Source organism: Rhipicephalus sanguineus, chromosome 5 (genome assembly GCF_013339695.2).
Source record: "Rhipicephalus sanguineus isolate Rsan-2018 chromosome 5, BIME_Rsan_1.4, whole genome shotgun sequence".
NCBI classification, from domain to species: Eukaryota; Metazoa; Arthropoda; class Arachnida; order Ixodida; family Ixodidae; genus Rhipicephalus; species Rhipicephalus sanguineus.
The window spans coordinates 47,338,350-47,410,438 of record NC_051180.1 but is presented as its reverse complement, the minus strand read 5'-3'; the positions used below and the strand labels follow the sequence as shown (position 1 = coordinate 47,410,438).

Below are 72,089 nucleotides of genomic sequence, written 5' to 3'. Positions count from 1 at the left end.
CATCCATGTTGTAGGACGCGAGGGACGGGGTGGCTGCTGATATGACTGCATGGTGGGCTGCAGTCGTGGCGTATGGACGACGTCGGCGTACGCAGCCGGCACACTCTCTTCGAAGGCCTGAGGCCTTGCGACGGCTCCGGCGTAAGTATGTGGGGGAACCACAGGAATCGCAGGAGGCGGCCTGGCGACAACTTGCGCGTAACTGAGCGGCACAGTCGCCCGAGGGGGCTGGTGGTATTCCGGCATGACCTCTGCGATTTCCTGCTCAATAGCCCGGCGTAGGGGAGGCAGCAGTGTGCTCGACGGCTGTTCAACAGGGCGCGGGTGAGCGAAGGCCAGTAGAGAGAACTGGCGGGCAATCTCATCGCGCACGAAGGACTTGATTTCGGCGAGCAAGACGGAGTGGTCCGAAATGGCCGACATGCCTGCGAGGTCGGCGTCGCGTGATGGAGGTCGACGCGTCATCAGCCGCTGCCGGCGCAGCTCCAATAAGCTTCGCTACAATTTATATATATATATATATATATATATATATATATATATATATATATATATATATATATATATTTATATATATATATATATATATATATATATATATATATATATATATATATATATATATATGTTGTAGTACACTCTAGCGGTGATATATATATATATATATATATATATATATATATATATATATATATATATATATATATATATATATATATATATATATATATATATATCACCGCTAGAGTGTACTACAACAGGGGAGTGCTCGGAAAGAGCTTCGAAAAGTGAAGCCCAAACAGGGTCAATCCGCTTGTGGCGCTGCGATCGGTAGTCTGCAATGTGTCAGCAAGGGTTTCGCGCGGCTCCGCCGAAATGGTGCAGGGGTAGAATGCTTGCTTCCCACTCAAAGGACCCGGGTTCGAATCGCAGCTGTAGATGGTGGGTTTTTATTCTTAGTGTCACCTTTTATAGCTGTATTGGTATTCCTTTGTTTCTTAAAGCTAGCTTCAGTTGCTACGTGTTGGTCCGAAAAGTGACGCAAGATGTGAAGTAAAATAGAAGAAGTTTGACTGTGAGCAATAGTTATTTTGCAACGCCACCACCATTCAACAAAAACGTAAAGTATGGCCTCCAAGATTTTTGAAAATACGAGACTTGAAACGAGGTTTCACAATTTATGTTACCTTTTGTAGCAATACACAGCAGCAGAAGCTAGCTTTAAAGGGACACTAAAGAGAAACAATGAATTGGTTTAGATTGATAAAGTGTGCTCGGAGAACCCTTGTGTAGTTTATTTCACCACCATAGGTTTATTATTAGAGCAGAAAACCAAGTTCAAAGTTTCACTTTTAAATTTCGCCTTCGATGAGGGTGCGCTGAGATGACGTTGTGCGCCCGACGGGAAATAGTCTCGTAGCTGACGTACGCCGCATGTGCCGAGCGTTGTTGTGGTGTAGAGGAAGGCGTCGCTGTAGAAACTGGGCGGCACGCGCTCCTGTGTTCATGCTAACCGTGCTCACGACTCTGCAGTCGAACGCGATTCGAAGGTTATCGCGCGAGCGTCAACCAAGAATTACAACACCGCCATGGCCCAAAATGCTGTCGTTCAAACGAAGCATGTCGTTCAAACGAAGCAGTGCCAAGTAAGAACTTTACAATATCTTACCAATAATTTTCGTTATCGTCCGCGGCGATAAGAGCCAACTAGATACAGGCTTGATCGCAATGAATGGAAAGTTTAAAATAGAGATAAATGGTGTGGAACTCGTCGTAGGGGCGATTAGGGACGACAGCCAACGAGGGAGAGAAGATTGCGTAATCTTGACTTTCAGGGTTCCGAAAAGTGCTGCTAGGTCCCTCTGACGCAAGGCCGGTCGACGCTCGCGCGATAACCTTCAAATCGCGCTCGTCTGTACCTTTGTGCGGGATGTACTCTCACCGCTTAATTTGCGTTGAAGCGATCGACGGCATGACGGTCGCTTCGGTCGCTGTAGCGGCCATGCACATTCCCTTACGCCTGCGTTTCGTACAGTTGCGCCAGATCGGATGATATATAACCAGCTGTAGCCATACTTTGTATAGCACTCCAATTTGTCGCTATCGCGTTCACTGCTTCGCCTTGCAGTGAAACTAACGTTCTATTCCAGCAGGAGACTTGTCAAGCAGAGACTAATCGTAAGGTAATTCTATGATATCTGATAGAGCTGTCGAAGGGCCCCTGTAATGGATACATAAAGAACTAAATTCCCGTCGCTCATCGGTGCAGTTCACAGAAGCGCATTTGCTCTCAAATTGTCGTGCTTAAACGTGTAAACAAGCGTTCTTTTTTTTTAATTATTGGGGAACAAATTCTGGCATATGAAGTTATAACTTTAGCATACCAAGGATAAAAATGTGGCGCGCCACGGCGGTCTAGTGGTTATGGTGCTCGACTGCTGACGCGAAAGTCGCAGGATCGCATCCCGCCCGAGGCGGCCGCATTCCGATCGAGGCGACACGCTAGAGGCCCGTGTACTCCGTTTCATTCATCATGTGGAAGATACGCAAAAAGTTCTGTCAGGAAAACTTACAACTCGGCGCGTCTCGCGGTCGGCTTTAGTCGTGTACAGTAAACGGTTGCGTAAGGCGTGCATTAGCCTGCGCGTGACTGGCTGCAAATGAAATAATAAAAATCGAAAACAACTAGACGCTAAGCGATCCAGTTGCGTAATTTTATTTGTAAGGCGCAAGACGTCTTCGATTGCTACAAGCAAAAAAAATCTATTCTGGGTGGTAAGAGCATTAAACTACTTCTTAATGCGAACGCAGTTTCTGCGAGATATCTCTCTAGCCTCCGCAGCGTTGCACCTGATTCGTGCAACGGAATGCAAGTTTAGGTGAACGTTAATGAACACCAGATGGTCAAAATTACCGGAGCACTCCACGACCGCGTCCTTCCTAATCATATCGTGTCTTTGAGACTTAAAACCTTAAGGATTATTCTGGACAAAAAGAAGTGTGGCACCCACGCTCTAGCCAGAATTAGTGCCTGCTTTTCGTGAACAATGTGCAGCATCACTGCGCTACAGTATCGAGTCTATAATTACGTCACGCGCACAGTTTCTCAGTGTACTGAATGCTGCGCTGACGTCGACGGAGCATGTTCACTGCAGCGCATATTTCCTGTGAATTTCTTTTAAACGTTGTCCCCGTCTTTCTGCACGATGTGCCACCTATATGACGAATGCGTGCCGATTATAGCTCAGTTTCTAAGTGTTCCTGTACAACATATCAAGATGCAAAGAACTAGCACGGTATTTTTTCCCGGCGTTCCCGTCTTTTCGGCACATTTCGCAACGCCGTGAGTCTCTTCACGCGACGTCATAAGGAAATAATGCCTCGATTGGTCCACATACGAGGCATATCAGTTGTGAATTCTCTCCTATACCCTGCTTTTTCATGCCGTCGAACGCCTACCCTTCTGCCTTGTCTCGCACGACTATCGTGCGTGATCAACTGATTTCACTACGTTTTGCGCGTTCTCGATTTCGCAAGTGGAGATAATAGCGTGTACCCGAAAAGCACGAAATGCTGATAGGCTCAACGCTTAGTGCTTACATTTTCCACGTGTTTTATGAAAAAATGAGTGGCGAGGAGGAGACAGCGCCTGTAGTAAATGTAGTGAAGGCGACAAAGGAACCACTCTCTCGCTTTTGAACTCGGAGTGGTCTAGCGGCCTTTAAAGGGCCCCTCACCAGGCCCCACAGCAAATTTTAGTTAGCCGCTGGAAGTTGTTGTGTGCCGAATGAAGAACACTATGCCGCAAGAATTTTTCAAATCGGTTCATTACGAGCTGAGAAAAAGAATAATTTGTAGCGGCGCGAACCCATGATGCGAGGAGGCGAGTTTCAAACCCTTGCCACTCGCCCCGTGTAGCCTTCGCAAGCCAAATCCCTTCCCTGCCCTCTTAACCTGACACATATGCATGAACACGTCATGCGCGTGCATAGTCAGGTGGGCATGACGTGCCCGATCCAGCCCGAGCACGCGAGCGGCGTTGCACGGCCGCTACCTTTTTTTTATGTAGCAGCCGTGGGCGTTTTGTCAGCGTTCTCTGTGGTGTACTGCCTGTTTCTGCGGGACGGGCATGAAAGTTAAACATTTGTACGGGCACGAGAGTGGCGGTATCATGAGTTAGTGCCACAATAACGTTTACTTGGACGCGGTAGAACAAATGAGCATAATGAGTGCTCGAACGCGCCAGAACATTACTTTCGTTTCCAGGGCAGGCGTCTGCTCGATGCGCTAACCGCGGGGACACGAACGCATGGGAAAGGGAGGCACATTAGCCCCGCATCTCGCTGCAATTCACGAAAAAAAATGAGAAAGGCGCACACATTCCCTTTGTGTGTCTCATTATTTCTCTGAAGTTTTATTAATATATTCAAGCAACAAATTACACAAACTACACATGTAGTGTCAAATAATTATCGCAGTGTCACGTGCTACTGTTGGCGACGTCAGAGCACAGTCGTCTACGTAGAGGAGCGACGTCACAGCACTACCATCTACGTAGGGTCATGTTCTCATGTAGTACGTCATCCCCTCATTCTCTAAAGCGCGCGCCCGCGAGACGAAGGGCAAGCAGCGTTCACCTTGAAATCTGACCCATTTCCGCGGCGCGTAGCGTTGCAAATTTTGGCAGACGTGATCGTGAACGCCCAGTGTATGCATTGCGTTCGTTAGCTCAAAATTGTCAAACCTGGTGAGGGGCCCTTTAACATTTACTGCTAGGGAATGTTACCGTCCGTGTCGGAATAACGGCTGAAGCCACGCGCTGTGTATTGCTCGCATTCACGTGAGGTGACGGACGCAGCTTCCCGTCGTGCTGCTTCCCACCGTGCTGTTGCTGAAATACTGACGTCGATACAAGCCAGAGGTATTTACCGTCTAGGCCCAGCTCTTCAGATGTGCTGACGACGAGCCACTGCGCGCACCTTTTGGCCTGGCAAGGGCGTCGTCGGTGTGCTTCGGGCTTTGCCTGGCGGCCTTGGTGGTATCTCGAACTGGGTGGACGAATTAGGTAGGTTACTTCTCTTGATGTGAAAAAAATGTGGTAGGGGCGCACTAACAGGTACGGACAAAGCAAGAAAAATGACGACAAAAGAGTACTTCCTTTTTCCTTGTCTGTTACTGCTACACCACCTCATTTTTTTGCATCAAGATGTATTACTACCAACTAGCCCAAATGTCCAATTTGCTAAGTTATTTATGTTTGGCGTAATTCTATTCACTGCATTATTATGGAAGCATTGTAAGATTAACGCCCACGTGATACTTTTCTTGAGCTTTTTCTAAGATTATATTAGCTGCCGTTGCTCGGCTGTAGTTGATAAATATGCATAGTGTGCCTTAGAAATAATGGATTAGCCGATGTAGAGTAGTCGGGGATGGAGACGTGATACCCGATCGGAGCGCGTGGCTCCTGGCGGGGAGTGTGACGGTGAGAGTGTTCGCAACGCATGGTCACCGCATCCGGCTCTCGGTGGCGCTCGCGGAGCGCTACAACCCTTCGTGACGCATGCCCGCCAGCTCCAGCCGCTTCGCGCGGCGCGTCACGTGAGCATAGTGCTCTGAAGCCGTGGCAAGCAGCATAGGCGTGCGCAGGGTTCCCCTTCATGGGGGGGGGGGGGGGGGGGCGAAGGTTCGTCGCAGCGCCCACCCTCCCAATTACGTATGTATGGCGGTGACATTGCACCCCCCCCCACCCCGATTTGCAGCGCCCCCCTCCCTGTTATGACTATGTGTGGGGCTGACTTTGCGCCGCCCCTCTTAGGTAAATAGGGTGGGAGGGCGCCTTCCCTGCACCCCCCCCCCCCCATGCGCACGCCTATGGCAAACAGCGCTCCGCCGGCGCCACCAATAACCACAGACTGAACGGCTGTCTACCGAATGCAGTCACCACGCGTGACGAACGCTCTCGTCCTTACCGTCGCCCTCACCGTCAGCAGTCATGCGCTCCGATTAACACGTTTCAATCGCCGAGCACTGTACTGTCGCGCTCATTAGGGAACCCAAGCTCAAGTTTGGGTGCGAAGCTCGCGCGGCCGAGCTATGCGCTACTGGGGGTAGACGCTGCCTACTAAGGTGGTTTGTCACCGGATTTGGCAGCGGCAAGGACACGTGCGCGCATGCGCTCCTCAATAGGCCTGGAGCACTGCTAGTCAGCAATAGTTAACATTGTGACGCACCACAGATGCAGTCCGAGAGCTCTGCGCGTGCGCGGAAGCCGGACGGCAGTGTTGGCGAAAGGAGACGCGCCCTGGATATTCCTAGTTGCGATAAGAGCAGTGGCGCATGTCCACTCGACGTTGATTTGGAAGCCTATATCACTTGCAACACGGTAGCACGTGGCCTCACGAGCTCAAAGATTGCGAATGGCTTCATGTTGCGCGGATTTCTACAGCTAGATGAAATTATCATACCCAATTGACACAACATAGTTTAGTTATGGAAATAAAGACCAGTGGAAGCCAGGAGCAATCTTAGAGCTCGTGAGGCCACGAGCCCCCGTGTTCCGCGACATATTGAACGTGACTGTACTACGTGTACCTGTGTGCGCTACATACAAGAATGCACAGAATGCGGTGCACACAGGAATGCATATAGGCATATCCTAAAGTTACGATATAAATGTGTAGGCCACACGTCCTGTGACATTCTTCAATCAGATTCGTCTCAACATCTTTACGGCGCACCGTGAAAGTCGACCAAAGATATCAGATGGAAACTTCACCTTTTCAAATCGAGCAGCGGGCCTCGCTCGAAAATTACGCGCTGCACTTACCGGATTTAGAGCCACAGTGGACAGCGCTTTCCGCCAGATTTTCTTGATTGTGACGATGACGATGAGGCCACTGCCTTCCGGAAGCAGCTACTCTTGGAAATCGTGACCCTGAAACATGGCTTTTGCACGCAGGTGGGCAGTACCAGAAACAAAGTGATTGGACAAAATGCATTCAATGACAACTAAATGTTTGACAGAAAAAAAAAGAAAGAGGAGATATCGTAACATAAAGCCGTCACATAGCCAGCTAATATTCTGACAGGCTTGCTCGTTACTCATTTTCATTTATTCGATGTTTTATTTTTAGTCTAAATTAGTGTTTCTTAGCTTCATAAGTTTTTACCTTAAACATTGGCACCCGGTTCTTGGTACATCCCCCTTTGTGGGTGAGTGCCATCAGAAGAGGATATCATCACCAAGGATAGAGCGCATTGCCATCCGACCAAACAAAAACGCTACCAGTAGTTCTGTTTGTGTTCAACAAAAATGCTACCAGCATATAAGGATGAGAGATATCTGTTCACTCGTACCGATTATAAAAAAAAGTCCTGCCAAAATTAAACTTACATTGTTATTGACATAAATTAAAACTCGGTAAATTCATAGACAAAACGCGCTTGACCTTGTGCAAGTCCGCCATGTGTTACAGTGCCATGACACGAGTGCTGGGAATCTTAAATATGCAGTTCTTGGCGAACCAATGATACTTTGACCGCTCCTATTTATTGGTCTGTCTATCTAGCCCCCTACGTCTGGGTGCTGTCGTTTACGTGCCCTTGCTTCAAAACTGACATAGGAAGACATGAGTGTATGGACGAGATGAGGAAGACATGAAGCAGTGCATTTAGAGAGAAATAACGTAACATGACTGTCGCGTACGTTGTCAAACGCTTTCGCCAAGTCACGTGTTGCGCATGCCCATAAACCAAGCCCTGTGGTACGCAAGGTTGTGCTAAACGCGATTCACAGTCTATATCATCCCAGAAACGGCGAGAATAGACATCGCTAATTGTATAACGTACTTTTCGGGCGTTAAACAAGAGAAAGTCATACTGTTTTATTGCAGTTGCCGATTCTCATGTAGACATCAAAAGCTGAGAAACGCCTGCAAGGACCCTCAGCCAGCAACCACAAGTTACAAGGAGTGGGAAGTAGGGAGGGGGGTGTCAAAAGGTAGCAGGACGCTATTCCATGTATTTTTTGGCAGCGTGGTCTGCGCACTTTGGACCGCCCCTGTACATATCGTAAATAAAGCTATTACACGTGCAGTTATGTTGGCCGTTGCCGAACTTGCAGTCGTGACGCCTTTCTAACGTCATTTGCGGTTGCAGTGTTGGTTATCCGCTTTTATTACATTGTAAATGTACTCACACGCATCAGCAAGCTATGGTCAAGCATTGCTCGATACCGGAGCAATACGCCAATGAACTCAACTTATCTGCCCACCTTTGCACCTTAGCGTGCACTTCGTTTCGGTAACGCCGACGTTTGTGCTCTAACTGGAGTGCCGACGTTACGTCGAACCATAGGCACCCTTTAGGCGCCAAAGCAGTCGGCAGGCCTGATAAGCGCACGGCATCCACACATCTACTCAATTTCGCCTCGTAACGCTTGGCTCAAGGTAAAAATATGCGGCATAGGTTTCATAGGCGCGTGTGTTGTTCGCGTGGTTTCCTTCTTGTGTCCCTGTCTATGTGCGCGCCCCATCCAGTCTAAATATGAACCAATACCAATTAGCCCAATTAGCCGTGCTTTTGCTGCTACTCGCTTACTGCTTCGCATGAAATCGATTCCCACAATGCGCGGGACATACCAGGAAGCTGGCGATTCCACGATTCATTTTTAATAAGATTAGCAATAGGGAATAATATTTGTGATACTAAAGCGTGGTGAAAAGAGAAAAATAAAATGCAGGAATGAGATAGAAAATCACTCGTCCTTGGCAATGTCCACAAGGGAACGTCCTTCTGTCTCCGGAATTATGACGACCGTGAAGCAGGCCGCCAGAACATACACGAGGCAAAACGCGAGGAAAGCTTGTCTGTCTTGCATGGCTGCCAGCAAGCTGTCCTCAAAATGCACCAGCAAGAACATCACAATCCAGCGCGTTGCCCAGAAGAGTGCGGAGCCTAGGTAGCGTATACGCAGTGGTACCAGCTCGCCGGTCAGCAGAGGGGGCAAGTGGCACAGTCCAAATGAGTAGCTGAGCACGAGGGTAGCAATGGATAGCGTGCCGTGCCAGTTGATTGGCTCTGTTCTTTTTTCGGGGGTCCACGTGCTGCAATACAGACAGAAATAACCGGAATAAAGATGTAGAACAAGAAGTGCGTCTGGTGTTTCTTGGTATAGCTAGTTCGTCGTCTTTCTCTTTGTTGGCGTAAACGCAACAAAATTAGAATTGGTGTATGCAGTTGATGCAGTATAAATGTGCAAGACCAACGAAATGAAAACACGGCAAGACAATTCTAACCCACGAGGGAAACCATATGCATGCTTTCTTTTTCTTTCTTCGAACATAACAGAACGAAACAGATTTCCAACTGTTTGAATCGCACTTTCGAAAGCTTGACCCAAGCTCAAGCTAGCAGGCTACGTTACGTAGCCTGCTAGCTTAGCTGTAGTACCTACTAACTATACACAACTCCTTGTACACGCACTGGCAGGCCGTAGAACGTCACTTCATTATCTAAAACAGCTCTCTCTCTCTCTCTCTCTCTCTCTCTATATATATATATATATATATATATCACGAGTTCCCACATGACAATTCAATTTCTTCCAATGGCTCGAGCTTCTTTTATTCAAGGGTGCACTTACGGTACTCGCAATGCGAAGGAAGAAAACCACAAGGCACTTGTTGCTCTTAACATTATGCGCAACTAATAGCCCATGGCATGCCGACACGAGTACAGTTTGATGCTTAGTTCGTTGCAATAAATGTGTAATACGTTTTCTCAAGTGTCACGAAATAAACAACTGAAATTTTAGCACCACTCAGTCTCTTTATGCTCGTAGTCACTTCTGTCTTTGTGGCTTGCGCTATTTCTAGAAAATGTTACTCAACTCACTTGACAAGAAAAACATTTTGGAGTGCGCAGAATGCTTGAAGAAAAGGAACAAGATAACACAGAGCGATCTTGTTCCTTCTTTCCTTCAAACATTCTGTGAAATGAAAAAAATTTTTGCTTGTCAAGTATGCTGCACCAAGTATGTCAAGTATATTGTACCTTGTTGCGTTAGTTAACTACAAATCGCCCAAAGTGCCACCAGTACGGACCTAAACGATAGGTTCTCCAGTGGTTGTAGCGTGAAATGCGCCACGGTGACGAGAACAGCCGAGGCGCCCAAGAGCCAGCGACGACCGACCACGTGGGTCTGCGCAGCGAATAGGGCAACTACGCCGGTCTGACCTGCGAGGAGCATCGATGCCGCCGGGTTCGCGTTCGACCCTCCCATCAGGTTGCCAATAATCTGCAGGGCCCTTAGCTGGAAGAGCGGGACGAACGACAGATTCTGCAAGAGAAACAGCAGCAGGCAAGCAGACACCACCCTGCGAAGGAGGATAGATCATGTTAGAAGAGCGGCTTGATCCGTTATCCATGAATTGCGGAAATACCGTTCAGTGGTTGTGACGCAAGCCTCTGCGGCAACGCTTCGGTCACGGGCTCGCTCCCCCGAATGTGGTGCATTATTGTCGATTTAGAGTGAAGCACAGAACGAGTTTGACGAATACGTTTGCGAGAGAAGGAATAAAACTAGCTCGGTCTGCAACAAAGCTTTCGATCGAGCTTTGTAACCTGCAAACATTGAGCTAGTTTCTTATGCATAATTAATGACCGTTGTTGTTTGAGCAAATGTAACTGGGAAGTATCGGGCTAAGCGCACAGGCGAAATCCATGAGGCGGTCCAGAAGGCACGTGAAGGCATGCACCAGTAAGCAGAGCACTCGTCAGTTTATCACAGAAAGGACTGTAGGCTAATATATAAAGCAGCGCGTGAAATCACTATAGAGGGTCACGCTTCATTAACCCCTTCAGGGTTTTCGCCGTACATGTACGGCAGAAGCTTCCTGGTACCAAAGGGTTTTCGTCGTACATGTACGGCATAGCGTTTATTTTTAAAACGCGCGCCTTTTTCGATCATTTCTCTTGTTTGGCCTGTGCTTCAACACTTCGGGAATATGTGGAATTTTTTTCATGCGCCGATGTCTCTCCGTTGTATTTTTTTTTCGCTTCCCAAAACGGCGCGCCGCCAATCGCTTGCCCATCCGAGCGCGTTCGCGGTGCAGCTGGTTTAAAGTGCGCGCCTTTTTCGATGATTTCTCTTGCTTGGAATGTGCTGCCACGCTTCGGGAATTCGTGTAATTTTTTTAATGCGCCAATGTCTCTCCGTCTTTTTTTGTTTTCTTTCCAAAGAGGCGCGGCGGCTTGTAGTCTCGCATCAGCACGCGCGCACGCGGTCCGGCTCGTTTCGGTTTCGTCCTTCGGGTGGTTTTCGCTTCTTGCGCCCGCAGAGCGGATGGCTGTTTGGTTTCTAATCTCTCAAAGGGTGACCGCTTGTTACTCTCTCATTTATTGCACCCCGGCGCGTGATTACATCTGTTTCCGCGCGGCGCTAAATTACACAAACGACGCCGCCGTGATTGCGTTTGCTGTTTTGGGTTCTCGGAAAAACTAACTACGTCTTGTTGGCGATAAGACGAAGTATTACTGTAGCTTTTTCACTCGTTTTGCTTTCCGGACGGGCGCAGAACCATAGAGTTTTCTTCCGTGCGCTCACTAACGCAGTTCGCTCACGCTATGGAAGCGCGCGTCGGTTGCGCTGCTGCCGGTGAGTCGAGCAGCGATTCTTCCGATGCGGACTATTCCCCAATTGCCGATCAGAATCTGATTCATTGGATTTCAGTTCGTCAGACGAGGAGTTTTGACGAGTTCAGACTCCGATGACGATCAAGGAGCGACATCTGAAACGCGTGCGCGGGGAGCCATGCTTCAAAGACTATCACACGCTGAAAAGTTTTTAGTGTTTGAGCACGAGCGTTTTTAACCGGAAACGTAGTCTGGTACGCTTATTTTTGTATGTTTGTGAGCTATGTTTAATACAATGCATAATTTTTATTCATAAAAAACTGTGAAGCTTCTTTTTTTTAGGATTCTGCTTGATTTTACTACGAATAAACCATATGTATGTAGCAACAAAACTGATTTTTTTGTCACTTTACGGTCACGAAAAAAAATTTTAGACAATTTTTTTCTTAAATAGAATCGTCTGAAGAATTTATTTCAGCAATAAAAAAATTACACATTTTTGGACTGCATTTCGCGAAAAAATTCGACCCTCAAAGGGTTAATATTTTTCTGCACTAATTTTCTTTTGTTTGTTTCGGCAGATGTAATTCTGGTTTTCCAGTTGAATGGTTGTCAGTTTCTTCGGGGTTTTTTTTCCTGTTTCATGAACTTCAGTTTTAGTTGACCGAATAATCTAATTAGGAGAGTGGTCGATCACGAGGCTTTATATTTACCAGTGCGCTGGCGCTTACACACTTTCGTAAATTAGTGAATTCAAGCATGCAAAGATATATACATGTACCGCTATACAATACGCAGTCCAAATGAAACATTTAATTACCAATGTTTCCTTTTTCGACTCTGATCTTTCCGTACTTTTCTTAACACAACCGCAACTCCGCTAATGTAAGTTGACAGTAACTTACTGGCTGAGCTACAGGAACTAAGTACCTTGCTTCTCTATTTTTTCGAACTGTTGCACTCAGCAGTCAGCTGGCAATATTTAGCTGACATCGACTGGCCGACATATTGAACTTAGTCTTTAGGCCTACTGAGGTTCCTTTCTATTATGAGGTCTTGGTTGGGCAGATGTTTATTTGGCCCGAAGACCCGGCAGCGAACAGGCACTATCAACCCACACTGATGATGATGATACACGACGAAGATGAGGATGCATAACCAAATGCATTATGTGAAGTGCGCAATAGTTATCGGCCAACCAGACGCCGTTCACTTTCGCCCTTCCGTCGCTCCTCGTCTCCGCTTCGGCCTGCCTCCCTCACCTCTGACCACCGTCCGGAAAACTAAGCGATGCAGTTTTTGGAGGAAAAACTGCATTCACACACAGGACTCAAATTCCTCCAGCACGCCCTTGCAATATGATTTCTGTAATGGTTGAAGGAGTGCACGTCGATGCCTTGGTGGACACTGCTACGTTTTCTGTTCTTCGTGCTGATTTGTGTGCCCGTCTCAGGAAAGTGATGACGCCTTACGATGGACCTACACTGGTTGCAGCCCAGGGGAACACAATTCGCCCTTCCGCTCTGTGTACTGCCCGCGTGCTAATCGATCACATTCTTCACCACATAGAGTTCGCTGTGCTGTACCCGTGCTCTCACCAACTCATTTTAGGATGGGATTTTCTGTCGTCTGCTTCCGCGGCTATTTGTTGTGGCCAACGTGTCGTCCACCTTACCGGCACAGACTACTCGCTCGGCGACGACATCTACAAGCAACTTTGCCTCGTCGCTGCTACAGATACCGAGCTGCCACCACGTGAACAGCGAATCGTAAAGGTTGTGTCCAACGACGTCGACTCTGGTGACGTATTGGTCACCCCGTCACCCCGCTGCCTTAGTAAAGGCATAGCTCTTGCATCGGGTGTCGTTCGCTTCCACAATGGTTCAGCTCTCGTCGCCGCCACGAACGCAACATCGAAAAAGATTTTACTTCCGCGGGGCACCACGGCAGCCTGCGTTGCCGGTCCGGAGCCTGTATGCGTCCTGCCCCTTACGCCTGTCTGCTCCAAAGGCCACTCTACTGCTGATCGTACTTCTTCATCCGCCCTTACAGCAGTCATCAGCAGTGACTTGACAGATTCGCAGAAGCAGCAGCTGGTTGCTTTGTTGAATAAGCACGCAACCTCTTTCGATGCCTATTCGTCTACCTCGGGCCAAACTACCGCTGCAGCACATCGCATTCAGACCGACGGAACATCGATTGTGCACCGCCACCCGTACCGCGTGTCTCTAGCCGAGCGAAAAATCATCGAAGAAAACGCAGTCAACATGCTGCAACGGGACATAATCCGCCCCTCAGCCAGACCTTGGTCGTCTCCCGTTGTTCTGGTGCGGAAAAAGGATGGTTCTGTACGCTTTTGCGTAGATTACCGGGCGCTCGATAAGATCACTAGGAAAGACGTATACCCTATGCCACGGATTGACGACGCTCTTGATTCCTTACACTATTACTGATTTCACTTTCATTTTTGATGAGAGCAATAGCTGCCTTGGAATAACAGAGAGCTGAGCTAGTTGGTAAGTATTCATTCTAAAAAGATACGGCGTGCAAGCACGAACAAAAGAAAGGAAGGAAGGAAGGAAGGAAGGAAGGAAGGAAGGAAGGAAGGAAGGAAGGAAGGAAGAAAGGAAGGAAGAAAGGAAGGAAGAAAGAACACAAACGTTTGTGGTGTCCTGACTTCTTTCTTGTGTCCGTGTTTGCACGCCCTATCTTTTAAGAATCAATAGGTGCAATTTTTCTTTTTGTTCAGTCATTAACGATATAAGTGTCCAGATACTCTAAAATTGGTTCGGCCCGATCAGATACGATGGTTACCCACCGGCTCATCCTTAGCCAATTAACGGGATGGGCTGCCGGATCTTCCGTCCTCATTCTCAGCTCGGGTGGGAGATCTATGCCGTAGAGACGAGAAGCCGCGATGTTGGCCGCCTGCCGACACCCTCTGGCTACCAAAATGCGCGGACTCTCGATGACGTACTGATGAAAGGCCAACACGGCCAGAGGCCACAGTGCGCAGAGGAATGCCTGGAACTCCCACTTGACCCTGTCGATAAAGCAGGCTGCCACCGCACCCGCGGTCATTGCTACCTGCAAGATGCGGCGCAAGCGGCTTTTACAAGGAGCACGAACGCCCAAGTGCGACCGCCACTTCGAGACACCTAAGTCGAGGAATAGGGTCGCCTCCATTTTTTTCTTTTAGAACAAATTGATTGGCTTATTTACTGCACGCATCAGGAGGTTATTACATATCGGAAAGAGACGGCGAAGGCAAGGGAATTTATTTGGCTGTTATGCACGTTTTCTGAGAACAGCGATTGCAGGTCTTGCGCAATATCGAGCAATTAGAGACCACAGGCCGGAGCAGCCCGAAGTCCGGCTGCATGGGCATAGGCATTCATCAACAGGATGCAGTAGTACACATGGCGACTACCAGCAGCGACTAACGCTACGCTCATGAAACTCAGAAGCGCAATTTGCTGGCTCGTTGAGCGTTTCTCGTTCCGTTTTACATTCCTGTTTGTGGAAACGTACAAAGTACACGAGCGTCACATCTTTTGAAAACTGTTCAGTATGCGTGTCGCTTTCGTACGGCTGCGATCCCAACGTCAATATATTAATGTCATTGTGTTACATTATTCCGTAATGAGGAATACATTTGCGTCAAGATTGCAATGTTTTTACTTATCACCGGTTCGCAGGTATACATAAATAAGCGATATACACATTTAGTTCTTAACGACAGCTAATTCGGAAGCAATATCGGCGCACCTTGAATCCCTTTCATATCACAATATGTGATTGCGTGTGATGCTACATGTATAATTAATATTGCCAGATATACCAACAATTTACTATAGGCACGACAGGTCCCATTCCGACAGGTCATCGGAATGCGAAACTGTGGATACATGTGCAATACAGAGCATAAAAGCCATTATCTCTTGCCCACATTGTCATATCAATATACTATAGTATTGCCAACCTCGTTAAGTCCACCGTAGAACGCCCGTTTCCTGGGAGGGGCCACTTCAGTGACATAAAGGCTGGAGCAGCAGGCTATGGCGCCTAGCCAGATTCCGCTCGCTGCACGGCTAACCATCAGCATGACGAGGCTGTTTGAAGCAATGAGGCCGATCCAAGCACAGAGCAGGCCAAAGGTAGACACCAGGAAAGTGCTCCGGTGGCCCGTCAAGTGAAGCAGGACCCCTGCAAAGATGCCGAGGTGCACAGCTAGCAACTTATTATTGTGATAGCAATTATATGGACAGTCTCGGCTGATTTCTTGTTTACTAACCTACTGCTAGACCCCTTTTTAGGGCATTACCTAAAGGGGGATACGAAATTCTAATAACTTATCTAGGGATAGTATACAATATAAAGTATACCTGGTGGTGTATAACTTTAAGTACTCCTGGCTGTCCCGTCATAGCCACAGTCGCTCTTAATAATAATAATAATAATAATAATAATAATAATAATAATAATAATAATAATAATAATAATAATAATAATAATATCTTCTCATAGTGGACATTCTCTTGGACTTTCTGGCGTTTAATTCCCTACTGCAACATAATTCAGTAGTCAATTCCAGTGGCAACGTCTTAGACCTGTGTGTGTCAAACGATCAACCCCTTGAAGTTTCCCGCTCCAACATCTCTCTTGTACGTCCGGACAAATTCCACCCACCACTTAACATAAGATTATCTGCATCAGCCGAAACAACGAGCTACAGCAGTTACGTAAACAAATGTCCAAGATTTGCGTTCAAGCGAGGTGATTACACGGGCCTCTATCATCACTTGTCCACCGTTGAGTGGTCAGAGGGGACCGACAAACCTAATGTTGATGACCAGGTTGATCGGTTTACGGAGCTTGTACTGAGCAGCATGCTTAATTTTATTCCCCAGTGTACACCTAAACAACGTAAATATCCCCACTGGTTCTCATCTGAACTTATCAGTGCACTGAAGTATAAAGATCACGCACACAGGAAATCTAAATGTTCTCCATCCAGCGAGTGGAAGGAAGAGTTCAGCTTTTTTCGAACTCTCTCTAAACGCCTATATAAACAGGATCATAGTTCGTATATTGAATTCTTAGAAAAAAGCGCCTCTGACAGGCCGGCTGAGTTTTGGAGGTATGTGCGTAAACGGTCTAGCAACAGCGGAGATGGATGGATGAATAAACTTTATTTCGGTCCCTCGGAACGCGTCCTAGCACGTTGCGGGCCGCTCCCACGTCGGAACAGAAAGACCAAGTCTCTCTGCTGCGTCGCAGGCCCATTGGACTGCCCATAGTTGTGCTTAGAGTCCGGAGCTTGTAATAGCTTCTTCCCATTTTGACGGCGTGATGACTTCGCCGCCGTGTAACGCGGGGCACCGCCAGAGCATATGTTCGAGATTAGCGATATCTGCGCATAATAAACATGCATTAGTTGGCTGTATTTCAGGATAGATCTTGTGCAATAGCGCGGGGTTAGGGTACGCCCCGACTTGAAGTAGCCTGAGTGTCAGAGCCTGTGGTCTGCTTGAGTCCTTCAGACTACTAGACTCAAATGGGGTAGAAGTGCATGCCGTCGCTGACTGTTTTGCCACACATTTCTCATCCGTTTATAAGGCCTCAGACTCTAGCACTGATATCAGACAACAGCCCAAGGCAGTTAGCTCATCCAGTGCTTTGTCGCTGGATGAAAATCTTATCAGCGAATGCATTAAGCGCTTAAAACCATCCTTATCATGTGGCCCAGATGGCATCCCCTCCGCCATACTAAAAGCGTATGGTACTATATTTGTCCCAGTACTGACTACGATATTTAATAACTGCCTGGACACTTCCACATTTCCTAGCGTGTGGAAAACTGCTCGTGTTTTCCCAGTATTTAAGTCGGGCTCTAAGACAGATGTTTCTAATTATCGCCCGATTTCTCTACTATGTGTCACATCAAAGATCTTCTAACTGGCTCTTCACAAAATATTGTCTTTTAGTGTGAAAAATTCATTGATTCCAAATCAAGATGGTTTTCTTGCTGGCCGCTTAACTACCACAAATCTTGCTAGTTTCATGACGCAGATCTCCACACCTATTTCTCAGAGAGGACAGGTTGACGTAATTTACTGTGACCTGAGCAAGGCTTTTGACGTAGTCAGCCACACACTGATTATGGTTAAACTTGCGAACTTTGACGTTGACTTGTCGATTGTGAATCTCTTGCACGGCTATCTGCTCAATAGATCTTGTTATATTGCCGTAAAAGGCCAAACCTCTTCTTTGTATAAAGTGACTAGTGGGGTCCCTCAATGGTCGGTATTAGGCCCACTCCTATTTTTAATTTACGTTAATGATGTTTCTTTTGCCATTCATAATTCTTCTTTCCTCTTATATGCCGATGACATCAAGATATTTAAGGAAATTCATTCAGTTAACGACTGTCGCTTGCTGCAGTCACAATTGTGTTCTTTTTCCGAATGGTGCAACGGCAATAACCTTTCTCTGAATACCTCAAAGACAAAATTCATGTCTATCACTCGCAAAACATCTAGCGTGCCATTTCAATACTCTGTCAATTCTGTGCCGTTGTGCAAGGTTTATGAAATCAGTGATCTTGGTGTTGTTGTTGACAGCGCGTTAAACTTTTCTTCTCACGTTAAGCGTGCTGCTATGCGGGGCCTTCGTTCTATCGGATGTGTTTGTAGAATATCTCGAGAATTCAGGTCTCCCATGGCCCTACACAAATTGTACACGGCAATATGTCTTCCGCAACTTGAGTATGCGTCCGTGATATGGAATGGCATTGCTCAATCCAGCGGACCATTGAACGAGTCCAGAATAAATTCCTCAGCATATATAACCATCGCTTTGCTAAAAATGACTCTGGATCTCGTTCAAATACTGCTGAATCATTATCACTGCCATCACTTCACTGCCGACGAAATCGTTATGATCTCTTATTTCTTTACAAGCTAGTCCACGGTATCATATCCTGCCCTGTACTTCTCAATTGTGTTAATTTTCGAATTCCGCGTAAGTTAACCAGAGACAACAGACCGTTTCATGTACCCGCCTGCTTCTTCCAACACTCTACCGTTCACAGAATACAAAGTCTTTATAATATTAATTTTCTTGATCTTGACAGCAAAGCTTCAATTTGGGCTAGTTGGTACGGCATAGCAATGTAAATGCGCTGAATGAAGCACAGACGAGAAACGTAACAGGGGACAGGACAAGTGGTGCGCAAGTGGTGCACAATTGCGCACCACTTGTCCTGTCCCCTGTTACGTTTCTCGTCTGTGCTTCATTCAGCGCATTTACATTGCTATTGATCTTGACGTTTTTCGATGTCCACAATCATTGTTTTTATCCGAGCTTTGCACTGTTTTGACATAGTATGGCACAATGTACAAAGTCTTCCCTTCTCCGCCTTTCCGCATAGTTGTATATGTGCAATCTAATTTTTTATTCCCCTTCAATATTTCTCATATTGTCTTATTTTACTCCTCCCCTTTAGTGTTCATTTCTCTTTGTCTACGTGTTTTTGCTCTTTTTATTTCTGAAGACTGTCTGTATTGTATTGTTTATTTTCATTGTTTTTTTTGCGTGCGCCTGCACAAAGACCTCACGGTTGTTCCTGGGCACGTGAAATAAATTATTATTATTATTATTATTATTATTATTATTATTATTATTCGTAATAATTTAATTTCGAATTCGTAACAAAAATGGCCAAAGGCCATTTTTGTTACGAAGCTGAGCCCGGACACCACTGCTGCTGACATCAAAAAACATATTGCTTCATTCGATATGTCTCCCATTTCCTGCCGGCGACTTCAAACAAGATTCCAGTCATATTCTTCATTCTATATCGAAGTTGACGAGGAAACGCTACAACGCCTGAATGACCCTTCGATGTGGCCCCTCGGATGCCTCTTCAAGCCATTACGTGGGGAGCTGCGCGATGACATGCTTCATCCCTCTGAGCAAGTGACTGGAAACGAAAGTGCCGTGTAACGTAGACATATTCTACCAAAATGCTCGGGGTCTGCGTACCAAGACACTGGAGTTTTTCTCTAATGTTCTTTCGTCTTGTTTTCCTATTATCGCTATTTCTGAAACCTGGCTCGGCACTGAAATTCTCTCATCGGACTTTTTTCCCCCGACTTACACCACCTTCCGCCGTGACCGAGATTTCAGTGAAACCAAACAGAAAGGCGGTGGCGTGCTGATTGCCATTGACAATTCACTGAAATCCGTTAGACGGAAAGACCTAGAAACTATCGAAGAATCGATCTGGCTAGAAATCAACCTTGAGCGCCGTGAAAAATTGTTGATTGGATGCTTCTATTTACCGCCCAGCATTTCCCCTGCCTCGTTTCACGATGTCATGTCTTCTATTGAACTTGTGATATCTTCTCATAGTGGGCACAGAATTATTGTTCTTGGGGATTTCAATGCACCTGGAATTGACTGGAGCACGCTTACCTTTTCTCATTACAATCATTTCACAGAGAAAAAGTGCAGCCTGCTCTTGGACTTTCTGGCGTTTAATTCCCTAGTGCAACATAATTCAGTCGTCAATTCCAGTGGCAACGTCTTAGACCTGTGTGTGTCAAACGATCAACCCCTTGAAGTTTCCCGCTCCAACATCTCTCTTGTACGTCCGGACAAATTCCACCCACCACTTAACGTAAGATTATCTGCATCAGCCGAAACAACGAGCTACAGCAGTTACGTAAACAAATCTCCAAGATTTGCGTTCAAGCGAGGTGATTACACGGGCCTCTATCATCACTTGTCCACCGTTGAGTGGTCACAGGTTACTGACAAACCTAATGTTGATGACCAGGTTGATCGGTTTACGGAGCTTGTACTGAGCAGCATGCTTAATTTTATTCCCCAGTATACACCTAAACAACGTAAATATCCCCACTGGTTCTCATCTGAACTTATCAGTGCACTGAAGCATAAAGATCACGCACACAGGAAATCTAAATGTTCTCCATCCAGCGAGTGGAAGGAAGAGTTCAGCTTTTTTAGAACTCTCTCTAAACGCCTATATAAACGGGATCATAGTTCGTACATTCAATTCTTAGAAAAAAGCGCCTCTGACAGGCCGGCTGAGTTTTGGAAGTATGTGCGTAAACGGTCTAGCAAAAGCGGAGAGTCCTTCAGACTACTAGACTCAAATGGGGTAGAAGTGCATGCCGTCGCTGACTGTTTTGCCACACATTTCTCATCCGTTTATAAGGCCTCAGACTCCAGCACTGATATCAGACAACAGCCCAAGGCAGTTAGCTCATCCAGTGCTTTGTCGCTGGATGAAAATCTTATCAGCGAATGCATTAAGCGCTTAAAACCATCCTTATCATGTGGCCCAGATGGCATCCCCTCCGCCATACTAAAAGCATATGGTACTATATTTGTCCCAGTACTGACTACGATATTTAATAACTGCCTGGACACTTCCACATTTCCTAGCATGTGGAAAACTGCTCGTGTTTTCCCAGTATTTAAGTCGGGCTCTAAGACAGATGTTTCTAATTATCGCCCGATTTCTCTACTATGTGCCACATCAAAGATCTTCGAACTGGCTCTTCACAAAATATTGTCTTTTAGTGTGAAAAACTCACTGATTCCAAATCAACATGGTTTTCTTGCTGGCCGCTCAACTACCACAAATCTTGCTAGTTTCATGACGCAGATCTCCACACCTATTTCTCAGAGAGGACAGGTTGACGTAATCTACTGTGACCTGAGCAAGGCTTTTGACGTAGTCAGCCACACACTGATTATGGTTAAACTTGCGAACTTTGACGTTGACTTGTCGATTGTGAATCTCTTGCACAGCTATCTGCTCAATAGATCTTGTTATGTTGCCGTAAATGGCCAAACCTCTTCTTTGTATAAAGTGACTAGTGGGGTCCCTCAAGGGTCGGTATTAGGCCCACTCCTATTTTTAATTTACGTTAATGATGTTTCTTTTGCCATTCGTAATTCTTCTTTCCTCTTGTATGCCGATGACATCAAGATATTTAAGGAAATTTATTCAGTTAACGACTGTCGCTTGTTGCAGTCAGATTTGTGTTCTTTTTCCGAATGGTGCAACGGCAATAACCTTTCTCTAAATACCGCAAAGACAAAATTCATGTCTATCACTCGCAAAACATCTAGCGTGTCATTTCAATACTTTGTCAATTCTGTGCCGTTATGCAAGGTTTATGAAATCAGTGATCTTGGTGTTGTTGTTGACAGCGCGTTAAACTTTTCTTCTCACGTTAAGCGTGCTGCTATGCGGGGCCTTCGTTCTCTCGGATGTGTTTGTAGAATATCTCGAGAATTCAGGTCTCCCATGGCCCTACACAAATTGTACACGGCAATATGTCTTCCGCAACTTGAGTATGCGTCCGTGATATGGAATGGCATTGCTCAATCCAGCGGTAACACCATTGAACGAGTCCAGAAAAAATTCCTCAGCATATATAACCATCGCTTTGCTAAAAATGACTCTGGATCTCGTTCAAATACTGCTGAGTCATTATCACTGCCATCACTTCACTGCCGACGAAATCGTTCTGATCTCTTATTTCTCTACAAGCTAGTCCACGGTTTCATATCCTGCCCTGTACTTCTCAATTGTGTTAATTTTCGAATTCCGCGTAAGTTAACCAGAGAGAACAGACCGTTTCATGTACCCGCCTGCTTCTTCCAACACTCTACCGTTCACAGAATACAAAGTCTTTATAATATTAATTTTCTTGATCTTGACGTTTTTCATAGTCCACAATCACTGTTTTTATCCGAGCTTTGCACTGTTTTGACATAGTATGGCACAGTGTACAAAGTCTTCCCTTCTCCGTCTTTCCGCATAGTTGTATATGTGCAATCTAATTTTTATTCCCCTTCAATATTTCTCATATTGTCTTATTTTACTCCTCCCCTTTAGTGTTCATTTCTCTTTGTCTACGTGTTTTTGCTCTTTTTATTTCTGAAGACTGTCTGTATTGTATTGTTTATTTTTATTGATTTTATTTTTGCGTGCGCCTGCACAAAGACCTCACGGTTGTTCCTGGGCACGTTAAATAAATGATTGATTGATTGATTGATTGATTGATTATTATTATTATTATTATTATTATTATTATTATTATTATTATTATTATTATTATTATTATTAATTCGTCTGCCAAGGTGGGTTAGTGGTCACGGGGCTCGGCTGCTGACCCTAATGTTGCGGGTTCGATTCCGGCCGCGGCGGTCGCATTTCGGTGGAGGCGAAATGGTAGAGGCCCGTGTTCGGTGCGATGCCAGTGCACGTTAAACAACACTAGATGGTCCAAATTTCCGGAGCCCTCCACTCCAATCACATCGTGGTTTTGGGACGTAAATACCCCAGATATTATTATAGTAATAATCCTTTATTTTCGTCAATAGATTGATGAAAACCATAATGGGTCCGTATAGGTAACATAATCAACTACACAACGTATATAAAACACGTGCACCTAATATCGTATGACAGGAAAATTTAGACTTTCCCTTACCATTTCAACAGCGTGAACTAAGCAGTTCTACAGTGTACACATCTATCACCCATGCATAAAAAGTGAATTTTGCGCATTATACGCAGGCATGTAGAATACGCCGGTAGCATTCACAAAAACGTCATAAAAATAGCATAAAGTTAATGAGAACTGCTGAGCACAAGGATAACAATCTATATATATATATATATATATATATATATATATATATATATATATATATATATATATATATATATATATATATTACAATATGCGCTTGATCCCAGCATCTCGGAGTGTTATTACAAAATTTCTATGATTAGTATTTTTGATAACGTACCCGAAAGTCGGTTCCATTGTCTACCTTCGCCCTTCCCCCCTCCCTCCCCCCCCCCCCGCTCCTTACCTAAAAAAGTCAGTTTCACTTCAAGGGCGAAGCAATTATTGCGACAGCCACAAATTGTAATGTTGCAAGGCGAGCAGCTCACTCATTTGGATCGAGGTCGTGTAACTCAACAAAACGCTGGATTAAGGGAATACGGCTTCTCCAGGGACCGAAGCGGTTTTCGTGCTGTCAATTCTCTAAACGCTAAGAAAGTGTTGAACACAGCAACTTTACGAGCCGTTTCCTGATGTCTGTCGAGATAGTGTGCGCGACCGCGCCCTTCGAGCAGCGAAGACCCGTCGAGAAGGACCATATAAGTGCTGTCGCAATAAAAAGAGATAAGAACTCTAGGAGGTCAGCACGCGGAAAGGGCTTACACATAGCCATTATCAAAAGATTAGTAAAGAGAAGAGTAAATTTATATAAGGCAGTTTGAGAAGCTAAGAGAATCCAAAAGGCAGGGCAATAATGTAACATAAACAGCTTTTTCTTAATGGCCGTGTTTGAACCCCGCTACATTTCTATAATAATATATAACTGCTGGGGTTTCTTGGCCTGAAACCACGATATGATTATGAGAGACGCCGCAATGAGTGGCTCCGGTAATTTCGACCACCTGGGGTTCATTAACAAGCACCTAAATCGTAGCACAAGGGCCTCTAGCATTCTGCCTCTATCGAAATACAGCCGGCGCGGCCGGGATTCGATCTTCGACCTTCGGGTCAGCAGTGAAGCACCATAACGACTAGACCACAGCGGCGGTTCCCACTACATTTCTCGTCTCGGTGTTTCTCAATAAATGTTCTCATTGCTTCGAACTTGCTTTCTTTTTTTTTTTCTCCAAGCAGAGAGATTCCTTACCTGACAGAATTGCCCCTCCGGTTGCGCCAAGCAACAGGATGTCTGCGGCCCACCGGTCCGCAGGGGCTGTTTTCCGCAGTTCGTACCAGGGTTCGCGCTCGATGGAAGGCATGGCTGCCGACGCGTAGCAGAGTGTGGTGCCGGCTGCGCAGGAGCCCAGGCAGGCTACCAGCATGGCTCGTTCGTGCAGACCGCAGGGCGGTGGCAGGTCGATGTCTTCGAGAGGTGAGCCACCTTTGATAGGCGGTCGCCAGCTACGTAGCGCAGCCATTGCCGCGTTGAATGGTGACGAAGGTGAGCCGCCCTTGCTTCCATCAGTACTGATTACCGAGAGTGGCGTCAGGCCGCTGGCTGTGCTGCAAAGTCACGTATCATGATGAATTGTCGTGACTTGGGCTAGTTGGTATTAATGCGTCGCAAATAAGAGCTCTAAAAACAAGACGAGGCCAGAGTTGCCAGTTCCGCTTATAATAAGCGGAATTGGGCTTCTTTTGTCGCCGAGTCGCTTGTAGAATTTTTCAGTCGCTTGTGGCGTTTTTTTGGGGCTTATTTACATTTTTTTCCCAGCAAACATAGATATTTTAGTTATCATCACTTTCCGCAATAGCGCGGTTGTCGATGTCTTTGAGTAGTCGAGTGCTGAAGTCAATGATATGTTGGGGTAATCAACATCTAACCTTAAACGGATGCTGTACAATATTATTTCCGCCAATATTTTCAGCCAAATTCAAAGATTGCGGGCTGCAATCGATAGAAACAACCTTCATTTCAGGCAGAAACTAGAGGGAGATAATGAATTTAACGCCTTTTTCACAAACTGCTGCGTCTTGCGGCCCCGCCGAGAGCTAGAGGAGGTGATGTTTGGTAATGTTGCATACACCTGAAACAGGCATACCAACAATGCCAGCCGTCGCCTGCGCCTCTCAACCCACTCAGCTTCCACTACAGTTCCCAGAATCACTATACGAACAGCACCGGGAATGTTCCCGGCTGGGGTGACGCATCCGGGCTTTGCGGAGAGTGGGATGAAAGGAGAGGTGGAGAAAGAGAAACAGAGAAACGGAGGACACGTGCAGTCTGCATGCGCCTCGGAGAATGTGACGTCACGGCTCGCGCTCGCGTGCAGTCGCCGCGCGCTGACAATCCACCAAAAATACAACCAACTGTTCAAAAATATGCAAAATAAGCTCTGTTTATCGGAAAATTCGCGTCTTCCGAGTAGAGTTTGGATATTTTCGTCAGTTTGTCCCATTTTTGTTCAGTATTCCTTTATTCATGCACTGGCAAACGTGCATTCAAACGGAGACTACCCTGGAGACAATGTTTAATATATGTGCTTTCATTCTCAATTGCACATATTTTCGTTGTACAAAATAGTTAAAACGATGTTTTTGAAATCCCCTTCGTATTTAAGCGACGTTTTTATATTATAATTAAAAATATTTTCAAGAATAGGAAAATTAATGCAATTTCCGCTTCTTTTGGGCTTCCTCGCAAAAGCAGGGCCGCTTTCTTTGGGCTTCTTTTGTAACGATTATTCGCTTGTTAGCTCGGTAGCATCTGGCAACTCTGAACGAGGCACACAGAAATGATTAACAAGAACAAGCGCTTACTTTCAACTCAGCTTTTTAATCAGAATACACAGATATATACATACAGCACATAGCTGCACATTGAATGCACGAAAAAATGTTGCCTACCTTTGCATGAACGCCAATGTTCGAAGGCTATTAGCACCAAAATAGTCGAATTTAGCAGCATTTCGCCGAGAATCATTCAGTGACGTAGTACCTAATTGTGCCGTACGCTTCTGCGCCTTTCGTGTGTGTTTCTTCAGTGCATTTTTTAAATATATAAACAGGTACACCACACAGCTTGCCTTAGCTTTGAATGTTTCCCGGTAATTGAAGTACTTTAGGGTGAAATTTCAAATGATAGGATTCATGCTGCAACACCTCGCCTCTCACAGGAAGGCTTGCGTCTGCCTTCGTTAGATGTGGTCAAATTCAAGCAGGAAGCTAAGCATCACTCACGTAGTGTTTCTTGACTTGGACGTCACGGCAAGGCTTTCTTGCTTGCTTACACGCTCCTGGGTTATTGGCGCCAGGATGATCGATGCTTCCTTGCTTGCTCCTCGGTACACAGTCGTCGGCGTTCCCGCTACCCCTATTTGAACGTTCGATCGCTGCCTGTTTTGAACTGCCACTTTTCGTTGGATATGGATGTACCAATAGGCACCTTTTCCTGTTGCCTGAACGTGCGTCTGAACTCTGCTACGCCGTCTTCTTCTTCGTTGTCTACGCGGTCTGCATGGCGCGTGCCAGTGATCCCAAATATAAAAAGAAGAATTGCAGTGTCTGCAGATATACGGGCAGATGAATGTTTCAACAATGTATGCACAATATTTGCGCACACTGACTTGCGCACATGTCGAACAAGGCACAGAACTTAGCACGACTTTAAATATTCAGAAGTGTCTCTCACTTGCTATTTTTCATTTAAATACTCCTTAAAATCTTATCTTCTTTAATCGGTCTTATAATGTGTAAAAGTTTCGGTCTTCAGGAAATATACGATTAGGCTTTGATACACTCAATGAGTTATATTAGTCCATAAAGTTGTATTCACTTTCGACTTACCTCAAAGCTGCCTACTTCTTTCCAAGTCGACGTAGTGGGTGAATAGCACAGCTTTTGAAGAGAGACTAGTCGCCATTTTTCTTAGACCAGTAAATCCCTGTGCGAAAACCGGAACAGGCACATTATCGCATAAGCAGCGTGATGGATACAAAACACCAAGAAGAACATCCTGCAGGTAAAGACCCTACCGGACAATGTTTGGGTGGTCGGTAAGTGCGCTTCCGAATGGCTGCTTATAATGGCTGCTAACGAACGCATTAAATGGTACACGATGCATCTAAAACCATATTTTTCGTAGAAGTTATATGATTGCCATAAAAGTGCCGAGGTGTCATTAATTCTTTAGTTGTTGAGCTTTGTTGCAAGATATATCAGAGGTATTTAATTGCGATAGGCCGTGCAAACCTTCGTGAAAATTTGTGATTGCCATAAAAGTGCCGAGGTGTCATTGATTCTGTAGTTGTTGAGCTTTCGTGGAAGACATTTCGGGGGTATTTAATTGCGATAGCCCCTGCAAACATTCGTGAAAATAAGTAGTTCGTAGAATATTGAAAATGGCCCACAATGTTGAAACTATTGTCAAGCAGTACACATAATGAAAAAAATTAATAATTGGATTGCTGAAATGCTGCACAGGAGAGGTGCCATAATTATTTGCAAGGTTTTGAAGCTTTATGTAGTAAGGTCACGATTAAAGCGCAAGACGCTGTGTTATTGTTTTTTCGTTAATTGCGGTCACGTTCCCACGCAATGAAGAATAGCGTATAATGCTAGGCGCGTCCGTTTTTAAATTATTTCCACATTAATTATGTAATTACCGCGGTACTGCGTTATCTTTCCTGAATGTGTTACAGCAACGTAGTCAACTGAACGTGACACACTGATATACGTGATATACTAGGCTATCAGACTATTTTTCCGGGAAAACCTTAATGTAAGTGTTTTTTATACCAGATACTTCTATGTGGTTGTTCAGAGAGCCACGTAAACACAAGTAGCCACTTCACGGGCTCCTGATACGGTCTTTGTTGTTTAATAGTTTAAACACGTTGTACGTTCACGTCCGCCTCGGCCCTGCTGACCAAAAGGTCGCGGCTTCAATCCCGGCCGCCGCGGTCGCCGTTCGATGGAGACGAAATGCTAGAGGCTCATGTGCAGTGCGATGTCAGCGCAGTATACAGAACGCCGCATGGTACGAATTTCCGGAGCCCTCCACGACGACGTGCCTCATAATATCGTGGTTTTGGCCCGTAAAAGCCTAGATATTATTATAATATTATGTTGTAAGTTCACAACGCAAAGCTTTTGTCGCCTGAAACGCGCTCGTCATAGGCAAAAGGAAAAGTGCGCAATCACCAAGGCGGATAAACCTGCAGCCTGTCTCAAGTTTATGGGCGAGTTGGTGCTTACATTGCTTAGTTACACTTGACTATGGCGCAAAATACATTTCGTGAAAAAGGGGCGTAGAGAAGAAAGTGAAGCGGCGCTTTAATTTCTTCTCTTCTCTGCACCCCTTGTTCACGAAATATATTTTGCGCTGCAGTCTAGTGTATCCAAGCGATGTTGAGTTTATGTGGCACACAAAATGTGTTTTTGTACGTGAAAATTACCGCCACTTTTATGCCACTTCCCGGCCAACAGTCCCGATGCGGCCACGCCAGCGGCATCTTCGGAGGCAAGTTCGCGCGGATCTAGGGAAACGACGGAGAGTTCGACCAATACGAGTGACGCAGAGTCACGTGGGCGCAGTGACGGGCACACTGACGAGACGAGTGAAACAGACTCGTCGGAGACCACCAGCTCTTACGACTCGCACGGACCGCCGCACGACTTTGGAGAACCGCGCGTGGTGGCTGTCGACGTTGACGATGACGTCGAAGCGGCGCCACGCTGCGAACCCTTTGGCAGTGCAGCCGTTGCCGCGCTGGCGTTGGTGGCCGCCTTCGTGATCACGGTAGTATTCATGACGCTGAGAGCCCTCTACGGATATGACGTAAGTGTACAACTCTTACTGGAGAATATAGCATAGCGACGCCCAAAGTGGCACTGTCAAAAGTGTTATAGTCGACGTGAAAGCTTTGTCTAAAGAACTGAAATGCTTGAAGCACTAAGCGTAAATCTCAGTTCTCTTGAGACACTCTTAATCGGCAGCCTATATGGATAAGCCTGCGTTTTTATTTTTTAGACGCTAAGTAGCGTTTGCGTCGAAATGCAACGCTATCCATCTCTTTCCACGGCGTTACGAGACGGGCGCCAAACCGGACTACTTCGCGTAGCAGTACATGTGCAGACGCTCTGCCCCCGTAGCTTTCCCTTCATTGCCACAGAAAGTTGTCCCCGAGTATAGTTCCATTGGCGACCGTCCCACCTAGCATAGCCATCTGAGCGCGCGCTCGCGCCAAGGAGAAGTCTTCTTCCTCTTCTTCTTCGACCGCCTTGATGATGATACGTGTAGAGCACTTCAGAGGCCCGGGATGCCGTATGTTGTCCTAGCTTGGCGTAACGCAGAAAAAAACCATCTGTGCTGGCACGCGCTAGCGCGTTTGGGCCTGTGTAAGGGGCTTGGTAAGACGCTGTGGCCTCTCCCCCTTACACACTCTCGGCAATCATGTGATGGCGTCGGGGAACGAGATTCTGGAGGCGCGCGATGAACCAACGCGTTGTATCCTAGTCAGAACGCGCTGGCACGCGCTAGCGCGTTCGGGCCTGTGTAAGGGGCTGGGTAAGACGCTGTGGCCTCTTCCCCTTACATTGTCTCAGCAATCACGTGATGGCGTCAGGGAACGAGATTCTGCAGACGCGTGATGAACCCGCGTGGCGTGCTCCAACGAGAGTTCGGGACGAGTAACAGCAACAGCAACTACAGTGAATTCATGGTGTGCTCCACTTGCAAGGACGCGTTAACATTGGGTAAGGTGCCCGTGATGAACGGAACTTTAAGTCGACCCATGCGCTGCTTCGCATCCCCACATGGTCCCCTTTAGTGGGAGATGGTGTAATTTTTCTGTGATCACGGATTCCGGATGTTGCTGTTTCATGCAGTTGTTAGGGAGTAACAGGGACAACACTGTGTCCTTATCACTTGTTAAGGACACAGGGACAAGGAAGCACAGATCATCCTGAGCCATTACGTTGTTACTTCCTAACATGTCCAACTATGAACTAACTAGCCCAAACAAAAGTGCCGCTCGTTGCACGCCGCTCTCTTTTCTCTTGCACTAAGTGACATGTTTGTGTTCAGACAGTGCATAATAACCTGGTTTAAGGATAACCCGTGTACCATGCCGCAGATCCTCATACACAGTTTCTTGTGTAATGCGCAGTATCAAAAGAAAATCACTTATCAAATTTTGTTGGCGTTTGACGCTAATGAACTTTAGAAGTTTATCCGCACGCGTGTCATCCCAGACCTACTGTCTGTGCACTGTTTTATGTTGTAAGTATTAAACACCGGTTTTTTACTTAGCATCATTACAATTGTTTCATGTTACGCGTAGCGTGTGATTAATGTGCTTGCGGCGTCTTATTGCTACACATATTAATGTCAACTTACAACTTGGAGTGACTAACAGTGAGCGTTACGTGCGGGCGAAATTTCCAACATGGGTCATGCAGAACTGCAAACAATTCAGTGCGCATCCTTTCGCTCCTGTCAATGTGTGCGACGTTCAGTGTGGCGCTGTTCTTTCTTTCTTTGCAGTGTTAAATATAACAGAGCTCAAATATTACAATATTTATCATGTTAAAGTTGCATCCACTTGCGCTGAAGCGCGCCGTTTGTTTGCTCAGCTTACTTTTATTTTCTGATACTCATTACTTTCCCTCTGTTGTGTTGCTAAGTGTTGTCACGGGATTCATAGTAAAGCTCCTACTACTAACACGCCCAGGCTGCTTTTTAGTTTTTGCGTGTTTGTGTCGAATGCTGCACAGTCATTGAGAGTTATAACCACCCAATATATGCACGAAACACTACAAGTAGGAATGCCTCGCACCCCTTTTTTCTGTAACTTTTTATACAGGTAGAGATGACGGCCAACGACATTGACGAGGAACCAACGTTGTCGTTTTTTCGCCTGCCGGAGGGCGAGCCTGCAATCATGGCACTTGGCAATCACTACGAGCCTGAAAGATCTCTTCAGGTGACACCAGTGACAACAAACGAAACAACGCGAACGTTAGCACTAAACGAATCCACGGACATCGACAACACGACGACATTCTGGATTAGAAGAATCCAAATAGGCAGTGACGATCAGATACTGCCTTTATACAGTGTTCCCACGACAAGAAGACCGCTCAGGATGCGGATAATACGAAAGCTGGTCAAGCGTCCCAGCATAGGCAAGAGGCTGTCACGCAATAAACCACCCAAGGTAGTCTTCATTGAACTAAAAGAGTTCACGAAACGTCCCGTGAATATACAACTTGTCGTTAAGACAAACGCTGTCACGCCAGGTGAGCTTGGTCGGCCGACATTTACTGTTGAACCCAGTCACTCAAAAGTTGTAAAATATCGGTCTAACGAGAGACGCTCACCACGTAGAATCGATTCACTTCGCGTTGACTCTAATCGCGGACACAAATCAGGACGGTCGTCGACAGCAGTCACTGCCACGTACTTGAAATGGGAGAAGCCATCTAGGAGGAAAAACGTAGCCAGTAATTCGGTAAGGACCAATTACGCAAATGAATCTTCTTTATCGACTACAATGCGCTATGACGGCACGTTGCACTCAAATGAAATGAGCGATTCAGTGGTGCACCAACGCGATCAATTACAACATTCGATGAAAACCAGTGGGCTGTTTTATTGGTACCAAAATGACACCAATGGGACGCGTGACAACAAACTGCGGCAGAATACAGCCTCAACCACTGAATGCAGCTCTCAGGAATGTCTAATAGCCAGTGAACTCAATGTACACATCATGAATGGTATTGAAGCGGATCCATGCGAAGACTTCCAGCTGCACGTGTGTGGTGGACAACAAGCACGTTACCGCGGGCTCCATACACAGGTAAGAATTTCACTTGTAGCTGCAGTAGCAACACTTATAACCGTGCACTGAGGTCAATGAAAACAAAGAAAACAATGTAACAAATATTCTGTGTGAATACACCCATACTTTTCGACGTTCACTGTGAATAAGATTAGGTGTGAAGTAAAACCGCCTGCATGCTCGTCTTCTGCACGTCTTGCAGGAGGGAGAGGGTGTCTTCTCACTCCCCCCCCCCCTATTCCAATTGGTCGAATGTAAAAAAAACTGAGTCACCATAGATACAATAATGAAAAAAAAAATAAAGCGATAACGTGCTTCACACAACGGACTGGCTTTGGTCAACGGCTTTTCTGGGGAAAGGTGGGAACTAAACCGTTCATGTAATGCAAAATCGTGTATTCTCGGCTCTTACCTAGCATTTCCAGAGCTCAAATTCGACAGAAATCATTCAGTTCATTATTTTTACGCCCGACAGATTCAAGATGAAGCACTCAACACTCTCAAGACGCTCCTCGATTCTTCCTCGCTTCCGGAATCCGGCCACACGGCGATGCAGAAGGCGGTCAGCCTGTTTCGAGCGTGCGTACGATTCGCCAAAGATGGACTCGCGCTGGAGCTTCCCAAAATCAGGCACTTCCTCGAGTCCGTTGGCCTTAATCTGACTGGCCGACAGGGCCAGGTCGCTAAGGACACGACGGACAACCCGGTCTTGCCCATGCTTCGCCTTTCTCTGCAGTACGCGCTTCACATTTTCGTGGCCGTCCGCATCGATGGTCTACATGTAGTGAACGGCAAGAAGATTATGCGGGTAAGGCACTCCGCGCCATTTCTACGTGTGAGAGCAGGGCTAAGGAGACGTGGCAGTTGAATCCGTATCATTTGTTTTTGAAGAGGGGATAAGATGGGAACAGAGTACTACAGTCAGTACACGAAAAACAGTCCAATGGATAGAAGGTGTGCATAAACCGTGAATATAGTTCCCACAGATGCAACATATATGCAGTCTTCAGCTACATAAATTTAAGAAGCAAGGCGTACTATTCTTCTGGGTGGTGACAAGGGTTGACATGGAACTCCATTGGTTCCTCCTTTATTGTTCCCGTTTCAAAGAAACAATACTTCTCGATTAGTTAAATATTGTTGCTACTTAATTGCAAAAGCTTAATAATAGAATTTTATTAAAGGAACTTGTACGAAACGTGGGGGCAAAGTTCCGTAATTCAACAATAACTTACTTTTAAGTATATATCGTGTTATACTACATATTAAGCAGTGTTGCTAGTCCAACATACACAAAGCATGAACGCACTATAACTATCGGTAGCCGGATAATTCAAATAATGTGTTGACCTTATTCAAGTACGAGCAGCTATAGAAAAACTACCCAGCTGTTTCAGGCAGAAGTTCAGGGGAAGATGGATGTTTGGAGAGAGGAAAAATTCCTGGACACTGGGCGTCGGTGGTGCTACCGTTTCGGTCAGCGGTCTTGCCTTCTTCAAGGCTGCAAGTGAAGAAGTCAAGGCCGCTTGTCGAAACATTGGCTCCCGTGATACCCCGTGTCCAGAAATTTTTCATATCTTGCTGTTTATAAGAAGTGTATTGCTTCAGTCATGCCTAGGTCATAGCCGATTTGTTTTCTGCGCCTCTTTCGAATTTTCTGTGCACTGGCGTAGGTTGTCGTCAGCAGGACCGACCAGGATTGGCTCAGAGAGAGATCTATGCTTAGCGAGCAAGAGAAAAAGGATTACTACGCTGGTGTACTACTAGTCTACGAAGCTAAACCACTCAGACCGGAGATCGTAATGCTCATTCCGGACATCGCACACTTCGAATCTGAAGGTGACGGTTTGGAATTTATCTGCCTGCTTTTCGCTACCACACGACTATAGCATTGTAATAACGAGAATATTCACATCTGTACAAAAAAGATGACATGAAAGATATCGCTGTTTAGAAATAATACATTGCGTGCCATTGTATTTTTGTCATCGCAGTTAAAACAACGCTGTTCTCACCATCAGAATACCACGTGCTCGAGCGCTCACATGGGGAATTCAGAGACAGTTAGAGTGCCGGAAAGTTTCATGGTTTTCATTTTTGTTCCCTTGTACAAGATCATAGACCGTGTTACTCGCTGACAACATATAGGGTCATGTATATTTATAAGGTGACGCGTAAGAATTATCAGTTGTTTTTTTTTTCGTTTAGTGTCTCTAAGCAACCACTATACCGTCGTACTTCGTACAGTGCAATTTAGGAAAGACATAAGTGGGCGCACTCCTACAATCAAACATTACCTGACTTTTCTAAATAATTGGTTAGCATCCGCGTTACTTTGCTCAAATACAAAAAATACATACGGAACTTAGAAAGAATTTATAGAAAGTGACTGCAAACAGTAAAATGTGAGCTTTAATGCTAGAAATCTGAAAAGAAGGAATGTGTTTGTTTAACAGCTTTCAAGAAATTAATGGACCAACGGCGAATACCAAAGAAGTACAGAAGTTCTTTCATGCGTCTAGAAGACTTGGCTACTTATGCTCACTGGTACGGACAGCCAGGTAAGTTAGCAAGCAGGGACTAGTAAGGTTTAACATTTTTCGCACCTTCTCTCAGCACGCGGCATTTCCTGGGTATGCATCGGACATGCTTATATTTTTCCTATTAACAGCTAATCCACAGAGTAGTAGATTATTATAAAAGAGAGTTAAAAATATATTTTCTTCTTTGTGTTATTTAAATCCTTCTAAATTTTGTTCCTGCAAATAATGGACAAATAAACGCGCTCATCCGTAGTTTCGAAGAGTAACTGCAAAAGGGGAAATCGTAGCTGGCCATTTCTTGTTTTTTACGCAGATGAATGGCACGATCAACTTCAACAACTTTCGCGACTTGCGTACGGAGCGAATGACACTGCGCACGCCTCTTCAGCAGCCCTCGAACTGCTCAAGCTGATAACACAGCCCGAGTCTTGGCCGAAAGGACACCAGCTGATCTGTTGGAGCCTCATTCGTCAAATGATAGGCTTCGGTAGGAGCCCGCTACTGGCTACGCTGCCTGAGAGCGACTTGGCGAGCCACTGCATTCGCAAAGTCTCTGAAGTCATGGAGCCAGCAATCCAAGGACTTCTCCTCTTCAAACGTATGTCTTAACTTTCACTCTCTTAGGCGTATTGCAAGCGTTATGCTACCTGTCGTACAGCTCTGCTTATCAGAGTGTTTTTTTTTTCGTTCAACATGCAGGCACATAAAGGGGAATATACGACCTGAAATCAAACCAACACTGGCGTTTCTTTTTCTTTATCCAGATTTAAAAATTCGGCAGATCCCACTAATTCTGGGAGTCGATGGTATGCAAAGCAGTGGGCCATTAGTGGCCTATACCGAATATTTTTATTGGTTTGAGTTAAGCGTTCTGAGTTGGACTGACTTATTTGTTCATTCTGAGTAGTGATGGGTATCGTGGGAAGACCCCTAGCGAGGAAATTTTTTCGGGGAGGAAAAGGGGGGGAGGCACATGCTAAAGGCCTTGACTATTTGAGGAAAGCACCTATTTTGAGGAAAGTGTCTATGTGCCTATGTGAGGATGCAACAATTTGGGAGTGGTGAGAAGGTCCTAGGGCTCCCTCCCTCTCTCCCGCTCTACCGGTTACGAGATTGATCGTAGGCTTACCAGGCACGTCCCACTACACTGACACTATACCGACTACACTGACGCCCAAAGGGTTATCCTACGGTCCTACATGACGCCGATACTCACCTTAGACCACAGATGTCAGTTTTATCGAAATGAACTGAACGCTACAGTGCGATGATGTGACCATCGTAAGAAGGGGTTTATGCCATTTTTGTCCGTGTTTATCATAGCATGGCGAGTCATATGAGTTAATAGGTAATGTTTATTACATTGTTCCAAGCGCAGATAACGAACACTGCAGCCACAGTGGACGTTGCCACGATAAGACCTAATTATAGCGTCTTTTACGTAAGCATTTTCAAGCACTGGCGTAACTCTGTAAATGTATTTGACTGCCACGAAGAATGCCTGGGTTCGATTGCGGCTATAACGATGATTTTTAACCTTTCCATTCTTCTGATGTTTCCCTCAACGGCAGCGCTGCCGACGCCTGCCCTGCAGTTTGTTCGACACAAACTCAAAACGCGATTGCGTAAAGGTTGTTTAAAAATCTTTTATCGCCTTTCCTGGGATTTACAAACTTTGAATATCCTGCGGCTCATACCCGCATTCCATGGGCCGTGGTATGCCGGTATGTGCCACACATGACTCAAGGAAAGGGTTTCATGATGTACGCGACAACTATATCAACCTATCAATGCAATAACCTGTTCATCGTGTTCGTCGTACACTAATGCCCTCTCATGCAAATTTTGGTACGTGTCAAGCTAAGGAGACGACCACGATAGCGCCCAGAATGAGGTGGCTAGATAGATACATAGATAGAAATGGTCAAAGTGCATTTTGTTTGCTAAGATGTGCTTCGCATTGAAAACACTGTACTGCGGCTTCTATGTGCTTGTGAGTAATTTTTTGCCTTTTAACGGCGTTCTAGCTCGGCGTAATGGGTCGTGACCCAACACTATCATCATCATGAACCGACACGCACTCACTTCGTCCTCTTCTGGTTCGCTTCGAGGACACGTGCGCCGATTTGTCCGGCGTAAAGCGAAGGAGAGATGGGATGGGGAGGAGGAGAGTGAAGAAAGAAAGGGAGAAAGACTGAAAGAAATCTCTTGGCGAGAAAAAAATCCTCATGAGGCGGCTGGATTCGAACCCGCGTGCCCAAGATCTGCAGGCGTGCGTCTTACTCGCAGTAAAACAGCGCCAGCGAAAACAACAGACTAGACGAGGAGAAGGACACGTAACACAAGGCGCCTTAACCACTCGGCTATCCAGTAGTGATGCAGAACTATCGATGGCACTATCGATACTATCGATAGCTGAGTCACTATCGAACTATCGATAGTAAAGAATACTATCGATAGCGCTATCGATAGTGAAAAAATTGATGGTACTATCGCTAGTATAAAACCAACAGCACGAACTCACTGCAGAATAAACTTGGTTCCTCGCGCGCGCGGTACATAGGGGAGCCGGAGGAGCAGGCTGGAGGGCAAGAAAGTTGACATACTTGTGTTCTTCACCTGAGTGCTTTGCTGACACATGATCATAAATTCAAACTATTCAGTTGTAGCGGAAAGGAAGGCGTTACATGTAGTGGAGCTGCGCAGCTTCAAATTTATATTTCTCTTTATGATTTCAAAATACAAAAAATATCATGAACTAAGTTTGTTCATTGTAAGGTGTAACTGGTTGCTTTTGGATTAGAATTTATTGATTTATTGATGGACATATTCCGCTCTTTTAACTGCGAAAATAATTTATTTCTTTTGCCAAGAATTGCTCATAAATTAATCGAAGCTGATAGTAGGCTATCACAAATATTTTGGCAATATGGCCGACCCGTAACAGCATCCTTATTCTCACCACTATCGATAGTATTGTCACGTGGTTGTGACGGTGAAGAATGCTGCAACAAGACTCAGAAATATGGAGCTCTTTATTTGGGCGATCTTGTGACCAGAAAATCAAAACTCAAAAATACAAGCGATACACGCTGCGCACTGAGAGCCGCGAGAACAGTCGTCGGCCGTCGAGTAATCTGATCATCGGTGGAAAGCGTCGTCTTTCATGCATCCGTTATCGAACCTTACAGCGTTATCGCTGGTGCTCGCGTAAGTTCTCGAATAAACTTGACTATTCGCGTCCGGCGCGTAACCTTAAGAGAATGATCTCAAACAATCGTGAAGATTCTCAAACATTACAGCGCAGTCTGTGTCAAAGGTTGCTAACAGTTCTTGTGGGTGAAACCCTATTACATCAAAACAAAGCAATAAACACACATGGCAATAATATCGCTAGTAATATTTACCATGGTACTACCGAGTGCACTATCGATATTTTGTCGATAGTAGGACTATCGATAGTTTGTCTGCACTATCGATAGTTTCAAAGAAACTATCGATACTATCGATAGTCAATTTACCGATAGTTCTGCATCACTACTATCCAGGCATGCTGGTAGAACATAGCATAGCCTTGTATATAGTATCGTATAGCAAGAGGGTAGAAAATGGGAGTCAGGTTGAGGAGGACAGATGTGAGGGTGAGGCGGAGGAAAATGAGGGGGAGGGGGGGGGAGCGTAAAGCTTATTATATAAGGAATGAGAAATAGAGAAATGGAGGAAAAGAAATGCAGGAATACAAAGCAAGAGAGAACCAAAGAAACAGACACAAAGAAATATAGCGAGAGAAACAAGATAGAAAGAAATAGGAAGCTAGCGAGAAAAAGAGTGAGACAAAGATAGGAAATAAAGCGATAGAAAGCGAGAGAGCGAGAAAGAGAAAGAAAGAGGGAAAAAAATAAACAGAAATAAAGAGGCACAAAAAAGACAGAAAAACTAGAGAGAAGAGAGAAAAAGAAAGCGAGGGAAAAAGAATCAGAAAACTACAAAGAAATGAAGGCCGCCCAACTGTATAGAGAAATATAGAGAAATAGGTTGCCCAGCGAGCGGCGACGGGCCCGTGCTTCGCTTTGCTAAGCTTTGCGCGACTTAGTGGAAACTTCTCGCTTTTGTTTTATCGACCTTCCTCCACCTTGCGAACTTTTGGAATACCGACTTACCATATTCAGTGCCTCTACTTCAAGTTGTCAGTCTGTCCTTGCGCGGTCTTCGCTAGCCTTTTCGTTAGGCTAGAGGGAAACCTGAATATCTTAGAAAGACGCCGGTTGTGGGTCGATTCCCGGACCAGGCAAACATTTTTGTCAACTAAGAATTTATCTGAAAAATCCGATCGAGTTGCCTTTGTAGCTTCGTGCTTCTAATCGGGTGAATTCAAAATTCCCCCCTTTCATAACCTTCCTTATTCATGCCTGAACTTTTTCTGTCTGTTTCTCTGCAACGTCATATTTTCGAACGCAGAGTTCACTCCGGAAGCGCGGGCGCAACTGGAGGCGATAGCCAGCGTCGTCCTCGAGACAATCACGAAACATCTGAAGGAACGCGGCAACACTTCCCGGCACTGGGTTGATTCAGCTCGACTGGAAGCGCTGCACAGGCTAGCCACAGTGGAGCTAGCTATTGGTTTTCCTGGTAACATTCGAGTAGAGTCAGACTTGGAGGCCATGTACGGCTCATTCCCGAAAGCCAAGAGAATATTTTGGGAAGCGTGGATTCCGTCCGCTAAGATGGTTCAAAAGCGCATCCTTGAACGCGTTGGTCAACCGGACGTGAACTTCGGGGCTGCGGGTATGCGAGCAGCCTACTCTCCGTGCCTCAACAAGCTTGTGATCCCAGCGGGCATCGCGAGACCGCCATTCCTTATAAGCAATGGCCCTCCATCGTACAACTATGCAGCCATTGGAATGGTAGGTGCATTTGGATAAGCTTTTACGCGACCCATTTTCAGTCCGGCGGAAGAATGCACTAAGGAATGGGTTCGTTACGTTGTTGAGTCCGTGATTATCGGCTACGGCAGTCACATTGCATGTAACTATAAAGTGAGGCGCCACACTTAAGCCAAAGAGAAACATAAGTGCGATTATAGCTACGTTATCTCAGTCTGAACTTGAGCCCTTAACTCAATAGGTAATTTGCACCAGCTAACCCAGAACAAGTACTTCTGTATATTTCTGATATCATTTGTAGTAATTATGATATAAGTGCGAAGAAAGTAAAGTGGACGAAAAGATAACTTGCCGCCGGCAGGGACCGAACCAGTGCTAGTCAGCGCCGATCGCAGCAATAGCGGCGAGTGTGGAACACTCTTTTTCTCGCTATTGGCGTCACGTAGCACGTGATCTTTTTTTTTTCTTTTTTTACGAGCGGGCAGCTGACCAATAATTCCTCGCATACCACCTGAAGGCATCAAGTCTGCCAGAACGAGACCCTCGCTATGAATGAAGGAAAGAAGTTGACTTTTAAGAGCTCGTATTTTTGAGAAGCAATGTTAATGAGAACAGACAATAATGCCAAGCAAAGTATAGGGGATATTATTTGTAGTAATTATGATATAAGTGTGAAGAAAGCAAAGTGAACCAAAAGACAACTTGCTGCCGACAGGGACCGAACCTGCGACCTTCGAATAATGCGTACGATGCTCTACCATTGAGCTACAGCGGCGGTCATCCTCCCGTGCACTTTTGGTAGAGCATCGGACGCGTTATTCGAAGGTCGCACGTTCGGTCCCTGCCGGCGGCAAGTTATCTTTTCGCCCACTGTGCTTTCTTTACACTTATATTATAATTACCACAAATAATATCCCCTATACTCTCCTTGGCATTATTTTCTGTTAGTTCTTACACGGCCGCCGGATGAAAAAGCGCACGGGCGCTTTTTCATCCAGTGGCCGTGGTTCTTCTTAACATTGTGTCTAACAAAGAGAAACGAGCCCTTAAAAGTCACCTTCTTTCCTTCTGTATATTTGTATATAATATCATGTAACGCGAAATCTAGAAGGCTGGTAAGCTTGTCTGCTAAGTTCTAACACTTCCGTCGAACCAACTCCGCATACCAAGAACGAAACGACAGTGCTGTGACCGAACGCCTAAAATTTTCGTCATTTCGTGAGGTCTGAACATGGTTGCAGAACACACTAGTAACAAGTAGGGAGTCGTAAGTATTCCATAAACTAATTGCTATCGCAAACGCTAAAGAAAGTGAAAAGCAGATACCGTGCTTATGTTCCTTCTATGGCTGCCAATAAGCAAGCTAAGATATACGCCGCCGTGCTGAGAACGAAGGATCAGGTAATAGACCAAAGACGGACGAACATTTCTTCCGTAAAATACACCAGCAAACTTATAAACATCCCTATTGGTGTGTTTAGTGAAGTTCATTTTAGCTCCAACAGCTTCTGCGTAGGGCAGACAGGCTGTTGTGCTGGTCAAAGGTTCTTCATTTACAATAAGAACGAAGCCCACTGCGCTGTAAACTATCTGCACGCATTTTGCGGGCGAGTGTTGTATGTTTTACATTGTGTGCGAGATATCTCGTTACGACCTGTACGAGATATATTCTCACGTCCACAATAACGACAATTATCTTTATTGTTAACTGCGCACAACCATGCGTGATCTTGACGCCTGTCTTATTTGCTCGCTATACCTTCGGGTACTAATGCATACCCCTGTAAGAGTAACGAGCCTTATTTGTTTAAGTTAGGTCCACATATATCCTAACAATAAAAGTCACGGGGTCCCTTATGCGTTCAGCTAAGACAACTCAAAGGCGAAAGCCACCTTTTTCTTCTCGGTCGATGTATTTATCCTGCCCTGCCACCCACCGAAAGCTTTCCGCACCTAACGTGGTTCTGCACTGCCTCCATCCAGCATGGGCCCAACATTGACCAAGCGATGGTGCGTGTGATGACGTCATCGTGTATTGTCACGTATTGTCATATAACAGTGACCCCATAATGACGTCACAAATTTTGGCAATCTGTGACGTCGTGATGACGTCATACGGTGACGTAATCGCGTGATTATTTTTTGCATCACTCGTGTTGGCGCCGATGCCGCCGACGCGGGACGCCGGTCAACTTTTGCGTTTTATGAGGGATCTAAGGTATTCGCCTAAATATGTTTTACGTCTCGCACATGATGAGCAGCTTTCTTTTGTTATGGTTTATACGAATGTGTTTACTCGACTCGTCACCACGTTATATGAAAAGCATTTATTTGTAACGCAGATCATCTCTCATGCATTATTTCGTGGCGACTGCTCTCCGGAGATGAGAGGAATTGATGCCGTGGCACCCGACTGTACAAACTGGTGGACACCCATGGCGCAGTATTACTACATGCAAGGAGCTCGATGCCCTACAACTGAGCCTCCAGCGGTAAGATGCCATATTTCACCTTACTGATTTTCGATCCCTTCAGCTAAAGACACTTATCCACAGTGAACACATGTGTCCTGTATATACAGTGTCTGTCACAAGTTTAAAAGCGATGGGGTTTGTGTATACTTTTGTCGAGGAGACGTTCGTACGGACCTCTGCATGACTTTGATGTTACTCACTCCTGAAGAGACTAAGAGAGGCAGTGCTTTGCACAATACTCAGATTTAGGATACTGTGCACACCCAACAACAGTCAGTAGAAGGTCTCGCACCAGATCTCGCCCGTCATTAGATCCTATTGAATTTTGTGCAAAGAATGTGTAGACATCAAACAGTACTACCAAACACCGGGCTCCACCACAAACTCAACGCCATTTCAATCGCGGTAATTACGTTAATGAATAGCACGCTAATTTTCTAGCATGCGCTCGAGATGTTAAGTTTACTACAGGTTTCCATGCCATCCAACCTCACTAGAGCTTTTTTATTCCCATGCCGTCCACTCTTTGAAGTGGTTAATAAAATTAGTCTATTTATACAACGCCTTTGAGACAACTTCGGTCAATTATGGTCATCACAATAACTTAACGTCATTTCTGTAAAAAAAAATGACGTCAGTAAAAAGCACGCTAACTTTCTAGCATGCGCTTGACATATTACATGGCTCACTTCAAGAGGTCTTGCAAGACTTTTCCAAGTAATCATCGAATGGCTTCATTAACGGAGTTCATTGCTTCATGAATCAGCTGCTGCACAAATATTTAGAATCCGCCAAGTACGAGCGGAGTTACAGGGATTTGTCGCCCGCTGCAAGCGCTTTCACTCTGCTTCCGAACCAGCGAGCGCGCTGAAAGCTACGAAGGGAGGGAAGTGACAATGGGGCAAGAAGATGCGTCCTTTCGTCAGCGCGCGTCATGACCTTGAGCACACTCCTTTCTTTTTTCTCTTCAAGCGCTTGGCTTACTCTCAGTGGGATCGCGCGGACACGTGGCGACATCTCGCGGCGGCCGCGGTAACAATGCAGCTCACGATGCTCAAATAAACGAATGGCCGTGGACTTTTGGTTTATGGCGCGGTCATTTTGGTTGATGTGATCACTTGTGGACAGAAGAGGGAGCGATTTCTCGCCGACTTTGGGTATTCATTGTAAATTCAAGGCTGCGTGCTGCGCTATAATGTTTGGCTCACGTGTTCTCAGGAGCATCGACTACCGATTGGCAGCGTTTTCTGACTATGCTGAAAAAGTATTACAGGGCCCCTTTAAAGTTTGCATGTCATTCAACTTCACTAGATCTATCTTCCCATGCCTTCCGCTCTTTGAAGTAGTAAATAAAAATGATTGATTCACTGGTTACCAATCTAAAGAACGCCTCTTAAACAATATCGATCAAATATGCTCATCTACAATGTGGACAGCGCCTTACGGGAAATGTAGTCGAAGAGGCCCCAAATACGTCGCATCAGGCGCAACGGTTCAAAGACATATAGCATAGCCAACTGTAGCATGCGCATGCTCGCGCGAAAGAGACGTCTTCTTCCTCTTGTTGTTCGAGCGCCTTGATGATGTTAATTAACGCAGGCAAAACCACATGTAGCATAGCCAACTGCAGCATGCACACACTCGCGCGAGAGAGTTCTTCTCTCTCTTGTTCTTCGAGAGCCTTGACGATGATAATAATGCAGGCAAAACCCGATTATCTCTGAACCAGCTCCTGAATCATCATTCACTTCGTGGATGTGGCGTGATTTTTTTTTGTAAAATAAGGATGAACCATTTTATTTATTTCTTTTTAGCTGGATGAGGACTACGCATACATTCCCAACCTGAATATTGACGCGGAGCTCTTGCACGTGCTGGCTGCGACCTCGTCGTCCTACGAAGCCTTCCGCACTCTTCCCGCGTCGCAGATTAATCGCGTGCTGCCCACGCTCAACTATACAGCAGAACAACTCTTCTTTGTGGTGAACTGTGCTTTACGGTGTTGCGACGACGACACTTACCGTGCTGACGACGACAACTTATTTTGCGAAGACGGTGTCTCCTCCTGCTCCTCGCCATCTGGCTGCAACAGCGTTGTCAAGCGGATGCCAGAGTTCGCCGCTGCCTTTCACTGTCCCGCAGGATCCAAGATGAACCCACGGGACACGTGTGCGATGTGACCATTGCTTGCCTCGCCGAATATTTGAGCACAGGACAGAAGGGGTTGGGAGGCCAATTCTCAATTTTATTGCAGTTCTTCAATTTGTGTTAGTCAACGATGTGGCCTTGTCTGCACGCATACCTTTGAATGTGTCTGTAAACACATTTCACGTAAGATAGGTATTACGGTCAAAATGCCAATACTCGCTTTGTTTGCGTATCATATTCATGCTTAAGTATTGATTGTATCAGCTGTCTATTTCAAATATTTCAGTTTATTTAATTTACGCTTACTAATGATCAAAATGGCGCAGTGGTCAGCATTACGATGATCCCTCTAATACACATACACATTATTGTGTGTGTAAATAGCTTTGTGAGATTAGTATTGCGGTCAACATACCAATAAGCAGTTTGTTTGCATGTCATATTAAGGTCAATATGTTGCTTATATAGTAGCCTGTTTATTTCAATCATTTCAATTTGGTGCAAGCACTAATGAGCAAGAAAAACTACACAGAGGTTGTGATAAGTGTTACGATGAACACGTTGACAAACAGGCCGTTCATGTGTTGTGTTCCGGCATAGCCTTACAGAATATTCCGTTTATTCCTACTGTTTCCCTGTTTATTTCTACTGTTTCACAGTTCGCCTTAAAAATACGTGCGAATAAGCAGAAAAAAAATGTACGCAGCAAACCAGCGTGTTCAATTTGCACTTGTGTCGTGTTCAGGCATAGCAAATGTTAGCATATATGCATAACAGCTTGTTTATTGCATAACAGCTTGTTTATTTCAGTGTTATCAGTTTTATTTCAAACACACATAATTCTAGAGTATCCTCTTTATTTGAGGTGGTTCAAAGTTTATTTTAGTTACACGTACAAATTGAACTGTTTATAAATACTGCATATAAATGACACACAGAGAAAAACGACGTGTCAGCCAAGATTCTGGATTCCGGAGGACAGCTACATTAAGTGCTGTATTTCGACGGTGGCCTACAAGAGCGCTAGAGCATCTTCACGCAAATCGCCAGGACAGCCATTAAGACCCCTTCGACGACACCAAGGACCTAGAAATGAGGATATATGGAACAGCAGAATTATATTCTACAGCTTGTCACCATGAATTCCTTATTATACCTGTCAATAAGTAACATAGTTATAGTTATGTGATGTAATAAACATAAAAAATTAAAGGTATTGCCTATTGTCAATCATTTATTGCCGTTAGTAACGTTTGAAGAAAGATAACAAATTCTTTATTTGTTAGTCACACTTCTCGAATAAAGTCTGTGTGAACGGCGGACACGAACCTGCACAAAATAAACTTCCCTCCTATATGTCACAGCTTATCAACAACACTATTCTCACGCTCATGTTGTTGGAGAACGCTGTATATAATTTTTGTACTAAACCTAAGCGCTGAATTACCCCATTATTTTCGATTGCAAATCATATCCTCCCGAAAACCTATAACTAGGTTTTTACAAGCGTTAGGTCTTCTTTACAATCGTTAAGCTTTCATATGTCTTCTTATTTGCGCGTGAATCGCATGCAACACTGAATTGTGGGTACTCTAATCTATAGAGTGTTCGCATTTCATTGCGATACTGCACGGTCACTTCAAACGTATCCTGTTGACAGGGTGGATTCTCCTGCATTTGGTTCGCTCTCCGGGGTCAAACAAAGGTAGGTGGCTGAGGTTGGCACTATCAGCAGCGGAAAATCAAGCCAATCGGGCCAAAAAAGCTTTTTGCCACAGATTTTCAGAAAAATTATAAGAGGGAACAAAGAAATTGGCCGCGTATCTGCGTGCTTCGCTGCAAATGTCGAAAGACAAGTCTTCTGCCGGCCAGTTTTTTTTTTTTTCTGCACGGCGTTTCTGCGCCGTTTCAGCGGAGAAACGCCGTGGCGGGAAAGGAAACCTTCATTTGTTATTTAGTGGCGCTCTCTTCCCTCCTCCTTTCCCTCTCCTCCTGTCGCTCCTCCTCACCCTCACGCCCCCTTTCCCACCCCCTCACTATACTATGCTATACTACGCACGGCTATGGCATGCTTTACCTCCCCCCCCCCCTCCCCTTCCTTTCAGACGACGTCATGACCCTAGCTTCCTGCCGTGTTTAATATCTGGGGTTTTACGTGCCAAAACCATGATATGATAAGGCACGACGTAGGGGAGGGCTCCGGAAATTTCGACCATCCGGTGTTCGTTAATGTGCACTGACATCGCAAAACTACACGGGTCTCTAGCATTTCGCCTCCATCGGAATGCGACCTCCGCGGCCGGGATCGAGCCCGCGACGTTGGGGTCAGCAGGTAAGCACCGTAACTACTTTAACACAGAGGTGGACTTCCTACTATTTTGCTAGAAGAATACAACGGCTTTATGGACATCAGTGTAAGTAATATTAGACGAGTGGTGTGTCTGGATGCGAAAGCAACATGTACTACTGAACGCAGCGTAACGCTGCGCTGAAAGGCTAAGCCAGAGTCAGGGTCGCCTTCTGGCTTGTATTACTGGCATGCCTATTTTGCGCACGCATATAGCCATTACTGCTGAGAGCTTCGTGCATATTACACCATACAGCACGCTACAGTAAAAATAAGGCTAAATCTGCGTAAACCTTTTTTTGGGCGCATTGTTGCACAGATCTGCAAGGCCTTCCAATGCCTCTCGGCACGCTTCTCACTTTGGTAAACATCTTACGACTTCAGCGCAAAATATTGTTATCACTCGCAGTGCTATGACTTTGCCAATGTGTAAAACTGTCATTTTTTTTTCTGTTTGCAGACTACCATGCGCTAACAATACCGACCGGCATGTTAGGTCAATGCCTCCTCTAGAAAGATACCTGCGACGTGAGCCGAAGAGCTGGTTCCCGGCCCTCTCCTGTTCTCTCCTACTCCGCTCCCCCAAACAGTGTCGGCTGCGAGCACTCGCTGCGGCGGCCGCTTTAAACCTTGTAGCCTCTGAGATTAAAGCCCTGCCTACGGCCATCCCGGAGGCAATGCTTGCCGAAGCGGCCGAGCAGCGGCCGTGCCGCCGGCTGCGATGGCGTCACTTCCGAATCCAGCGGAAGTAGTAGTGTCGGCTGCGAGCGCTCTTTGCGGAGAAAGCCCTGAACTACGAGGAACCTCCCGTCCCCGTGGGAAAGCGTTTAACCTCACAGGCATCTTTCTAGAGGAGGCGCTGGTTAGGTCATCCATGCGAAACGTGTCTATATCTGTTCTTTCAGAGCCTTCATAGCGGCACGTTGATATGATGACTAATGGTAAAACAATAAAACTTTGTATTCGAACCAAAGTACAAGCGCTTAACAGTGCGAACGCAAGCGCACTATACGAAGTGAAGGACTCACTCCGATGGCCATTGGGAGAAAGTCCTGGCCTTTGGACAGGGACACGATCCCGCTGATAAGGAACATCAGCGCACCGACACCGTAGTAAGTTACCAGCTGTGAGGGCGAACAAAAAGAAATAAAAAGTTACGGTCTATCCCTGTTTGATAGGAATCTGTAAAACACGGAAGTAAAACGTTTCTTCAGAGGAGCGGTTGCACATAGATTGTACAACTGTACCTCTTGGTTCTTTGCCTTGCGTTGCGTTATTACCTTTTGCTCAAATATTTTATTTACTTGCAATGTTAAATGCCGGCTTTACATGCACGCAAAGAAAGAGTTCATTCTAACAACAGGAGATGTTTCAACAATCCCTTTATTAAAAGTGTTCTAGAACTTTTTCTATCGCCGGAGCAATGTATTCACATGGCTCAAATTTATTCCCCTTCTGCAGTCGTGGGTGTCTAGTGAGCATCACACTCGCCTTCTGAACGTTCGGCCCCAGGTTCGATACCCAGCACCACGAAGAAACGTATTCAGTTTTGTGCATTTAATTATTTATAGCGGTTCCTGTTACGTTACAGAGGGACATATACACTTTTCTAGTGTTGACTCAGCATTGAAGCACTTGCGCATTTAAATTACATCTAAAATGTCATTTGCAATTGTTTAAGTGAGGCGTAAGCGAAGAGCTTTATTGTAGGAACTCCTATTTCTGCGGCTACGCTGGAACATATGTGTCCACAGGCATGGCCACGGCGTCTTTCATCTTTCTAGTGTTCGACGGCGACTGGAAAGGCCAATGGTAGGCGCATTCCACGATCACTGATATGTGTGAAGGGCAATAAATTTTTCTGATGAGTATAATGATTCATATTGGCTTACAAGGTTGTCCTAGAGAGGGCATTTATTCCACCATCACGAAACATTTGAACAAGGACTTCATGGAAAGCGTTCAATTTATTTCATTATATATTTTTGTATCGAATGTTGAACGCATGCATATGGGACAGATATATTCGCGCTTTGCAAACGTTGCTGTTTGGCATAGTGGGTAAGACACTCATCATAGGAGCGTGAGGGCCTATGCGCGAAACTCAAACCTACCGCTTATATTTTTGCGATCTAAACCGCCGCATCAATTTCCTTTTTCTTTGTTATTTTCTGATTATTTCTATATATATATATATTTCTCTTTCTTCTTCTGCATTTCTGTCTTTCTCACTATGTCTATTACTCTCTCCCCATCGTCCTTTCCCTCCTCCTCACGACCATATCACTCCTCACGCTTACTTCCGTTTCCTACCACCCTGCTACACTATACTATGCAAGGTTATGCTATGCTCTGCTAGCTTGCCTGAGTGGCCGAGTGGTTACGACGCTCGCCTTCGGATTGAGGGCACACGGGTTCGAATCCCGACATGAAAAGGAATTTCTTTAGCCAATAATTTTTCTCTTTTACTTATATCTCTTACTTTCCTTTCCCTCTCTCTCTTTCTGTAGTCGTGCTCTCACCCATCAGGGTTATTGCAGGCCACACCAGACAAATCGACGCACGTGTCGAGGGGGGGGGGGCGAAGCAGAAGAGGACGAAGATAAAGAAGAGGATGTAGAGAGCACGTGCTAGTTTATGATGATGATCATTTCTGTTTCCGACAGAAAAATTACGGCGAGCTTGAAGAGCTTCACTGTTTAGAAAGTCTCTTCACCCATGTTATGGCTCCATACGTTAGATAACGGCGCCATTGAGAAATATATTACGAGAGTGTTGTATTTCCAGAAACATCAAGACCCTCTCCACCAGTCGTGGCAGGAAGACGGTTTTCCAACAGCAAAGACCGAGGGGAAATATTTTGAGCCGTTTCTTACACGTAAGGGATAAAAAATACGCGTCGTTGCGAGGTGTGACGTCAGACAAAAGTTGAGCCTTATCATGGGCGATAAGGGCCTCAACTTTTTCGACTGCTTTAGGACATCTATTGTGGTGAAGAGAACACATCAGGGGAACTTTCACCTCGGAAGCTAGCTCTTACACACGTGATAGGCCCGTCGTTGTGAGGTGTGACGTCAGACAAAAGTTGAGCCTTATCATGGGTGATAAGGGCCTCAAATTTTCGACTGCTTTAGGACATCTGTTGCGGTGAAGCGAACACATCAGGGGAACTTTCACCTCAGAAGCTAGCTCTTACACACGTGATAGGCCCGTCGTTGTGAGGTGTGACGTCAGACAAAAGTTTAGCCTTATCATGGGCGATAAGGGCCTAAACTTTTTCGAATGCTTTAGGACATCTATTTTGGTGAAGCGAACACATCAGGGGAACTTTCACCTCGGAAGCTAGCTCTTACACACGTGATAAGCCCGTCGTTGTGAGGTGTGACGTCAGACAAAAGTTGAGCCTTATCATGGGCGATAAGGGCCTCAACTTTTTCGACTGCTTTAGGACATCTATTGTGGTGAAGCGAACACATCAGGAGAACTTTCACCTCGGAAGCTGGCTCATCGCTGCAAGGTGTGACGTCAGGCAAAAGTTGAGCCTTATCATGGGCGATAAGGGCCTCAACTTTTTCGACTGCTTTAGGACATCTATTGTGGTGAAGCGAACACATCAGGGGAACTTTCACCTCGGAAGCTAGCCCTTACACACGTGATAGGCCCGTCGTTGTGAGGTGTGACGTCAGACAAAAGTTGAGCCTTATCATGGGCGATAAGGGCCTCAACTTTTTCGACCGCTTTAGGACATCTATTGTGGTGAAGCGAACACATCAGGGAACTTTCACCTCGGAAGCTAGCTCTTACACACGTGATAGGCCCGTCGTTGTGAGGTGTGACGTCAGACAAAAGTTGAGCCTTATCATGGGCGATAAGGGCCTCAACTTTTTCGACTGCTTTAGGACATCTATTGTGGTGAAGCGAACACATCAGGAGAACTTTCACCTCGGAGGCTAGCTCTTACACATGTGATAGGCCCATCGCTGCAAGGTGTGACGTCAGGCAAAAGTTGAGCCTTATCATGGGCGATAAGGGCCTCAACATTGTCGACTGCTTTAGCACATCTATTGTCGTGAAGCGAACACATCAGGGGAACTTTCACCTCGGAAGCGAGCTCTTACACATGTGATAGGCCCATCGCTGCAAGGTGTGACGTCAGGCAAAAGTTGAGTCTTATCATGGGCGATAAGGCCGTCAACTTTTTCGACTGCTTTAGGATATCTATTGTGGTGAAGCGAACACATCAGGGGAACTTTCGCCTCGGAAGCTAGCTCTTACACACGTGATAGGCCCGTCGTTGTGAGGTGGGACGTCAGAAAAAAGTTGAGCCTTATCATGGGCGATAAGGGCCTCAACTTTTTCGACTGCTTTAGGACATCTATTGCGGTGAAGCAAACACATCAGGAGGACTTTTAGCTCGGAAGCTACCTCTTACACACGTGATCGGACCATCGTTGTGAGGTGTGACGTCAGACAACAGTTGAGCCTTATCATGGGCGATAAGGGCCTCAACTTTTTCCACTGCTTTACGACATCTATTTCGGTGAAGCAAATTCATCAGGTGAACATGTAGCACGGAAGGTAGCTCTTATACACTTGAGTTTCGAACCTATGACACCACGCTCATGAGGCCATTGCATTACCGACTGGGCTACAAACGGAGACTTTCCGGGTCTGAGTATATCTGAACACTAAGACTGCGCTGTGCAGGTGATTAAAAAATTCAAAACGAGAAATGCTGACTCCACGGAAAAACTGTGAGGCCTTCCGTCCGTCCCTCTGTGACGTATGAAGAAATGCTGTGAAAACAAAATAAATGTGAAAAGAGAAAAAAAATTGTAGGCATTGGTAAGTTTCGAACCTAGGACACCACGCTCATGAGGCCATTGCATTACCCACTAGGCTACACAGGGATGCCTGGCGAGTTTGAGTATATCTGAACACTAAGTTCTTGGATGTGAGCGCGAAGAGACAAGGACGAAGGGAAGAAGACACACACACTGGCGCTCTTCTTCCCTTCGTCCTTGTCTCTTCGCGCTCACATCCAAGAACCATGACAGACCAACAAGCCCGCATCGCTACCCTGAACACTAAGACTGCGCTGCGGAGGCGATTAAAAAAAATAAATGTAAAACGAGAAATGCTGACTCCACGGAAAAACTGTGAGGCCCTCCGTCCGTCCCTCTGTGACGTAAGAAGAAATGCTATGAAAAAAAAATAGGTGTGAAAAAGAGAAAAAATATTGTAGGCAATGGTGAGTTTCGAACCTAGGACACCACGCTCGTGAGGCCATTGCATTACCCACTAGGCTACACACGGATGCCTGACGAGTTTGAGTATATCTGAACACTAAGACTGCGCTGCGGAGGCGATTAACAAAATAAATGTAAAACGAGAAATGCCGACTCCACGGAAAAACGTTGACGGCTTCCGACCCTCCCTCAGTGACGTTAGAAGAAATGCTATGAAAAAAAAATAAGTTTGAAAAAGAGAAAACGTGTTGCAGGCATTGGTGAGTTTCGAACCTAGGACACCACGCTCATGTGGTCATTACATTACCGATTGGGCTACAAACGGAGGCTTGCCGGGTCTGAGTACATCTCAACATTAAGACTGCGCTGCGCAGGCGATTAAAAGAAATAAATGTAGAACGAGACATGCTGACTCCACGAAACCACTGCGAGACTTTGCGTCCGTCCCTCTGTGACGCAAGACGAAGCACTGTGACAAAAAGAATTGTGAAAAACAGAAAAAAAATTGTAGGCGTTTCTGAAATCTGCATGCATTTTGTTCTTGTTGTTGTTGCCGGTAGATACGATACTCACAAACTTTCTGGTGAACTCCATGTCACCCATCAGGCCGTGCAAAATCATGAACGAACCATTGAGCATGTAAGCGAAGCCCAGATAGTGCATCATCTGAAGGGGTCCGTGCAAGCTGATATTTCCCACGTTCAACATCAAAAGTATTGCGAAGGCTATGATCTGCAAAAGGATGACATTGAGGACAGCAATTGGCCTTCTTATCTTTATATGCGCGTGGCACTGCTGTTCAATGATAGTTGTAGTTGGGGCTATCTGCAACTTCAGTAAAGACTGGCACCTGAAAGAGCGAAGAACCCGCTTTAATAGGTGATCACTGCTTATTGACGTTTGAAGGCTTGCATGGGTGTTATTTAATCACCGGTAGATTTAGATTTCAGTGAAAATCACGTCAGTTTTGAGTAATACTAGTCTGTCGTTTACACTAATTACCTCAGCCCTAACCCTGTTTGGTTCCAAATCTTTAGTTATAGTCAAGTTACACATCATGAACACACCTTTTCCAAGAATTATAAGCAATGGGAGCTACGAAGCAAGTGATTAGTGAGGGGAAAGCCTTAGATACCTCATCAAATGCGAAAATTGAGCGTTGGTGCAGTTGGCACCTGCAAACTCCACCGATGCAAAAAATCCCGATCACGTGATGAGAGACCGGATTTGAGGCAAATGCCTATTTTGTTTCTTGCACTCCTATAGGCCCACTTTGATATATGAGCATGAAGTAGAGGTTAAGAAGGGCTTTTAGAGTGTTTTACAGTGCCTATAAATGCCTATTTTTGGCGTTTGTGCCTAAATGCCTAAAAGTGCCTATAAAGGCCTATTTTCAAAATCGAGCCCTATATGAATACTATTTAGCCTCAGGTTTCGCTTTGGAGTGCAGTTTGAGACCGTTTTCATGTTATTGGGCGACATTGACTGTTTGGAAATCTATGGAGTTCAACCTAGTCCTCCAGTTCAGCCAACTTCACGAAAACAACTGCTAGCAGCCGTGAAATGGAACGCGCCGGCCAGTATACACCGGCGTGCTGACATGGCTCGAGCGGTTAACGAATGCGAAACCTCAAGGAAAGCAAAGGAACGAAGAAAAATGTGGTGAGCACGCGGCTTTTGGTTTGTTTGTAATTTACCCTTTAATATGTTCACCGTGTGGGATTCAGGCTTGCCCGGCGATATTGCGCGGGGTTTCTGCCATACACATGCCTGGTCATGATTCTGCCATCTACCGCGGTCCTATGGCGCCTCCTGTCTACCGATCGGTGACACGGCTAAGCGCCTATATGGGTAGGGGATGGGGGAAAAAGTAGGAAGAATTATAAAACGGAGTGATCGGAGGTTTACAGGCGTGACTGAAGAAAAAGAAGAGATAGGAAAGATGAGAAAGCGGTTAGAGCAGTTCGCGGACGGGGCCCCGATCGGCGAGAGGCCCTCAGTTCTGGGACATCGCGGACGGTACGAAGTTCCGATGGGCGAGTGGTCGTCATCGCGAGGACATCGAGGACGAAGCGACCCTCTGTCGTGGAATCCTCCGAGCGTCTTCCAGAGCTGCGCCTACGGTGCTCGGGAGCGAGGTGATGTCATCCTCCCTGCCCGGAGCCGCATCGCGACGGTGGCACCGCGTGGAATAACGCGAGACGTTTCGCGCGCGATGGAAAGAGACTCTCTCCCTCTTTTTCTCTATCTCTCTCTCTGTCTGGACAGCGTAGGGTTCTGCACATGTTTTTTTTCCTGTCCATCGGCTCCTTTGTTTTAGGGTTCACTCAGGACGGAGTTCGCCAACGGTGGCTGGCGCCAGCGGCGAGCGCTTACCTTACGTTGTCCCTTCCGAACGCTTGGCCGAAGAGCGGTGCAATGTATTCGCGTGTAGTCATACAAGCCGAGCCACACTTATCGAAGGCTAACGCGAACGGAGATTGCCCTCCCTCAAGCGATCGGGCCCGTTAGTCGCTCATCGTAAGTGTACGCAGCATGGTCGCGAGGACGTTTTCCCTTAGCGGCCTGATGCCGTGAGCCACTGCCCAGGAGACGTGCTAGAGGCGCCATTTGTTGTATATTTCCGTCCGTGGCGTGGATAACTTGCTTCTCCCGCCGCCTTTAGGAGTGGGCGTGGTACTACGTTTTTCGGTGTTGCCGCCGGCAATAAAGTGCTGTGGATTTTCGGAGAGTGGTACTGTATACTAGCCGCGCTGCGCTCGGCGCCTTCGTTGCCCTGACGCCGCGTGCAGCGGCGCGCTAGCTCACGCAAGGCGACGGCAAACGCGGCTATGTGGCTCGCTAAGTCCGAATCCACGCTAGTGGCCCTGATCTGGTAACATACGAGCACGCTACAACCGACAGGGGAGGAATCATTCCTACGCAATTCGACCACGCCCAAACGAGGCATATCTCCATTGTGGTCTTTTAGCGGTCTGACTACCTGCTCCTTCTTTGTCCTTCCCAGCCATGCCGAAAAGAAAGAGACCCAGGAGTGTAACGATTCGACATTACACGCTTGACTCACCATGCTAAGTAATAAAAGCAGAACAGTTTTCTGCGATCCGTACAGCAAACATGACACTTACACGGCTATGTTCGTCTATTGGTGCCATTGTGCAATCATAAACTGTAAGATTCCTCGCTTTTACGTTGTAGATACAGGTCGCGCACGTCTTTGCTTTGAAGTTATCTGTATTAATGGAAAAACTTATTGTGCCTGTATTTGCGATGTTGGGGGACTAAAACGTTGTTTTCCCTGCCTATTTCTGGCGCCTAAAACGCGCTATTTTAATGCCTAAAAATACGGCATCTAGCCATGACAGAAACGCATGCCGTCATCATGATGGCGCAGTTCACCAAAATTTGTGACATCATCGTGACGACACGTTGACGTTACATAACTTGACGTCACACGATGACGTCATCGCATGACATCGTCGCTTGGTCAAAGGTGAGCCGGTCACGGAGGCAATGCAAAACCAAGGAAGGTGCGGGAAGCTTTCAGTGCCTCCGATCCTGGAGGCTGTGCAAACCACCTTAGGTGCAGAAAGCTTTCTGAAGTGTGGGAGGATCAATACATCGACTGAGAAGAAAAAGAAGAAGATGGTTTTCGCCTTCGAGCATTCTAATGCGAATGCATGAGGGACCCTGTGAGCTTTTGCTTACTGCGGTCACTTTAACGCGTCACTTAAATGCGTTGTTTATGCGCGTACGTTTGCAAAAACTTTCCAGTGTGTAAGGGTAGTGGTTACTCTGCCCATGAGCCTTCGCTTCATTCCTTTAGGCTAGAAAAAAAAAGGCTTCTTTCATTATACTTTGCTGTGACTTCAGCTATACGTTATTTGCGTCGGAGTATACCACTTCATAGGTACATATTTCAGCCGCGATATGTTTGTTCTTTGTAAAAGGGACAGTTCTTCGCTGTAATAGATAGTGAACCATAGTTTATATGCACCACGGAATTGTAGGAAATAATCCTAATAATTTGAACCCGTAGAATCTGACGTGCGTAAGCATTCTCACCTAATTATTATAGATCGATGTTTCACAATAAGGATTTGTACAATCAATGTTCTTGTTACGCTAGTGTTTTGTATTTTATTTCGTTGTTGTTGCGAGTAACGCTTGCTATAGCCGCAGTGACATCCCCCTTTTCACCCTATGTTTTCTTGAGACGATAAGATAATAAATTATTCAATGACTAAATAAATAAATAAATAGTTGTACATGTAACTTTTCCTGAGAGTCTATACTACAGTTAGGTATGTATACATTCGTTAAGCGCATGCTTAGTGCATGCGCACTTCTTGTAATAGACGAACTGGTGATTACGCGAAATACTTTCGCTGATAAAAGCACAGCAGTTTGCACAGTTAGTCATTCACAGTTCAAGACGGGAGAATTCCGAAGTTTCCTGCCTCGACGCCTGATACCGTATAGGCCAGAATATGATGCGCATATCATGCACGCAGAGAACTGGCGTAACCAATACATGGTGGTTTTACTGCTGCATTATAAATATTGCCACATGGTCATGACGTTGACGAAGGCCTAGTCGACGTGTTCAAGACGAAACTGTTTATTTGGATGAACTTGGGCCCGGAAAATGAAAAGTCAGGGTACAAGCAATTCACGCTGCACACTGATAGCGACGAACAGAGCGTCGGCCGGTTGTAATCTGATCATTGGTGGAACGCGTGGTCTTTTATAGGACAGTCATTGTGCCTCCCATCGTTATCGCTGGTGCTCGCGTAAGCTCTCGAATAAACTTGACTATTCGCGTCCTGCGAGTCATCTTCAGGGAACGATCTCAGACAATCGCGAATCTTCTCAAACATTGTGGCGCGGTCTGCGTCGAGCGTTGCTAACAGTCTCTGCGCAAGCCAATAAACACGCGTGCAACATGCAAGTATGCTGAAAAAAAAAGTTTACTCACGGTAGTACCGGCAGTTGTCGAGCCCCTTTTGGTCTGGAAGTAACCATTTCCGCTTCCCTGATGGAGACAATGAGTTGCAAGCGGTTCTTAAGATCTTCATCACATAAAAAAATACAGTCGATGAAATACAGTCGACCCACTTTAATAAAACGCATTTTTACCGCAGTAATGGTTGTTGTGTGATATGGAGCCTCAAAAAGAGCAGGAACATTAAAGATCAAGGTACAGAACAATAATCTGTCATCAAGGTAGCGGTTTTTATGAATTGACACTAGAGCCGAAGGTAAGTGGGAAGGAAACCTAATTCAGTAAGGTTATATACACACTTTATTCACGTATGTCTGCATGCAATGGATCTGATACAAATTTGATGCACTAAGAAATCTTGAATTTCATAGGAACAAAAGCAAGCTTATTTAAACCCTCTTTACTATTTACGAGTACACAGGACTCTTTGTTCGACTAGGCGCCTCATCCACCCTCAAGAGTTTCACTAAACACTTTCTAAGCCTTTGATCTACCCTTTCGCGCCTGTAGCAACATCAGCCACCACAATACCTAGGCTTAAAAGAGAAACCTATGTATGTAAGGGCAATACTCAAGTTCAAAATTCTATTACAACATTAACTGACGATTATCTAAAGCCAAGAACTCAGACTTGAGAGAGTAAAGAATAAAACTACACACATATGATATTGGAAACAGTTGGACATTACCAGAAACATTCTCGATACCCGGTTGGAACTTCGTTCTTTCCTTCGTCTTCGACTGGGATTCAATGCCACAGCGAGATTATGATGATGATTATGATTGCCTTTATGAATGGCTCACACCCACTCTAGGGGATTGCGTTTGGCCAAGAAAGGAATAATTTATAGATAAAAGTGGTCACACATGAATTGTATGATAATGAATTACAGAATAGTTAAAGTAAGCTAATAATGCTATTTTAAAATTTTGAAATCAAGACCGCCCCGATTCAATTGGGAATTTTTCTACAGCGGCACAGACATCCCTGTGACAATGACCTAATGAAAAGACCCCCAAGGATAGAATATTGGAAGTAATGAAATGAAATCTAATTCGATTAAACACCGCTTTCAGAATGCTTTTCATCAGTAAATTGAAGCGGTTGCATGATAAAAAGTAATGTTAGACTGTTTCGTCCTAGTTGCAAAACGAGCAATGAGGGGAAGGAGCCAGACCAGCTCTATGTATATAAAAGTTTAGTTTTGGAACGCGACAGCGTAATTTTGTCAAAATACTTTACTCTTTTCTTGTTGATCAGAAATTCCCACTCCAAGGGAAGAAGAGGTGTCGATATTCATTTAGATGAGTGGTTAACGTTTTACCAGAGTATTGAATTATGGCACGCCTTCTAAATATGTCACGAATTAGGAGTGCTGATGTGGGAATAATTGAGAGTATCGGACCACTGAGAGCGGCTTTCGCCAGAGTGTCCGCCATTTAATTCATTTTTATCCTTTTGTAGCCCGGTACCCAGATTAATCTGGTTAAAGTTACGTGGGTGGGAACAAGAAAATGAAAAGTATGTGATAATCGAGAATCGCTATTTGCAGCGAGTGCTGAACACAAAGATAAAGAATCTGTAACTATATGGCCACACTTAAGGTTGATATGGGCTTAACTTTCGTAAAGCCATAATCACCGCTGCAAATTCCGCCGAGAAAACGGATAACAAATCGGGAAGTCTTAATGAGAATGACCTATTGAAGGTCTCGGAGAAAATACCAATGCCATATTTTTGGTCGGATTGTGAGGCATCTGTAGCTATGATGTTTGTTATATTTATCCCATCTAAATGCCTTTGTAGTAGGCCGTTTAATATCTGGTATGGCAAATTTTTGGCATGATTCGGATATATATAGCCGGAATGATTTCATGGTTCTGTCTTTCATTGTACACGGAAGGAACTTCCTTCAGTTTCACATCTAATGGTCCAACAAGTGCTTGTATGTAGCCCATCTGCGGTGTATGAAACCGTGGCCAATAAGTTTGAAAAAGTAACACTGGCTGAGACATGAAACGCGATTCATTATTGGCGAATTTCGGAACCTAAGCCAACGGTATTTTTATATTTCACTTCTGTTTATCATCTCCTTAATATGTAATATATATTATAAAGTACTAACAAAAGGAACGGAACTGAAAACCATGTGCTACGAATACACTACCTCTTTTTTTATGCAGTAAATTCAGTCGGTTTGTATTGCCCCCATAGCAAAATATTGAAACGGTGGGACTAAACTTCAAATTTTTTTCTTGACTACAACAAAAGCTACTTCGATTAGACTTTCTGTGAACGAAGTTGTTATGATACTCAATTGTATGCGCTTTTCTGCTTATTTTTTCTTGGACCACGTCAGGGTGCTACAGACGTCTGAACATAGGCCAATGTAGCGTTTTTTCCAAGTTCAGGATTTTATTTTAGAGCCTGTTCAAACAAAAACTTTTAAAAACGTTTTATGGAGAGTTTTCTAAAAATAATTTATGTATTTGGTCTAGAATCGTCTTCTGTAAAAAAATTCCCGAAAACACTGCAATTTACTGATTTTACCTACGCGCTAAGGACTGAAAAATATAAAGCTACTCTAAGGAACTGTCCCATAATAAAACGCGATGTTCTGAAAACCCCAAAAACAATTTTGGAATGAATGCATGAAACGGTCCATTTATAGCGAATTTTTCTTTCGTACCTGGTTTTCTACCATATCGAGGAGTTCAAATGGCGCTCACGTGCCCGAAAATTTTTGCCGGTCAAAACATTTTGGGAAAATACTGTAGCACTAATGTCTATATGTGCGTAATTTTCTCAGATTTTTTTCAGAGAAATTGATTTTTGTCGAGCAGTTGGCATGGAATGACCCTAAACAAGGAAGTGCGATTCGTGAGTAGCCACATTTAGGCGGGCTTTCTCCTTCTGTTTTTTCTCCTTCTAGTAGTTCTGTTTTTTAGCTTGTAGTTTTCCTGGTCTGTCTTCTTTCCCGGTTTTACCTAGTCAACTGCGAACGTACCGGCCATGTCTCAAATTCGGTCACTCTCGCGCAGTCATTTGCCTAATGTTAGTGTTGTCACGAGGGTTTATCTCGCGCCTGGCTCTGTTTTCTTTTTTTCTTTTATGCTGGTCATCAAATGTCTTGTGCTCATGCGCATATTTTCTAGCTGCGTTGATGCTTTTCAATAAATGTTCACAGTTGTTAGTAGCGCTTCGTCCCGTCTGTCGCACTTTATTTGTACCGTCTATTGCGCTTTATTTTACCAAGTCACTTTCTTAAAGGACCCCTGACACCAAAACCGAGACCTCGAGATGTTTGTGTTATTGGACTTTCGTGTTGTGGCGAAGCAATTGGTACTGTTTAACGGTTGCGCTCTCCAGCGGCTCCTAGTGAGTCGTCCTCTTCTAAACGCCGCTCTCGCTCGGAGCCCGTGCTTTTGCCTTGACGGTCGCCATAGCGCATTGGCGCCGAGTGCCGCCCAATAAACAGCTTAACACTGTATACGTGGGAACTTCTGACCGGTTATTAGTGCCGAACGTCCCCCTTCAGATATCTTAATTTGGTTTTAAAGTAAGCACGAGTGCTCATCTCACTTGGCAGCACCTCTAGACACCGCCAAAGGTATGACGTAGATCGAGACCCCGAGTGACGTTGAACGAGTAAAGCAAGTATTGTGGGCGTCACAGAAGATTTGCGGGGCGCGCGTGGTTCCGATTTGAAAACCGCGCTTTCGTGGTCACCACAGCTTAAGCGCACGTGATCTTTGGCGCTCCTCCGCATGAGGTGCTAGATTCTTACAATTTTGAGGCGGGTGTTTCGAGTGACGCAAGAATGGTCACAATTAAAGGCGCTAGCCTTATTTATAGAATACGTCAGATCATTTAAAATTAAATTTCGGGATTGCCAGACACAAAGCTACAAATTACAATAAAAGAGTAACAAACAATAATTTCGCTGTCAGGGGTCCTTAACTTTATTTGTATTGTTTTATTTGCTCTCATTCTAAAATATTTTATTGCGTGCCGGTATATTTTCTAGCAACCTGTTTTCTGACTACTTTACGACTGTCTGTACGTCCTACGGTTTTTCCCTAGCGATATAAACAAAGTACCGCAGAAAATAGGCGTTTCCTTCTTCTGAACGAATGACGCTGAATTCTTTCCCAACAGAAGACGAGGAAGTAATCTAGACATGTAGATATATGTATAATTTTTCTTTTCTGGTAAATAATTATTTAATATCGCAAATATTCTTCAAAATTTTTAAGAATAATTCCTGTCCAATCCTGCAATGTGGCTACGAGCCATACGGAAAAGAAATCATTATCATCAATAGATGCTACACTCGATGCTTCGGCTCTGGGCTTCATGCTGTTCGTGCTTTCCTTCATGAAACAAAACGAATGCTATTTTAAATTCTTACTTGTATTCTTATAGTAGCAATGAGTCAATAAAAGAAGACTTTGGGTTACACTTTAATTTCATATTGTAATTTCTAGTCAGGATTAGTAGTCTGGTCTGAATGTACAAATAATTATTGCACTCTCCCTTTGATAAGCTTACTTTTCTTTTGTTTTTGATCATTAGTTATTACTGATCATATTTACAAATTCATATAAAAATTCTTGGCCAAACCCCCAGTGTGGGTATGAGCCATATGTAGGGGCAGTTCAGGCGTTTCTATTCAAGTCAAAGTCGAAAAAGAAGAAAGAAACCTTCACAAGCAGCACGCATGGTAAGTTACCGGATATTGAATTGATTGAACAACGTTATTACAAAAACAATACGTACGGTAATGTTTAGTTCTTTTGTGTGAGGATTGCATACTTCTGGAGAGCTATGGTAGCCAAGTTGTGTTTGAAGGACCTAAATTCTTCAGTGTTCCAACATATACTAAGCGGGGCATTACCGCTCATGCATTTAGGAAGTTTTGTCGTTGACACACAGCAAATAGCCTATCCATTCCGTATTACAAAGGGGGATGCACTCATTCAATAACTCGATTCATTTGCCCAGTATTTTTCTTCACTGTGGTCCGGTAATGAGTGTCTTGCAGACATTACAAATGCAGTGATGTGCACTGATATGTTATTTCTTAGCAAACAATAAGCTTTATGAAGAATTTATCATATTGAGATGTCTCGCACAATCTTAATCCAGTTATGCTTTGTTTTATTTCTTTCTTGTAGGTACAGATGCCGGCAATGCATCAAGGCACTCGTAAGACTCGAGGCTTTTGTTGTTACGTCCGAAATTTTGAAGTTGCTTTTTTGTCCGATGCAAACTTCCTCAAATAGAATCAAGGCTATGGCAGGATAATGTTCTAGACATTTAGTTTGTACGGCACTACAACATCAACATAAGATTCATAATTTCCTAATCCTATTATTTTTATTTCTAAGGTGAAAATGGAAAGTTATCTTTAACGAAAAACGCTTGCGTAATTGAATCGTTATTTCTGAGCACAGCAAGCCTACGTTAATAATTTTCTGTAGTCTTCAAGAGTGTTGAACACAAGTAGTGTTTTTCGTTTCAACATATATGGTTTACTTAAACAAGTTGATTGAGGCCACTCGCAGAGACACATACAGCCACAAGAGCTGTATTGCTCAGCTTTTATTTTTTCTTTTTTGTGCAGTTTCTTATCTAAGCATACATCTAGCTCTCATTCTTGTGATGTCCAACGAGAGGCCAGTCATTTTCACATATGTATCTCTAACGTACTTATCGATATTGCTGGCTGCCGTTAGCATAATTCATATTAAAGAAGAAATCACAGTTAGGGTTGCCACATTTTTAAACAAGTAAGCATTTCTGCATTGAAAAATTATTTTTTACTCAACTTATACATGACACAAACTGAGGCTGCAAAGGACGTTTTTAAGTGAAATATTGCGATTCTTCCTTGATGGCTAAAACCACAAGCTAGGACAACGAAGCCAACTTTCCTGGTCTTTCAAATGTGCGGCGTATGTTGAAGTACAGCGCAACAGCTTTGGGTTAATGTCTCTATTTTTCTTATTTTTCTTACATTGCAGAGTGGCTTACACAACAAAAAGAATACCAATTGGAGCACCCACAACCCAGATCCGGTGTGTACAATTTATTCAACTTTCTGTTTTGTAGAACGGGCAATTATATATGTAAAGACAACGCGGTAGAAACCACCAGAACTGGAGTAATCAAAAGGCTTCGCTAATAAAAAGACACGCACCGCAAGAACACGCAACGGCTGTTTCGTTCAGTAACTCCAAAGAAAACGAAAAATAAAGTGTAGCTGAGAAGGAACCAGTCGTCCCTGAAACGCCTTAACAAATCAGTGTTGGCACTTCAATATGGGGCCAACAAGTGGGCAAATATGTGTTCCTGCAATGTCGGAAGAAACCTTCGTACGTAGTTTTAGGTGAATATAAAAGAAGCCCAGGTGGTCAAAATTAACCTGGACTTCCTTACTAAGACGTGCACCATAATTGTATTGTGGCTTAGGCACGTTCAACCTCATAACTGAAATTTCTTTAACGTCAAAAGCAAATACATTGTCAAGTTTTCGTAAACGACTTGGTTATGTTATCTACTGCTGCGTCTTTGACGAGGACTCAAGGTAGCCTTATTCAGTTAACCTGAGCGTGCGCCTCTTGCGGAATCTTTTCCACGCAGTCTGGTTGGTGTATTAGGAGCCGCAAGAATTTATCCAATTAATTTCTATGAGTTGTAATATTTTTATTAAAGTGGTAAGGCCAAAAGGAGTGCGGGGAGGAGGAAGTGAAGTGACGGCTTAGTGTCACGGCAAGGCAAATATAGCATCAGTTTGAGCAACAATGTATTCTACACATTCATTCAATTGAAGTGGTCAGTGCCAACTGGTGAGGCGTTCTGCAGTCTCTCATTCAAGAACGCAACAATACTGTTCTCTATTGAAAATAACGTTTCGTAGGCCGCCTCCATTCACATTCTATATCGGTGTATGATGATGATGTACAATGACGTTTTCTGACCTAAACAAACACCAAGAAAAGAACGAAAACCACTTTTGCCCGAGGGTGCGCAACTTTATTACAAGTGTTGCGTTGATTTCAGGATTCCACAGCATGATACTGATAAATGCAGCGAGTAAGTCGATATCTATTTGCACTCGTGGCTTCCCACCACGCGATTACACCTTTTTTTCGCGTTAATGGCCTTTGAGATACTGTCGACGTCGACTGCTCTTGCCGTCTTCTTTTTGTTACGATTCAGATATGGAAGAGTAAGTATGGCACAACATTTATGTACACAACAATAAAATAGTCTGTATGACAAGTGCCTCAAGCTTACTACTCTTGATGTTCCTCTGATAAGCTTTTATAGAACTTCTAAGTGCGGAGGACTTTTAGGGGCCCAACTTGTTTTCCATCCATGCATCTCATGTGGCGTGGTCACGCTCACAGTAAAGCGCTTAATACAGGGCATAACAAGGCTAGCAGTGCTCCAAACTGGGTTAAAATGAACAAACAAGGTCTAAAATGTAATATTAACAAAAATAACCAAGTAATCGCAATAATTAACCTGAAGTCACTAAAAACGTTTCGGAAACCTGCGGCAGACTCCGGCACGCGCAAGAAAGGGCGCCATCGCCTCGCTGAGCGAGCGAATGCCCCTCCCCCTACGCTTCGCCGGTGCTGCGTCGCTACGTATGATGGGGGAAAACAGCACCCGCTGAAGACGACGCGTTTCTCAACTGCCGTAACAAGCAGGAAGTCGATGAAGCGCAGCATAAAGTGTCGTACATGTCGCACACAGAGTTCGCGAATCTCCCTAACAAGATTCTACTCGGTGCCGGGGAAAAACTACATGCTTACCTCAAACATCGGCGTCATTGACGTTTTGGTAAAGCGAGCAATGGGAACTCTACGAACGGGAATCACTGGATGGCCCGCGCCACGCACTTCAAGTCTCACAGTAGTCGAGCTACCATACGTTTATTCGTTGAACCGCGGAGAGAAAGGAGAAGTATTGGCCTTGGCTACACGTACAGATAGCAGAAAGCGTTGCTGCGCAATTCGACTGCGAATAATACTTGCGTGCATAGGCGTGCGCAGGGTTCCCTTTCAGGGGGAACGAAGGTTCGTCGCAGCGCCCCCCTCCCAATTATGTCCATGTATCGCACTGACATTGCGCCCCCTCCCCCGATTCCCAGTGCCCCCCTCCCTATTATGTCAATGTGTGGGACTGACTCCCCCCCCCCTCTTAGGTGAATAGGGGGGCGCCCCCCCTGCCCCCCCCCTCTCGCCTATGCTTGCGTGCCACTGCATTAACGGGATGTATGCACATCACACCGCTTACGCAGGGAGGTTCGAAATCGCCGACTTATGCTGCTGGGAACCATTTTTGCTGGTGCTCTTCTCGCTATCTTCGTGTTGCTCGTCACGACAAAAGGCAAGCATTCCTTCGTCTAAGCAAAAAAAAAGATTATGTGCAGCTTAACTGACTTAACGTCGCGAAGGCTGATTAAACAGCGGCATCAGTTTTAGCTTGGCCGTTGCCGATCATTCCAGTACGAATGTAAGGCGATGCGAAGCGAACGCTCCGGAACGAATGCGAGAGCCTGGCATTTTCTTGGGTGGTTATCAGCCGTTCCTCCTCTCCACACCACCTGCTTAGCTCCCGCCGTAGCTTCGCCTTTGAAATATTCTTTGGAGGCGCTGAACACTGCAGTCAAAGCAAAATCGGACGATACTGTGGGCATCGTTTGTCGGGGTACCATACTTACGGAACAATGAAATATATCCCTATTGAAAATTTCTCCACCATGAGGAATGGTGGATTTCACCATCCACCATTATGGTGGATTATGGTGCTGGAAGATGGTGGCACGTGGTGTATGCTGGATGCTGGCGTATGATGGATGCTGGAGAGCGACGGAGCGTAAAACGGCTCTACAGCGTCGGCACCATCGTGCCTAGCCGTCACACATAAATAATTGTATAGAAGGCGATGTAAAAAGCACTAGTAAAAAAAAAAAAAACCGTATGCAAAAAAAAAAAACCTTCCGCCACCAGGAATCGAACGTCTGACCTGCGGGTCCCGAGCCGAGTACATTACCACTACGCCACGCGGACACTTGCTTGACGACTTGCAAAATGACTAGTCAACGTACCAATACACCGTTTGGCTTCAGCTTTGTATGTCTCATACTGGAGACAGACGCGATCCTCACATCCTACTAAAACTTGCGTAGTTATTAAACGCAAACAAACTGCTGTCGGTAACGAATGGCACGTCGATAATGGCAACAGCGCTAACTTTTAGAATTCACAACGTAACTCCAAAGAAATATGTCAAGTGGAGCGAGGAGCGCGTATGGGAGACCAGCGCTGGATAGGTGGCGCGCCGAAAAAGGGCGCCTGGCGGGGTGTCGCGACATAACTCAGCCGCTCTCATGGCCTCCGCGCCGCCGGCTAATCTCGGAGGCCATGCCGCTCGCGCTCAGACGACCGACCGCACTGTACCGCGGTGAGCGCACGCGCGTACGCCGTTCCCGTGCTTCATTTTGGCGCGAACAGCTCGAGCAGCCATTGCGCCAGTAATACTGCTGTATGGCTTAGAAAAAAATAACTTTGTCTGAAGACTACTTTCTCGGGAAAGCACTGGAAAACGTAGAGAAGCCCTGCACAGCAGACTACGTCTGTGCATACGGCGTCGAAGGGACAGTGCTGTGCCTTGGTGGCGACTCCGTCGTCCCCATTTTCTGGTTACGTCCTGGGATTTGTGTCAAGCTAGTGCAGGCTCACAAGCCTCCACTGATAAGTACGTGCTGCGTCGATACCAGCTGCCCAATACTGCAGTAAAAAAAAAAATAAGAGGCAAGGAGTAGCTGCGTCAACGTTTTTCTGCCGTGGTATGTATGCCCAGCCCGCGGTATGTATGCGCGCGGACGTTGATCAAGCAAACCACCGTGCTAGCATTGCACGTATGGTGCCGCGCTGTTATCCTCGAGGGCGCGGGATAGATTCCCGGCCACGGTGGCCGCATTTCGATGGGGTTGAAATACAAAGAACACCCGCGTACTGAGATTTATTCGCACATTAAAGAACCCCAAGCTGTCAAAATTAATCCTGATCCCCACACTTCGGCGTGCCTCATAATCATACCTTGTTTGGCACGTAAAACGCTAGCAATTGTCGATGTTGATCAAACACGTTTATTCTAAGCAGACACACGCAAGCGAAAAAACTAACACAGTACGTTAGGCGAATTAAACGGCGAGTAAAAACCCAAGATATTTGACCCTTTTCTAGCGAGGCATAATTGCGATGTCACTTCCGCCGCGGCAGCTAATGCAAAAAGAAGCTTTACCGGATCGGCTGTCTCCAGAAAGCTAAGCTTTGAGTAGTCCGCTGCTTTGTTCGTGACGACAACTGTATCTGTAGCACAAGTGAAGTTTAACAGTTCAGCGGCTTCGGCGAACGTGCCCCCGTACACATCTCGTAGACATAATACAGCTTTCCTTCTGCGTAACTGTTTGCAAATAATGCAGACTACCTGCCTATCCTATCATTCACTGCACGCGGTGTCATCAGAAATGAACGCGGTGGTGGTCAGATGAAAAAATTGTTACGTATGCCGCATGCTGCATAATATATATACGTTTTATTAATGAAAAAAAAAACGATTAAATTCTGCTCGTTGGCCCCGGTTTCCACTGGTGGCGCTCACTATCGAATAAATCTAGCAGACACGCGCAACTCGGTTTAGAAAACAGCCCGACGCCGCTAAACAGGAGAGCAAGAGCAGAACATACTGTGCTCGCCTGACTGCCGGATGCAACGCCGCATTTATTCATGTGTTTTAGAAGGAAAAACATAGAAAAACACGTCCTCCCTCATTTCTACGTATTGTGGCAGTTGAATGCGCAACAGTACCAACAGTACCGCCAGCATCCTCTTGTTTTGTTTCGGCGATACGCGCCCGCATCGCCTCAACCAGCCGCCACTCGTCCGCGGGAGCGGCTGGAGTATGCGCGCTTTGACCGCCAGGGCGGCACTGCCCACACCGCGGAAACTCCAGCGCTGGTTCCCTATAGTCAACCGGTGTTACTGCGAAGTTTTAATAGCCGTTTCTCGCTTTTTCCAAAGTGCGACATGTGCAGAGGCTTTCTGTCGACTCTAATCTCATTCGATAAATACGCGCGTACAATTGATTGAGTATTGTGATGTTTTTTTTTTTCGCGCAACGTACAGCGCAGCCGTGCCAGCGCACTGATCTGACGCTGTATCATTAGCTACAACTGCATAACGGCTGGGCTAAAACAAGTGCAGTGCGCGGGAAAAATATGCCATCATATTGTTTCAGTAAGGCGTACGAATTGACAAATCTATGTTCTCGCATACGTGTCAGAGAAGCGCCGGCGAGTGCGACCGGCGGCGGTTGGTGACCGGAGGTGTTTGCTGGAAGCGCGTCGCATCTATGCTCATCGCTTCTTGTGCGGACACCGTACACGAGAAAAAAATGCTTCATTTGGGTTAGCCGATGTCACAGGTGTGCTGTAATGTCATTCGTGCTCACCGGAATCGTGTATACTGAAACCAGAAGCGCCGATAACACGTAGACGGACTCGGTCGCTACGCTATGCCTAACCTTTGGTGGCAATCATGGTGGTAGAATGTGATGGTGGTAGTCATACTTGGTGGGGCTTATCTCGACGCAGGCCGAAGGTAAAAGTTTGTGCATTTTAGCTTTGCATGCATTTTCACTATAACCTTAAAGTGCCGCTGAGGTAAGTGAGTGTGCAAGAATTGCCAGAGTTGCGTTTCAAGCGTGACGGTATCAAGCGGAGGCTGTTTTCTGGTCTCCCCGCTGGAAGGACTCATTTACTTCACGGCAAATGCGCGGCGATGTAACACAGTTACTGTCGCCGTTCACACCGATACTTCTAGACTTGTAAACATCAAAATGCAGCAGCACATCGCGGATGTAAACCTGATAAGTACGCGCGTAAAATGTAAACATTCACGGCTGTTGTGCTGAAGAAAACCTGTGGCGGTTATAGGCGCCGCATGAATAAAAAAAATAGTGCTGGAAAGCTTAATGATCGGTGTTGGCTTCTTTGAACTGCATATATTTCTGCACATTCAAGATGAAAAGATTAGAACTGACAGCGACTTTTCATAATGTCACGTTCACTTCCATCATGCCACCGTCATCCACCACGCTTCCATCCTGCCACCGTCATCCAGCTTGTTCAAGAAGTCATCCACCAAAACATGTTTCGCTCGCCACCATCAGCCAGCATTTTCCACTTAACACCAGAAGAAGCTCGCCACCACCACCACCATCTGCCACCATTTTTTCCACTCTCACCATCATCAGCCATTATGACCACCACAGCTTCCACCACATCCACTATTCTTTCCACCTTGTCCACTATTGTTTCCACCATGTCCACCAAGATTTCCAGCGTCCATCAACCCCCGATTTTCAATAGGGATGTTTAATACATACTTGAAAAACCAGCGCGACTACGATGAAGAACACACAGAAGGACACAGGACAAGCGCTGCGTGTTCTCCGTCGCCTTCGCGCTGGTTTTTGCAAGTATGCATCGATTCCAACACGCCCCCCTTTCCACCTTACTGCAATATGTTCAATATACGCTCAGACATGACGAAGACAAATTAACAAATCTCTCTACGTGTCGATGGCAATATAGAGGCAAGAACCCTCTTAAGCTGCTATGGTGAATACCTTAGATGTCGCGCCAAACGATACGCGAACACAAGGCACACAAGGACAACTCTCAGCAGTTGCTTGCCTTTTGGTGTCGGTGCATCGTTTCGCGCTACAACTACGTTGTTCAGATGATCGACCAACAACCCCACATTTCAACCATTTCCGGCTGCAATGAAGCTTGTCCCCGCATCTGTTCGAATACTGTAATGAATGTCAAATGCAGTAATTTGATTTGATTCGATGAACACTTCAGTTAAGCGGTGTGTTTAGTTTAGCTCACCGTATCGGACGCCCCTTAATTTAACTGGAGAAGGGTGGGAAAAGAGGTAAGCGCTGCGCACCCAAATTTGCGGGCAGTGACCCAAGGAGATACGTTTCTGAAATCTCTTTGCTGCCGCCTTGTGTCCATGCAGTTGGAATGAGAGACACGAACGCCGTCGACGCTCTCGTGCTTGTCCATGCAAAAGGTACCTCAAACACCCGCCGCGAGCATGGCACGAAGAGTCCGAATTGGATGCAGTACACGAAAACCACGCTGAGGCCCACGACAAGTAAGGACATGCCTTTATGCATTATCCTGGTCTCCAATAGTAGTGCCTGCTGTACTACACTATTACTTATATTGGAGAAGTACGCATTTTCCAGTTTCCAGTTCAAGATAGACCAAAGCAAACCAAAGTTTGATCTCATATATATATATATATATATATATATATATATATATATATATATATATATATACTGCAATACATTGCAGGCTAATGGGCCTTGGCCGGGACCACAGAAAAATTCGTACGAGCCGTGATCGTATCACCGAGGTTTTACTATATATATATATATATATATATATATATAATATATATATATATATATATATATATATATATATATATATATATAGTAAAACCTCGGTGATACGATCACGGCTCGTACGAATTTTTCTGTGGTCCCGGCCAAGGCCCATTAGCCTGCAATGTATTGCAGTACGGTTGTTGCGAACCGATTTGCACCCCGCGACGTTTGATACGAACGTACCCTAGCGCGCAGGTACGAACAGGTGCTGCCCGCGCTGTTGCGGAAGACGTGCAGTCATGCGCGGGCGCGGGTATGCGCGCTGCGCGACTATCAATGGTGCCTCGTTGCCTCCCGGATAGTGCGCGCGAATCTCAGAGGCCTTTAGGCACCTTCGCGTTTAGATTAGGAATGACGTTGACGTCGCGCTTTTTTTTTTTTTTCGACGCGTTGACGCGTGCTCCTATGCTCGACGCAGCAGTAACACGTGCCTGTCACGTCGATGCAAGCCATGTCCTCGCAGTCAGACGTTCTATATGAAACAAGACTGAAACTTAGGCTGCGGGTCCGTCATGAAGTCCCATTAAAAGTGGACGAAGACCCCAAGAGACGTAGCGGACGGTCTGGGCGAAGGAGCTTGGTCTCTATCTGTCCTGTGCAAAGCGCTTCTAAATTCGCTTTTGCCGCGGTGCTTTACTGTCATGCAGAAAAGCGTTGTAAGATTAGGAAGGGGCTACTAGCGGTCACGGGGCACAATTAACACAGCTGGTGTGGTTCATTAATTACACACGCGCGCATTCACCGTATATTTACGAGGACAAGTATGATCGTTGACGTCTAAAAACCTTACTGGCAATCATTCAGAGCTGTTCATGACGTCGCTGCGGCCCTGTACTCTACTATATATATATATATATATATATATATATATATATATATTGTCACGGGAATCAGGAATGCACTGAACAGACAGAAGCGGGTATATTACAATATTTACAAGTGGCTGTGCCACCGAATGGCTGCCAGCATCTCGCGCCGCATTCCAGCTTCTTCTTTGTCTCTTCGTCCCTGGGTTGTCTCCAACAGCGTGCTCATGCAGAATGCCTCGTAACATCACCCCCGGTGGACAGAGCGCCGTCCCGGCGCCTCCTCACTCGTTCAAGACTGGCAGTGTAATAGTGCTTGAGGCGCGACACATGAACGACATCAGTAGGTGGTGTAGCAGAAGACGACGAACGCGGAAGGACGGGAGCGATGAGGTAGTAGACGTCGTTGACCTTGCGGATAACTTTGTAGGGCCCTGTGTAGCGAGGGAGGAGCTTCTCGCGCAAGCCTTCGCGTCGATACGGCGTCCAGAGTAGGACAAGAGATTCAGGAGGGTAGTCGACTTCGCGGTGCCGATTATCGTAGCGCACTTTTTGTGAAGCCTGAGAAGCACAGAGCCTATAGCGTGAGCGATGCGGCGAGCCACGCGGGCTCGAGAAGCGACATCCTGAGCATACATGGTTGGTACGGCGGGATCAGATGGAAGAAGCGTCTCGAATGGCAAGGTAGGGTTGCAGCCGTACAGAAGAAAGAACGGCGAGTAGCCGGCGGTGTCATGCCGGGACGAATTGCATGCAAAAGTAACGTAGGGTAGAGTTGCGTCCCAATCACGGTGGTCAGTAGAGACGTACATTGTCAACATATCCGTGAGAGTTCGGTTGAGGCGCTCGGTAAGACCGTTTGTCTGCGGATAGTAGGCTGTAGTAAGTTGATGTTCGGTAGAGCAGCTACGAAGGATTTCGTAGATACCTTAGCGAGGAAGCAGCGGCCACGATCCGTAAGAAGCTGTCGCGGAGCCCCGTGCCGAAGAATGACGTCACTGAGCAGAAAGTCCGCCACGTCAGTAGCGCAGCTATAGTTGGCAT

At 45.5% G+C, this 72,089-nt stretch overlaps 2 protein-coding genes across 2 annotated transcripts; one reads left to right on the top strand and one right to left on the bottom strand.

Moving 5' to 3' along the window:
- Positions 1-8,758: 8,758 nt before the first annotated feature.
- LOC119393592 (facilitated trehalose transporter Tret1) lies at positions 8,759-24,696 on the bottom strand. The gene is made up of 5 exons (XM_037660701.2): positions 24,403-24,696; positions 15,620-15,843; positions 14,456-14,724; positions 10,107-10,379; positions 8,759-9,107 (listed from the first exon to the last, which is right to left on the bottom strand). The coding sequence occupies exons 1-5, from the start codon at positions 24,671-24,673 to the stop codon at positions 8,759-8,761; spliced, it is 1,386 nt and encodes a 461-aa protein (XP_037516629.1). The 5' UTR covers positions 24,674-24,696.
- Positions 24,697-31,817: 7,121 nt separating this feature from the next.
- Positions 31,818-44,690, top strand: LOC119393591 (neprilysin-3-like). The gene is made up of 8 exons (XM_037660698.2): positions 31,818-32,059; positions 32,517-32,849; positions 33,715-33,880; positions 34,498-34,602; positions 34,898-35,182; positions 39,043-39,488; positions 41,810-41,959; positions 43,756-44,690. The coding sequence occupies exons 1-8, from the start codon at positions 31,829-31,831 to the stop codon at positions 44,119-44,121; spliced, it is 2,082 nt and encodes a 693-aa protein (XP_037516626.2). The 5' UTR covers positions 31,818-31,828; the 3' UTR covers positions 44,122-44,690.
- Positions 44,691-72,089: the final 27,399 nt, after the last annotated feature.

What these genes read in the sequence shown, in the direction of transcription:
- LOC119393592 (XM_037660701.2), bottom strand. Translation starts at nt 24,673, where the DNA reads ATGGCTGCGCTACGTAGCTGGCGACCGCCTATCAAAGGTGGCTCACCT. An exon ending in TCTACGGTGGACTTAACGAG is followed by an intron (nt 14,725 to 15,619) that starts GTTGGCAATACT and finishes CGCATCTTGCAG; the next exon opens with GTAGCAATGACCGCGGGTGC. An exon ending in CTGGAGAACCTATCGTTTAG is followed by an intron (nt 9,108 to 10,106) that starts GTCCGTACTGGT and finishes TCTGTATTGCAG; the next exon opens with CACGTGGACCCCCGAAAAAA.
- LOC119393591 (XM_037660698.2), top strand. Translation starts at nt 31,829, where the DNA reads ATGAAAACCAGTGGGCTGTTTTATTGGTACCAAAATGACACCAATGGG. An exon ending in TCACTGGTACGGACAGCCAG is followed by an intron (nt 34,603 to 34,897) that starts GTAAGTTAGCAA and finishes TTTTTTACGCAG; the next exon opens with ATGAATGGCACGATCAACTT. An exon ending in AGGACTTCTCCTCTTCAAAC is followed by an intron (nt 35,183 to 39,042) that starts GTATGTCTTAAC and finishes TTTCGAACGCAG; the next exon opens with AGTTCACTCCGGAAGCGCGG.